The 71,651-nt window shown below is 29.7% G+C and overlaps 7 protein-coding genes and 1 non-coding gene across 13 annotated transcripts; 6 read left to right on the top strand and 2 right to left on the bottom strand.

The window, feature by feature from the left end:
* Positions 1-6,314: 6,314 nt before the first annotated feature.
* TRNAA-CGC lies at positions 6,315-6,387 on the bottom strand. Its single transcript has one exon. It is a non-coding gene; the product is annotated as a tRNA-Ala (tRNA).
* Positions 6,388-9,757: 3,370 nt separating this feature from the next.
* On the top strand, positions 9,758-14,265 carry LOC114425459 (putative E3 ubiquitin-protein ligase UBR7). 4 transcript variants are annotated; one of them, XM_028392407.1, is made up of 6 exons: positions 9,758-9,920; positions 10,118-10,247; positions 11,295-11,453; positions 12,038-12,298; positions 13,107-13,778; positions 13,981-14,265. In XM_028392407.1, exons 2-6 carry the CDS (start codon positions 10,167-10,169, stop codon positions 14,068-14,070), a joined length of 1,263 nt encoding a protein of 420 aa, XP_028248208.1. In that variant the 5' UTR covers positions 9,758-9,920; positions 10,118-10,166; the 3' UTR covers positions 14,071-14,265. The 4 variants fall into 4 exon arrangements, with proteins under 4 accessions (XP_028248208.1, XP_028248216.1, XP_028248191.1 ...); XM_028392415.1 differs by having other exon boundaries at positions 9,758-9,928; XM_028392390.1 differs by having other exon boundaries at positions 9,758-9,931.
* Positions 14,266-20,732: 6,467 nt separating this feature from the next.
* Positions 20,733-21,451, top strand: LOC114425447. The gene has a single exon (XM_028392381.1). The coding sequence runs from the start codon at positions 20,899-20,901 to the stop codon at positions 21,193-21,195; it is 297 nt and encodes a 98-aa protein (XP_028248182.1). The 5' UTR covers positions 20,733-20,898; the 3' UTR covers positions 21,196-21,451.
* Positions 21,452-27,726: 6,275 nt separating this feature from the next.
* LOC114425438 lies at positions 27,727-28,608 on the bottom strand. Its single transcript, XM_028392370.1, has one exon. The coding sequence runs from the start codon at positions 28,533-28,535 to the stop codon at positions 28,146-28,148; it is 390 nt and encodes a 129-aa protein (XP_028248171.1). The 5' UTR covers positions 28,536-28,608; the 3' UTR covers positions 27,727-28,145.
* A 2,351-nt stretch (positions 28,609-30,959) lies between these two features.
* On the top strand, positions 30,960-33,315 carry LOC114425428. Its single transcript, XM_028392361.1, has 3 exons — positions 30,960-31,179; positions 32,589-32,740; positions 33,064-33,315. The coding sequence occupies exons 1-3, from the start codon at positions 31,107-31,109 to the stop codon at positions 33,079-33,081; spliced, it is 243 nt and encodes an 80-aa protein (XP_028248162.1). The 5' UTR covers positions 30,960-31,106; the 3' UTR covers positions 33,082-33,315.
* Positions 33,316-34,854: 1,539 nt separating this feature from the next.
* Positions 34,855-38,891, top strand: LOC114425416. 2 transcript variants are annotated; one of them, XM_028392342.1, is made up of 7 exons: positions 34,855-35,055; positions 35,458-35,524; positions 35,616-35,671; positions 35,775-35,864; positions 35,961-36,100; positions 37,841-37,895; positions 38,257-38,891. In XM_028392342.1, the coding sequence occupies exons 2-7, from the start codon at positions 35,458-35,460 to the stop codon at positions 38,455-38,457; spliced, it is 609 nt and encodes a 202-aa protein (XP_028248143.1). In that variant the 5' UTR covers positions 34,855-35,055; the 3' UTR covers positions 38,458-38,891. The 2 variants fall into 2 exon arrangements, with proteins under 2 accessions (XP_028248143.1, XP_028248150.1); XM_028392349.1 differs by having other exon boundaries at positions 34,856-35,055; positions 38,260-38,891.
* A 7,114-nt stretch (positions 38,892-46,005) lies between these two features.
* On the top strand, positions 46,006-54,691 carry LOC114425407 (long chain acyl-CoA synthetase 4-like). Its single transcript, XM_028392329.1, has 19 exons — positions 46,006-46,381; positions 46,940-47,003; positions 47,118-47,207; positions 47,638-47,694; positions 48,110-48,158; positions 48,775-48,851; positions 48,972-49,011; positions 49,095-49,189; positions 49,565-49,732; positions 49,926-50,036; positions 50,137-50,224; positions 50,449-50,515; positions 50,756-50,831; positions 50,916-51,033; positions 51,907-52,152; positions 52,255-52,394; positions 53,059-53,241; positions 53,544-53,663; positions 54,453-54,691. The coding sequence occupies exons 1-19, from the start codon at positions 46,230-46,232 to the stop codon at positions 54,498-54,500; spliced, it is 1,989 nt and encodes a 662-aa protein (XP_028248130.1). The 5' UTR covers positions 46,006-46,229; the 3' UTR covers positions 54,501-54,691.
* Positions 54,692-62,338: 7,647 nt separating this feature from the next.
* LOC114425389 (probable protein phosphatase 2C 8) lies at positions 62,339-64,088 on the top strand. 2 transcript variants are annotated; one of them, XM_028392318.1, is made up of 3 exons: positions 62,339-63,036; positions 63,128-63,233; positions 63,595-64,088. In XM_028392318.1, exons 1-3 carry the CDS (start codon positions 62,470-62,472, stop codon positions 63,861-63,863), a joined length of 942 nt encoding a protein of 313 aa, XP_028248119.1. In that variant the 5' UTR covers positions 62,339-62,469; the 3' UTR covers positions 63,864-64,088. The 2 variants fall into 2 exon arrangements, with proteins under 2 accessions (XP_028248119.1, XP_028248112.1); XM_028392311.1 differs by having other exon boundaries at positions 62,342-63,036; positions 63,562-64,088.
* Positions 64,089-71,651: the final 7,563 nt, after the last annotated feature.

Here is a 71,651-nt window from a genome sequence, read left to right as displayed (position 1 = left end):
AAATAATTTTTTCACGATGTAGAATAAATTTTGAATAAAAAAATCATAATTTTTTTAAAATATACAATTATTCATTACAAATATTTTACCTTAATATCTTATTAAATTATTTAAATAAAAATTATATTTTGAATACAATTTTTTAATTTAATTTGAACCCAAAATTACCCCCTAAAATTACGTACTTTTATTTTTAGAAAAATAAAAACGATAAATATACATCTTATTTTAGGAGGTAGAAATTTAAAGAAAGAGATAAAAATTTTAAAATGATATAAGAAGGAATATAATATAGTAAAAAAAATAGTGTAGAAAAATTATTACTATAAAGAAGTATACAATTTAATTATTTCTTATATAGTTTCATTATCACGCACTGATATTTATATATTAAATAATTAGATCCTTTAAAATAACTATGCATAAATGTTAATAAATTTATCATATATAACAATATGTAATGTAATCAGATGAAAATATAAAGCATTTACATGAGTGGATTTTAATTAGTTTCTTTTATATATATACGTCAATATTTTTCATGTAATAATTTAACCTCAGCCAAATGTAGGAAGTTTGAATATTTATACGAGATGTTGCCATCTTTTTCATATAACGTTTCCTCGTCGACTTCAAATGTGGTCGACGAGCCAGCAGGACTCTGGGATATCATAACTGTCTTCAATCATCATAAGACTTAAGCCAACTGTCTCCTTCTCATTCCTTTCACTTTACCTACCTCCACTAACTATTTAGTATTTTTTCTCAAAACAAAATGAGCACGTGATAATATTAATTCTTATTTACCAATTATATTATTATTTTATACATCTACAACATATTTAAATAGTGAAAAATAACTAAATAATGTAAGTAATATAATAATTAAATAATATTTTTAAATAAATATATTATTTATATTTTCTTAAAATTAAATTTGGGTATAATATCCATATAAAACATTTTTACATAAACGTTTAATAGATTTAAGTAGTAATAATGTAATTTTTTTTATTGAATATCTATATAAAAAGATTTTACACTAATAATTTGTGTATAGCAACTTTAACAACTAAAAATAACGAAAATAATAATGAGGAGCCGTTAACAACGGTTGAATCGTTTATCTTCGCTGTACTGTAGGACCTTCTTTAGGCTGTTCGTACAACCAAGGAACAGGGAACTGGAATATGAATGAGTGCGAAGCGCTAACCAAAATCATAAATAACGACAACCAGATAGAGAATAAGAAAGAAGACATACTAAAACAGAACATGGAATCATCTGAACAATCATTGCATGAAAATTTAACCAGGACCGACAAGGAGGTCCTTTTTGCCTGCCCCCCATTCAAAAATATAGTTAATGTACTAAGCTAGTATATTTTATTTTTTTCTAGTATAAATCTTAGGAGAGGAAATGATGTCTAACCTTGACATCAAAGTGAGAGGTTTCAAAGTAAAAAAGAGACCAAAGTAGAATCAAGTGGGTTGATAAGCATAAGTGGAAGCGAATCGGATCCGATTCATGAATTTGTCTGATGCAATTCAATTTAATTTTTATGGATTAAATTAATTTTAATTTAATAAACTTAATTAAAATTAAAGTATGTGACGGATTTAAAGTTTTGGATTCCTTCAAAATTTAATCCAACTCAACCCAATCAGTATGCAAATTATTAATATAAATTCCAAATTAAATGATTCTCTTTTTCAAGATAATGAATTATTTTAGAGTTTATCTTCTTTTTTTTATATTTATTTTAGAACAATATATTCTTTTATCAATGATACTATGAATATATATTTATAATTTTTTTTGTTTATCATTTGAATATTTTATGAGTATTGATTTTTAAAAATATCTTTATTATTTTTTCCATTTTTTAATTTGAGAATTTGTTTTTTTTTTCAAAACTTAAAAATATAACAATTTTTTAATGTCCCAACCAACATAATCTCATCCAATTAAAATTAGATTAGATTGAGAAAAAAAAAATTATTCCAAACTAATTAATTGGAATGAATAAAAAATAGAAAAAGTTCAACCCAATTCAAATCATTTACCTACCTAGTGATATGCATGAAAATAAGGTGATTTTTTTTATAAAAAAAAAGTGAGCCCACATCACCGCTATTTCACACAAAATTGAGATGAAAATAGTATAATTAAAATAAACAGTAAAGTGGATAGAGAAAGAGTAAGGCTTTAATTCATCGGGTGAGAAGTATTTATTTTCCTCAACTCAACTAATCGGTTGAAGTTACATTTATTTATAGATTATTTTAAGAAAAATAATTTTTTTATCAATAATATTTATATTTATTTTCTTCTTTTATTTTAATTCGTCGAAATTTAGCTAAATAATAAGCAAAGACCATGTATCTTCCCCAAACCTTTGTATTTTATATATATATGTGTTACTTTATCCATTCAATTTTAATTGATGCCTAAAGTTTTGATACAAAAATTAACAAATACAATTAACGTTTTAGAATTCATAAAAATTGTTATGCAATTTTTTTATATATCCCTCGACTTTTATATTAATTATAATATATGATTAAGAATATAATTAGAACAAATATTTAATGTTTCATTGATATCGTAACATATCAATTAAAATGGAACAGATATTTTTTCTTTTTTGACAGAAAACAGATCTTTTTTCTAAAACTGTAAAACCTCAATCAAAATGGAATAGTAGGAGAACAGTGGGAGAAATTTGGTAGACCTTTTTTACAGCAAAATTTGGTAGACGTTGTTTACAGCAAAAGTTTGGTAGACGTTAAATCTTTACAAATAAACCAAATGTTAATGCTTAAGTTTAGTCCTTACAGATGAACCTAAACCAGACAACAAGTTCTGAACAATACAAATATTAAAAGTGGAATGTTAAAAGCCTTATCGATTAATGGAAGGCAGAAAAATATATTGTTCTCCATTTCATAGGAAACAGATTAAGTATTTATCTCCGTACATGAGCAGAAAAAAAAAAGAATAATGGTGAAATAAATTAAAAGAAACGAATAAATAAATAAATTAAAAGAAGAAAAAGTGTACTCTAATTATTTGGTTGAGTGTTGGACTTTTTCCCTCTATTAAACACGGTTTTTGGACAAAAATTATCGATGTTTTCATTCTCAATGCTTACCTTTGAAAACAAAGGTCTGGTGCATGAAAAAAAAAACAAAGGTTTGGATTTGACCGGGTAGAGAGTTTGGTGAACACCTAATCCACCGACAATTTACAAAACAAAAATACAAAATGGGTGTGTTACGTAAATATCATATTATAAAGAAAAATATTTGTTGTTGCATGCCATACATTTGTGAGGAAAGAATCAGTGAGGTCATCATAAAAAACTTAAATTATTGGAAAAATGAGTCTCGTAGGTCATTAAAAAACTTGAATTATTGTAGAAATGAATAATTAAGAATAGAAGTATAATTAGTTATTAGTCGCTTATGTACCTAATATGTCCAGTGCTTACACCAAGCATTTAACCAGCCAGATGGGTTTGATTTCTCCTCAAAGCATTCCAAGGTGGGGTCACTGCAGATGTTTATGAGAAATGATGGTAACTACGAGCAGTGTTTTAAAAATCGACATGAATCAGTCGATCGAACCGATTCGACTATGAGCCATTGTTGCAGCCGGTTCGGTTTGATCGTTAGATTAGATATGTCCTTCTCCTGCTCTGACGTTAGATCGAAAGGACCAGATTTTTTTTTTTAAAGCTCCTTTGACACACACGATTTTAAAGCTTCTTTCTCACATGTAACTCCAAGTATAGCCAATAGTTGATTAAAATTTTTAAATGTTAAACTGAAAGATACACATAGTCATTTTCACCCCGAACCTTGAAGTGATACTAGCAAAATTACCACTAGGCTAGCTCACTCATTTAGAATCTATATAAGGAAAAATATATACAGTTGCTTTAATTATTTGAACCTTATTAACCATTGTCTTTTTAGGACATTAGTTAAAGAATAATTAAAGAACCAAAAGGTAAAAACATTTATTATGAAAAACATATGCTAGCACAAAAATAATCATAAATAGTATAATTGTTCATCTCTTAATAAAAATATTTATATTTGAAGTTTTTAAACCAGTATCTTTCAAGTATTAGTTAACATTTGTCTAATTATTTTATACTATATATTACTTTAATTTGTATTGGTTCATGTGGTTTAATTAGTGACCTATCAATTTGACTTTTGATGGTTCAGTGTCTTGACCAGTTAGGAGCTTGGACCAGGGGCATTTTCTGGAGGAGGTGCATAAGATCACCGTGCTTGATCTAAGAATGGCTAATGCCGGGAATATATTGTTCAGAAAAGAGGCAGATGGCCACACTTTGCTCATTCCCATTGACCATGGCTACTGTCTACTAGAGAAAGTAAGCAGTCCTCGTTCTTTTCCTTGCAATTTAATTTCCCCTGCATTACCATGTGCTTCTGCTTGTGCCTCTGACACTCGGAGTATAGTGGATGTAAAAGAAAACTTAGCGTCAAGTATTTGTTTTTATATATTTTCAAGATTCTTACAAATCATTATTCAAATATCTAATTATTCCTTAAAAACCAGGTCAAGGAGTATACACATATTTTGTTGCAACATAATCTTTTCTAGGTCATAGGAAGTTGGGTATTGCATTGATACAAACTATTAAGACTCTTATATTGTGGAATGTCTGGACTCAAATCAATCCTTATTCTCTCTGCAATTTGAGGATTGCACATTTGATTGGCTTTATTGGCCGCAAGCACGTCAACATTACTCCCCTGATACAGTTGATTATATCAAATCTCTGGATGCCGAGAAAGACATAGAGCTTCTGAAATATTACAAGTGGGATGTCCCGATTGAGTGTGCACAAACACTCTGCATCTCTACAATGCTATTGAAGAAAGAGGTTGAGAGAGGTCTCACTCCTTTTGACATTGGAAGCATTATGGGTATGGAAAATTTGAACTAGGAATCTCTAATCGAGGAGACTATCTGTGAAGCCCAAGAATCATTGCTAACTGGCATGGATTCCCGCCTTGATAAGCTTTCAAAATAGACTCCCTCTGATTCATAGTTATATAATAACAATAATATATATTTGGATGTATTGAGTGAATACTATAGTCCATATTTGGATGGACTGCAGGTTGTTTAAAATGGGATGACTCGGTGCGTTCTGGACATATGGTCTTGAAGCTCTTGCTCATCTCTCATTCATACACTTGAGTGAACTGTTTTTCATAATTGTATTTGCCATGTCCAACATAAGTTAAAGGGTCTGAATAAGATGTATTCTCCTAAGATTTTGTGTATTACAGGTTTGTGGGAGGGACTGAGGGTTAATACAGAAGTTGGATGTATATAGTTGTAATAATATGTATAGATCAATGTTTTTAAAATTGAACCGATGATTCAAGGTTCAATGGTTTAACTGCAGTAGTTTGGCAATCTATGAATTTGAATGTTGATCCTGACTTCCTCTTGAATAATGCAGTTCATTGGCTCAAGAAGAATTTGGCAGGCCCAAAAGGGCAATCTCTTGACAATTATTTTCTGGTTCATTTGGAGGGCTCGTAACAAAGAAGTTTTCTCTGACGAGGTTTGGTTGACATGGTTTATCAATCACCAAATTTTCTTGCTTTATGACATTCTCAATAGCACGTCCAGCTTCCACCAACCTCGTCAACATGTTTTGGTTCAGTGGTCTCCTCATTCTGATCTGTTTTTCAAGCTAAATACGGATGGTAGTCCCCTTGGCAATCTTGGTCCTTCGGGTTTTGGAGGTGTCATTCGTAATGGGCAGTGGTTTTTTAGTTTTTTTGGTTCTGAGGTTTTTGCCATTTACAATGGTTTGAAACTAGCCTATGACAGAGGTATTCATAACTTAGTCTGTGAATCTGATTCAAAGATTGTTTTGCACTTAATTAAGGAGAATAAGAATCCCTTCCAACCTTACAATGCTTTCATTCATAAGATTCAACAGTACATAGTCGAGCCTTGGCATCTCAGCTTCAAGAGAGAAACCATTGCGCGGTTTGGTTAGCGAAACATGGTGCAAATTTTATGATCGTCTCCAGTTTTGGAATAGTTGTCCTGCTCTCACCCAAATTTGTCTGGGAAATATTATTCATTTCCGTGTATAATTTGCTTCTTGTTTCTTATTTTCTCATGTATAATAAAAAAAGGACTCAATTGAAATTTTAAACATGTTCTATGAAGATCCCACCCTGCAACTAAAATTTAAGCAAGTTTTACCCTTTAAAAAATTAATAATAAAATAAAAATAACTATTCTAATGGAGGTGCGGGGAATCGAACCCCGTGCCTCTCGCATGCGAAGCGAGCGCTCTACCATATGAGCTACACCCCCATATTGCATACTGCTGTAACTATAACAAAGAAATAATATTTAATTTTGTTTTGTTCTATAATCAAAAACACATTTATTTTAATATCATTAAAACGTAAGCGAGCTCTTACCAATTTTTACTTTATTTTACGCTGACGAAAACCAGATATCTTTGGTCATTGAGTTGTTGGAGTAGGTTTCCTGAATTTTCATCTCTCATTATATACTTAGATGAAAAAAAAGGATAAATAGAGAAAAAAAATGTAAATGATGATGTATTTTTTTATGTAGTTAGAAAATTAAAAATTAAAATATTTTTAAATAATGTTATTTTCTTTTCTTTTAATTTAAGTTTTAAACTTTTCTGTCGTTTCTTTAATTTTCTTTTCAAAGGCGTACTATAACTCTGTCCAGTCTTCGCAGAAAGGAAATTGTTAATCACATTTCACCTTGCATTTAAATTCTATTATTCTAATGGTAGATTAATTAGCTGAACTGTTCATTTCTACAATTTTGTTCATCGCGGTATTTACACAGTAAACACTGAGAAAAACAATTAATTATTTATAAGAGACTTATTAGATATTAAAATCCTCTTTTAGGAACTGACAAAATGATGTTAGGTAAAATTTCAAAACACAAACAAGTATTTAGTAGTATTTGTTTTTCTAGTCAATTATAATATCCTGTTTATTTGAACATGTACAAAAAGTAAATATAAATAATAATAATCTGTTTTAATATCATTATTAATAAACTGTAAATAATCAATATAGAATAAAACATTACATAGTTTACAAATTCATACATCACTCAAATATGAATTCTGTTTCCTATGTGTTCCCCTGGCTCGTTTGAGAAGTTTAGTGTAGCATCCTTATTAAAATGGGAAGAAAAATAGTTGTATATTACAGAAAAGATAGCAGCACAACATTAGAGGATGTTCATCTATGTAGTGTGCATGAAAATAATGGTTGCATGCAAGTATGGTCCTCAAAGCCTCCTTGGGCTCGTATTCGGAGAGACATATTGGGCACAGCATATGCTTCCTGCACCTCCTTGTTAATTAAGTCGTGTTTATTCCAAAAAAATAAATCAAAGTCGTGTTATAAATAATACAAGTCAACTAGAAAGTTTTCATACAATATACCGATATTTCAAAATTTAGATACATTAAAATTAAACGTATAAAAAGAAAATATTACTATTATCAAATAATGATAAACTATGTGTTTTTTTTAAAATAAAGCAGTGATTTTTTATATAAAAAAAAGTCATATAAAAAATTGAATGAATGAAACTTTTAAATTATGATTCAACTACTAGTTTAATGTCACTAAATAATGCATCCACTAACGGTGTAAATAAAAATATATACAATCATATAAATATAAATTGTCGTATATAATAAGTTTTATTTTTTTTATACTAACTATTTAAAGGTCATATTAATAATAATTTTTTATTGATTCACAAATATAAAATGTTATACACTATTGTATATTGATAAAAAGAAAACTAAACCCATTTATTAAGAAGAAACTAAACCCGTTATTTAATATTAAACCACTTAACCTATTAAAACTTGATACCAAATATTTGATTACCTCTAAGTCAACTTCGTACGGAATATTTTATTACCACTGATGATTTTACTCGACTCTAGTTTGAATACGGTAGTAGGTCAGACTAAAGAAAAATGGCAAGTCAAAATTCAAAACTGCGAACCTTATATTTACATATATGAAAAGTGTTGTTATCAATAATTGATAATTAATTTAATTCGCCATTTTTTTATAATTTAGCTAGGTTTGAAACAGCAAAAAAGAAAAGCTAGGTTTGACTAAATTTAAATTGTAATATTTAAAAAATGAAAAGACCATTTGTGAATACAAAATTAATACAATAATATTTGATATCTAGTCTGTGTTTAAATATTTTTTAAATAACTTATGAATGTATAAACAATATTTATTTGTTAAAAAATTATGTAAAATAAAAACTATTTTAATGTTTTGTAACAATTACGTATAAAAGGTAATTATAACTTATAAGCATGTTTTTATTCAAAGTGATTTACAAAATAACCAACAATATTTCTTTTATATTATGAGTGGGGTGTAACCCGGGTTCTCAAAACTGAATATTGAGCTTGACATAGTAACAAAACTTGACCTCCATTCGTATTTTGTTTATTATTAAGCAACGGGCCATACGGCCTAAAGAAGAAAATCACTGGGCTATATAACAAAAGAATTTGGGCTATTGCTTCTTCTTTTAAAATTTTCTCTTTTCTCTCTTTTTGGGCTTCAGGATTGGTTACACCTTTTGGTTGGCTTCTGGAATGAATAATCCAGGGCTTAAAAAAATAGAAAGGTGCAGAAAGCAAATTTTGAGGTACAGGAAGCAACAGCCAAGAAGTTGCTATCCATCAACAATATAAGGCTAGAAAAACTCTGACAAAAAAAAGGCTAGAAAAGCAGGAAGCACATCGAAAACTTTCAAACCAATTTTCAGTTTTTGGCACAGTAAAACACCTAAAACCTCTTAAGGTGTAAAAAAATATCTCGAATCTGCAATTTGAAGACCAGTCACAACAAGCATAAACCCATAAACAAGCATAAGCCCATAAAAAAAATACTAGCTCACTGCATACATATTTTGTAGGTCATTTTTATATTTATTAACTAACTTCTCAGCTAATTTTCCTAAAAATGCTAATTTATCATCATTCAATCACACATTACTGTTTAAATTATTTTAATATAATTATTTTAAAAATCAACAAATTTAAAATACATTATGAGTTGTGATTTAATAATTATATATTTTTTTCACTGTGCATAATTTTTTTCTTCATATTTTAAACTAATCAACTAGTTTAGAAGTTTTCAACAATTAAGTTTTAAACTAGATTGGGTTAGTTTTGCTAAACACACCATGTTGCTAATTTTTTAAAGGTGACAAATACGTTAAAATTAATTATTTTAAAAAAAAAATACTTTTTTTTAATTAAGTACTTTTTTATAAAAAGATTTTCTAGGGTTATAAAACAGTTAAAAACATAATTAAATGCTATTATTATTTACTACTAACAAACAATTTAAATCAGAGTAATTTCAACAAAGTTGGAATTGGAAAAGTATATTTTAGAAATTAAATCCCTTTATACAAATAAAATTGACTAAAAATATCTTTCACAATATGAAAAAGATAATAAATTTTTAAAAGAATGGGACTATATGGTAATTTGGAGGGAAGGATGTAATTTGACATTTGTTTTGCAAATCAATTATGAATCTGCTCCCAATATCCCTGCATCTCTCAGAATATATGGCGGGAAAATGTCCGTATGGTCCTTACTCCACATCACCCCATATAAAACCCCTAATTCCCTTTCCCTCTCACCTCAAATCACAAAACGCACGTATACTTTGCTCTGCTACATACTCAAACTTCCCCTCTCTCTTCGCTCTCGCCTCGTCCTTCACAAAGCAACCTGATCGAGCAATTCCAGCATTCACTCCGCTAGCGTCTTTCACTCACAAAACTTGGTGAAATAGTGGTTATTCCGCTCTTTATCCCCCCCCTCGTTCTCAATTTAGCTTTTGTTTTCGTGGAATCTAGGGTTTCTTCTTCCCAGGGTTCAATGCTAGGTTTTCGCGAAAGGAACATGTAGCCTAATCACATGCTTATGATTTTGTTTTCTTTTTTTCTTTTTATTAATTTCCGTCTCTGCGTTATATTTTAGAAACGGATCGTGAGACTCCTAAACCAGAAGTCGAAGTTTGCGTGTAGAAATGGACGGCACGTTTGACGATGAAGCTGAACCGGCCGTTACAATCGGCGAGTACCTCGAGGAAGTTGAGGAACGGGAACTGGTAAGTCATTTTCTACATTCCTGCTATATTTTTATATGTATATGATACTAAGTTTTAGTTTACGTGTCTCTGAGGTTGGCTATTTGATGCAATTTCTTTGCGCCTCATTTGGCTGATATTGCTATTGTCAAGATCTATGTTACTATTATGAACTATGCGTGGTAATGTTTTGCTTTTGCCATCGTTATTACAAAGACTGGTATCGTTACTTGAGATGTGGTCCTTAAACCAGTAATCTGAACCTGATGGCTTTACTAGGAGATTTTGGACCATCTGTCTGTACGAGGAACGTGACAATTACTTGTTAGGGTTTTGACAATTTTGTGGAGGCATTTGTAAAGTTGGTTTAGTGAAATACTGTAAATTACGTTTCGTCTTCCAACTAAATTTTAAACTTCGTTTATCCTTGCTTATTGCTTGCCATTTGTGTTAATCACCTAAGTAAGGGATTGAAAAGTGAATATTGAGTAAGTATTAAAGTTGATCAACAAGTGTATTTGAAAAATTATTTTGCGATTATCTATTATTCTATTATGGACTACTACTAATGTGGCATATGTATGGGTTTTGATAGCATTATTCTGTAATTATGACTGGCTTTCCTACATCTTCTGGATTGCTAGAAATGAAGTCTTTAAATTACCTAAAATCTCGTGTGTTTGTTCCTCTCTCACTTTTGCTGGGATACTCTTTAATAACCAAGATAGTTTATTCTGTCTTTTGTGCTTGTTTCCAGCTTAATTCCATTTTTTCAAGCATGGTTTTCAGTATTAGGACTGGGCAATGACTTGTGTATGTGAAATACACTACAATTTTGGCATATGATTTGCTTCTAAAGTGATATTGTTTCCTTCTTGTGCACTTTTCTGTATTGGAAAGAGGCTGCTTGTTGAGATTCAAGCATTACAAGTAATTGTGATCAGGCAGAAGCTATTCCACTTAATGTTGACTTTATTGTTGTTATGACTGATTCTGTTTTCTCAGAACACGGTATGTTTGAAACATTGACTCTATAATCATTGGCCTTTTCATTTATTCAATTGGCAGGAAGCTGATTTAGTTTTGGGGGGTGATGATGGCAAGGAGTGTACCTATAACAAAGGTTATATGAAAAGGCAGGCTATTTTCTCTTGCCTCACCTGCACTCCAGATGGGAATGCTGGAGTTTGCACAGCTTGTTCATTGTCTTGCCATGATGGTCATCAGGTAGTTGTTTTCCTCTGAATATAAAATTTTGGATTACATTACTATTGAACTGATAATGGATATGGATTTTTTTATTAACGTTTCCTATTTGACACTGAATTGTGAGTATTACATGTTGTGCTAGGTAAATCATATGTTTGATTTGGTGAGGGCCCCAGGTTTTTTGAGTGGAAATTATTAATTACACATGTCCAATTTCCACTGGTGAACCTGAGATATTTTCCTCAAATTTTCAGTTGTTGATCTTTCAGTACTCTAAATATTTTATCTGAAGTCTGCTGGTCCATGGTTATATGCTAAGGATGTTACCATCTCACTCTTTAACTTGCAAGTAGATTGTTATTAGGATTAGTACATTTATCTACACTGGCACGATTTTTTTGTGGGCCATAAAGTTGATTGTTAGTGATATATCATATTGTATTCCATGTTTACTTATATTGGGCATGTTATGATACTGGGACTGTTACACTTTATGTGGAATGGCTTGAGCTTTACTCTCCTAATAATTTATTACTTGAATATAAGCCCAGTTTAATTTTTGTGGTGATCAATACCCATACTGATGTTGTTGTGTTCTGAAGATTGTAGAGCTATGGACAAAAAGAAACTTCAGATGTGATTGTGGGAATTCAAAATTTGGTGAATTCTACTGCAAGATTTTCCCAAATAAAGATGTAGAAAATGTTGAGAATTCATACAATCACAACTTTAAAGGTTCTTATTGCTCATGTGGTCGCCCTTATCCTGATCTAGATGCTGAAGAACAAGTAGAGATGATACAGTGCTGTCTATGTGAGGACTGGTTTCATGAGGAGCATCTTGGTCTTGAGTCTTCTGCGGAGGTTGGTATTTTGGAATTTGATGTTTCGGCTTCTCTTAACCTTTTTATTTTGTGTTATCAACATTTTGTGCTTCAGCCTTCAGTGATGAGATTTTTATTCAGTTTTTGGAAAATAAAAAGAGAAATGCTAGCAACACAGTCTTTTGAATACACTCTTTCTTATTGATTGAAATTTCTTGGAAATTACAAAAGACAGTGGGTCCTACGTCATATTTAATGACTCTCTCTCATGATTTTGCAATTTTCAAATTTCAACCAATGATAAGGTGTGTTAGAGTGTGTTTTGCTAGCACTCCCCAAATTATACTGTCAGTTCATGTTGATAATAATCCATATGGCTCTGAAACCAAGGTATATCTATAATGATGGATGTGCTGCTGAACTAATAAATTTAGGCTATTGACAGCCATTTGCCACATGTTTCTGTTGCATGGAAAAATTTAACATCAGGCTATTAATGGACCCCTTGTAAAGTAGAACAAGACTTGAGATTGAGAGAACCTACAAATTTTGCATTTAAAAATATAAATATGATGCTGTTGATATGGAATTGATTTTTATCTTGCTCTAAATCTTATTCCCGTTCTTCCCTTCAAACAGTATTTTTCTGAAAATGTTGATGGTTGTCCCCCCCCTCTTCCTATATATCTCTAATGAAAGAAAATCCCTGACAAATTCTTGCAGAACTTTATGCTATTTTGACTTCTGCTATATTGGACTGAAGGAAAAATATATTTGTGAACTGTGATGTATCAATCTCTCCTAATCTTTTTTTACTTTGATTTTTTTATTATCTTGCTATACCTCAGATTCCCAAAGATGATGAAGGAGAGCCAACGTATGAGGAATTCATATGTAAGGCATGCTCTCACGTATGCTTCTTTCTAAAGTTATATCCCGAAAAAATATGGGCGGCTGGAAAGCAGCCAGATGCTACTGTCCAAATTAGCAAGGACAAAGGTGTCTTGGAAGACATGCCTTCAACTTGTGGGTCTGAAAAGCCAACATGCAATACTTCATGTAGTTCTCCTAAAGTTGATGATGCACAAGCTACTGTTGATTCCAAATCTATATCTGATGGGAAGAGTTTGTCTCAGGGAGAAAATTGTAATGGCAGTATGGCTTCAAATCAATGCACAAAAAGCATCGACTTGCATGTTAATTGTCTCCTTGGTGTTAACATTATTACTGTTAACCCAGTTTTACCTGGTAAACCAATGTTCCTTTCCAAAAATTGGAGAGATGCTCTATGCAAATGCAATAATTGTTTGGAGTTTTACAAGCAGAAGCAGATTGCTTTTCTACTTGACAAGGAAGACTCAATTGCGGAGTATGAGCAAATGGCCAAGCAAAAGAGAGAAGAAAAATTGCAGCAACAAGAGGGTGCTGAGTTAAGTTTTTTTAATAAACTTGGACATGTAGAGAAAGTGGAGATCTTGAAGGGCATTGAAGAGATGAAGGATGGGCTTCGTGCTTTCCTGGTATGTTCCCAGACATAGCATAGATTTCTTATATCATGTTCTGTTACTCGTTCAGAAAGGTAACACGAGTTCTATAGGCAAAATGTGACAAGTGCACAGCCTTGTTTAGTTGTGTTGTCGTTGATTATATGTAATTTTTTGTGACTGGTGCATGGCCTTGTTTAGTTTTGTGTTGTGGTTGATCATATGTTTTTTGTGACAGGAGTCTGCAGACTCGTCAAAGCCAATTACTGCTGCTGATGTCCACCAGTTTTTTGATGACATTAAGAATAAGCGTCGCCGTGTACAGTGAGTTTTTGATGTCTTGGCTGTTCAAGGACGTTGTTAGTAAAAACTTTCAAACTGTTAAGAGTTTATTTGTATTGTCTGATGTTCGAAACTAAAAGCCTGCTTGCTTTATGAATATTTATATTAAAATGCTCTACTTGTATCAACTTTGACTTACTAAACTCGTTTTGGTTCCTTAAGAGTTAATTTGGATTTAACATATGGCTATTAGACTCTTAGACTAAAGATTCTTTTGGCAATACATTTTTTGGGGGGTTCATTTTTTAATTAGTCACGTATACAAGTCACTTTTTTAGAATATATACCAATATAAATTGCGTCTTGATAACATTCTCTCCTCTCACACTCCTAAATCTGTCATTCAAAATTTTTGTATAACTCCTTTTTCGTAGACATTTACAAATTTTGGGGCCATTTATTCAATGTACGTGAGATACAATTTTGTATGACCTTATCGTGTTCTCACGTGAGATGAATTTATACTTAATTGTTTTTTTATAAATATTGAATTTATTATCAATTCTATTGATAGATAAATTCTTAAAAAATAAGTTTTAAGTTTTATGATTTAAAAAATTGGTGATATTTTATGCACATTTTTTAGTACATAATCTTTAAAATATTGTTGAGATTTTCCATCAATTTTATAATGTAGTTTTGAGACTTAAACCATCTTCTATAAGTTGATTTTGTAGATTTCTGAATGTGAGGAGAGTGTTGAGATATTATTATATTAGAGATATTTATAGAGTTGAGTGGATTGTTGAAGCTATAATATTAGAATTTGTCCTAGATTAGTAAAATCTTCAGTCCATGTGTGATGTTAGCGCGTTCTCTCACCCAAGATGTGACATTTGAAGCGTGACAAATGTGGGTGACTTAATAACAATGCATTCTCATGCTTTGGAAAACATCTAAAGCTTAGGCAAATACGAGGGATTCAATAACACATTTAGGATAAATTTAATTATAGAATATTAAAGTTTAATTCAATCCCAAAGAATTGAGGCATGAAAATCAAAGATTTTTTTATAAGGATCAAAATTATAATTTTGTTTATTTTATAGGAATTAAAAATGTATTTAAACCATTGTAATTTTTGGATATTGTAATATTTTTTAGTTATAATTTTTTAAAAATTATTTAATTTAGTATAATTTAATATAATCTAAATTAGCTATTTGCAATTAAATTTACTAATTATTATAAAAAAAATTGTTGAAAATTTTAATTTAATAATATTGATAAATTCACTCTGGATATTATTATTAGTCACCCTTAGCTCTATTGTTACTATTATTCCCCCTGCCTTACTATGTTGTCATGACTCATGACCACAATCATCATAATTACCCGTCATTGTCGTTATCATATGTGGATTGAGTTTTTTTAACTCAAACCTTAATGTCTTCTTGCCCATGATAGATTTATAGTGTCACAATAAAATTAGAATTCGATTTGAAATTACAACTATATATTATAATCATCCTTTACACAATAAAAATTCTAAAAATTATGGTTTCAAGCCAGTTTTAATTAAGATAGATTTAGATTATAATTATAATTATCTGAAATCATGCCCCCTTTTCCCACAATAAAGGCTAGACGTTCAGATAGGAGTGATCAAACACTACTTAAACCGATCCACCTACAGATATACTAGTACACGCATTTAACTCGCTATCTACTGATCGATTTGCTAGGCAATTCTGTACATTCTTCTGATTATTATTACTATTATTTTTCTCTTTCTCTCTTTTACAATACTTTAGTTTTTATTTAATGGCCAAAAAGTTGTTTAATTTTTAAAGAACTTAGTCAACAACTCTTTTCACAAACCCATGTGAACAAAGACCACCGGTATCTCCAGCAAGATTTGAGAATTGAATTTTGACGGTGATGAATGAAACCACCGTAACAATATAGTCTGGTTGGCTTAATAATTAATGCTGAGCTGGAACTTCCGGTGGAGGCGTGTGTTGATCCAGGAAGTGAGCAAGAAGAATGTTGTAGTCAGACATTACAATATTTTTGTATTTCTTTATGAATTCTGTAGACGTTTGGGGTGGGGTAACCTAAATCTCTGCTCTCCAATAGTCCCAACATCATGAATCATAATTTTGTCAACCAACATTTTATGGCAGAGACAAGAGTAGGTTCTGTGGATCCTATCCGCGTCAGGAATAGGATTCTGTGCATCTGTATTCACAATTTCACAGTTTATTAATACGATTAAATATAGTATTGCTACTAAACTACACAACTAGTCATATCTTACCGAATCATAGAACTGTCATTTGGCCATAATATTTTTTCGTCGTCACAGAGGCATAGAAGTTTAAAAAATATCAAGCAGATCTTTAAAAGGAAAATATATAAAATTTAACAAATCATATGATCTAATTTTCTTAAATTTAATTATACTTAAATACTTCCTTCGCTCTTTTTTTTTTTTTTGGTAAGAAACGAGTCTATTATTTCTTTTAAGAAACAAAGGAGTATTTGTTAAAAAAAAATTATATCTTTAATTTATTTTGAGAGATGCTTATTCAGTTTTTCATGCAAGTGAATATATTTATTGTTCTATTAACAATACAAACACGCAAAAACATTATCTCTTGAATTATGTAGTGTTATTAAATATTATTTCTATTTTTTATGCATATTTTTAGAATAAAATTTAAATTTGTGATATTATTAATTAAATTAACAAACTTAGCTATTTGTATTTGAATTGTTATTAATGAATTAATTATTTGTTTCTTATAAAAGGATTAGAGAAAGTAATATTTTTTAAAAAAATAAACATAAATATATTAAGAGTGTCTCTTTTCATTCCTACATGTAAGTTAACATTTTGATTTAAATAATTTTTACTTAAAAAATACCGTTATTATTTTTATCAATCAAACTAATAATTTTAAGAAATTTTATTTTAAAATTTAAAAGTTAATAAAACATAATAAATAGGTAAGTGTTAATAGTAGTATCATATGTTTATTAGGAAAAGAGGAAACTTAATTTACCAATATATTACATTGGTTATAATTATAATATTTTTTATCGAGTATTTTGTATTATTTATGGTCATTATTATGGATCACTTTATATACCTCAATAACTTCTATCCAAAGTACAAACACTCAAAATATATTTTACCAATTAAAGTAATCTTAGATTACCAATCTAGTTTCACGCAAGTTTTCTCTCATGTAACTTTTCCTTACTTGATGGGTACTCCTCGCTAGAGAGATCTTGATGCTTAGGGACTATTTCATTAATTGCAATTGGATGAATATGCTTAGGGCCTTTATAGTAATCCGCTGCATGAATCTCTATTCATAATCTTAACATGTCATTAATTTCCTATCCAGTAACATTCAAAGTACCTTTTTGTTCTATCACGTTTTCATTTAGCAAAAAAATACTCTCCTATTTCTCAACAAATCTTTTTAATGTTTACAAAATTATTAAATAAAAATTAAATATATGTAATTTTAAAATTTTTTGTGTTTATCATATCAAATAAATAGGATATTTAATAAGAAGGTATTACCTCTCTTTTCATTTTTAGGTTATATTACATTTTCAGTTAGTTTTTATTTTTTTATTAGCTAAAAATTTGTTTAACGATTCTATAAATAAGTTTTTTTAGTAATTTCTTAGTAATTTATTAGCTAAAAACTTGTTTAATGATTCCACAAAATAATATATTATCTATAAGAAAGGGCATAAGAAGTACCCAAATGGTTACATGATAAAAAGATAATAGTACCTATCCCAGTCGTGGTTATTAAATATTTGAGCAAAGCAAATGCCAAATATCTTATAACCACTTTACATGAAAAAATGATACATTTAAACTATAAAATTATAAATCCCTACACAAAAGCCTTGAGATGCATTTGCCTGGGTTAAGTGTCCACTGGTTGAAAGAAAATGCAAGGGCTGCTACTAGTATTATATTCAAGTGCCGCTGCCAGCCATTTGTCGCATTTGCCTTTTCCTTTCTATTAATTATTCATGTTTCATGCTTCGATTCATCAGGAACTAGCTACTCTTTTTCTTTTGGCTAGGAAAAGAACATTACCTACTAATCGCCAGCACAAGTTTTGTCCTAGTAAAGAAATTTTAAAATAAAGTCATGACTTTTGATCAAACACTCACTATTACACATAATTTAAGTGAATAATATAGTTCTCCCCTCTTCTTTCTTTCTTCAAATATGAAATTGTTTCGATTTAACTTATTTATATAAATAATGCTGTAATATTAAATAGTTAAAACAAAACTTTTCAGAATCACGTATTTTCTTTCTATTGGAATTTGTCTTCAAATGTCTAAGGGAATAATTTTTAACAATTAAAACAAGATAAATCATTTTCAAATATGTTTGAAAATAAGATAAAATAGAATGATATGGAAAAGATAAAGATATGATCAAATCAATTTGTTATCTAAAACATGACTTAATAATTTTTATTTAAAGAAATATCAGCATTATTCTACTTTATTGAAAGTTATTTCACTTCTTCAAGAGATTGAAAAAAGATTAATCTCGACATGAATATACATCAGACAATTAAAATTAAAAGAAAATTCCATTGCTTCAAGAATATATTTCCAAGTATACAATTTTAATTTTATTTATTATTGTTGTGGTATATTTTAAACATAAAATAAATCCTTTAATTTTAATATTTCCGTAATTAGAAAGAATGTATTGTCGCTTTGGGGAGGCATTGACCGTGGGTATGATTGAACTGAAAAGTAAGAAATGCGTGTGAAAGAATTTATATGGTAGACTGGAGTTTCAAGCGAGGGCACGTAAATCATGCCTTATTCTAATGCGAGCAATTCCAAGAGATAACCGGATCAATTGAAGTTAGGCAGCTAACAGCCTAGAGCGAGAGCTATGTGTTTGGGGGTGTATTTTCATTTTTTTTTAATTTTTAAAATATTAGAATTTTGAAAATATGTTTGGTTTGATTTTTTGTTTTTTTTTTCATGAAATAAAAATACTTAAAATTTATGATATATTGACTTTTTGTCTTTTTTTTATAAAATTTATATTCATTGTCATCGTAATTTTATTTTATCCGAAAGGTTTTTGTTGTCAACTGAAAATATTGAAAACGAGAATTTATTATTTTCATTTTCGGGTTATGTCTTATTTTCATTTTCAGTGAAAATGTTTTCAGAAATCCAACCAAACACATTTTTATCACCGTTTTCTGTTTTTAGTGAAAATGAAAACAAAAAACAATCAAACCAAACACCCCCTAAAAAACTTGATTTTTGTAAAACTAAATAAAAAATTGTTTGAAAGTTCAATAATTAATTGAATATTAAATTATAAGTATTTGATAAAATTAGTTGGTAAAATAACTGATAAATGAAAAATAATAAAATTATAATTTATTTTTAAAAAGATATTTAAGAAATTAAACAAATATATTGAAGATAAAAATAAAAAAATATAAAATAATTAGAATTTAGAAACTAAAATTTTAAAAAATACTAAAAAATAATAAAGAAAATTAATTATTGGCAATCAAATAAATTTTTCAACTAATAAAAAAAATTAAAATTAACTAAAATATCTTATCTATCATAATCTTTAGTTTTACTCTTCCTATTCATGACTGAGTCCGGCGGTATAACGGAGGGTACTGAGAAAGTTCTTCTTATCAAATTTTAACACATTTATAAGATTTGAACTTGATTGATTTATATTCGTATCTATTAGAAATGTAATGTTGACTAGTAAGATTAAAATAATGTATGTAAAGGACAATTCTTTTCTATAACCTAATTATTAGGGTTTAATTAATTCTAAAATATTATAAGAACCCTATTGCATTATATAATTATTGTTAGCTCTATCATTTTAGTGGTTATTAGGCTGTTACAGGATTATCGACAAATGTGTAATCGTGTAAATTTTATGTTTTATCATATGTGCATTCTTTGGTGTGAATTTCTAAAGTATTATCGAAACTTATCATAGTGGTTGTCGTTGGACTATTAAGTTACTTGTTATCAGACTGCTGTTAGGCTATTTGTAAATCTCTAGTCTTGTAAATTTTGTGCTCAGAAATATGTAGTTTTTGGCGTGAGAGGTGTATTTAGATTAAATCTTTAATTATTACTGTTAAGGAAAATGATATTTTCAATAAATGAGTATGTCTTATGCATATGAAAATGATTAGACTTATTACTCATAATTTTAGTAATTTAGTTTTGCATACGCTGCCTTAAAAAAAGTTGTGTATAAGTAAGAATTTAAGCAGTGTAGAATAATACGTGTGCATGTCTGCAAAATAAAATAAATAAAAAAATCAGTGCATGTGTGTTGAGAAAGGGAGGGGGGAAGATGGGGAGAAAATCAAACTTCCGACACATTCATCTTGCAGACAAATAATAAGTTAAATGTCAGCATCACCGCCAACCCAATTATTGAGCTTATTAATTTATTTACATTTTTTTAATAAGTGTTACGTTTTATGAAATGAAACAATGCCAAATGGAAAAAAAATAAAAATAAAAACAAGGCTACAATAGAGACGAGACTATTAATTTAACTCATAAAACAAAGTAACGCGTCACTCATTCAGCAAAAAGAAAAAAAAAATACTAGTAGTATATATATAAGATAAGATTTTGGGTAGAGTCTAATGTCTAGAATTAATCATGATATAGATATCCGTGAACCCTATTAGCATAGAATCCGTGAACCAGATTTTCTTAATTTGTTAAATATCCTGGTTCATTAACATTCTTTAGTAGTTATTTGGAATCTGCCGATCGAGAAGCTTGCAGATTCAAAATCATGGGCAACTGCATGGAGACATACACCATTGGGGAGAAGCAGCAGCAAGAAGAAGGAGAAGAAGAAAGAGGAGGATTTGTGAAGAATGGTCTAAGCATGAAGGTTGTGCTGACAAAGGAGGAACTCAAGTGGCTGATACTCGAACTGAAGGACAAAGGAGGAGTGAGGCTGAAACAAATGCTGGAAGAGATAGAAAGAGGCAGAAGAGAACAAAAGGTTGAGGATGAGATGGGGTGGAAGCCTTCTTTGGAGAGCATCTTGGAGGCTCCTGAATTGCTTGAGATGGACACCACATGATTATCAATCATCATTTCTTACTTCTTAGCCTTAGCCACACTACAACTTGTCCTTTTTCCTTTCTTCTTATTTTCGTCCCCTGTTCTGCAGTTTATAGGGCTTTTTTGGAATGAGTAGTGAGATGAGATCCACGTTTGTAAATCTTGAGGTGAAGAGTAATGAGATAATCAGGTACATTCAAAAGTGTTCTTAAAAGTAATAACCTATTTATATCAATTTTTAAGAGAATTAATTCAAGAAAACCACTTTATGAAAATAATGAGTTATTAAACATGTGTAAAGTATATATAGATGATGCTATTAGGCTTGGGGCTAATCTGATACCATGTAAATTATTCAAATAGAACAGAATCTGCAATAAGTTTTATTCACTCTGATGCTATGAACTACTGCACAAGTTTTGTTACATATTTAAATTTGAATTTCAAAAAGAGCTAGATGTACATTTCAGATAATGAATTTTCAAATTAAGCTAGTTGTACATATTAGATAGAAGTTAGCAACTGGAAAACTAAATTGATAATATTGCAGTTTGTTACAAAGATAAGACTAAAATCAAGGAGATTCAGCTATGAGATGTGAACGTACAGCATGGACTAAGGATTTTTTCTTATAACTTTTAATTTTTTAAACAACATATTTCAAGATTTATATACTCGATGTATTTCTTTTCAAACGAGAATATATTTTTCTGCACTATTTAATTTGTAGGAGATTTAAAGAGATTCTGCATTTGTTTCCTTTTTAAACTTATCTAAAGAGCTATGTTTTGTACCCATACTCATTCCCATTCCCATTATGAAGTTGTTGTGGGGTAAACAGACGGAAATTCGCAATTAATCGTCTTCATTTTCCTTTCTCGTCTTCTTTTCTTCCGGATAATTTTCGGGCTTTCTAGTTTAATGGCAGCTAGCCCAGTTAAGCATTTTTTTCTCTAGTTTAATGACGTTTTAAGAACATTGTCATAACATAAAACTCAGAAATTTTCCTTTTAATAAATGAATACCTGATTAAGACCAAATACCACTATCTGATAGCACCCACGCGTGAAATCTCAATACAAGACTGGATACACCATCTTATCAAAACTCGAAAGAGGAGCCTTATTGGTTAATACACGTTCATCAGAGCATATATATGTTAGTGTGTAAGAATATCTAATTTATTATCTTATCAATTTTGATAAAGAATTATTCTTTATTTTATTAAATTATTAATTTGATAAGTTCTTGATTAAAATTAAAAACTTGTTATCATGATAGAGATTATGATAATGAGAAACAAATTTTTAATTTATAATTTTAATCTAAATTATTTTTAATTGAAAGATTATTATGAATATGACATCAATAATTTGGATAGATCAAAATATATATATATATATATATATATATATATATATATATATATATATAATGATCTTTATTGGATAAAAATTAATACATCTCATTTGTTAGGTTGGATATACAGATGATGTAATATTATCGTTGAATTGAATCAATTCAAAATTCTTAATAATTAATATTACCATGAAATATCAATAAGAAATGGAAGGAAAAAAACTCCAAGTGAATTTTGCTCTCTTTTTGTGCCATACTACATGCTCCCTCCAAGAGCATAATGCCCTCCTTTTGTGCTCTTCAAAAGGTTACAAATTCATGTTTTTGATGCTTGCTGAGTGTACATGCAAAGTTCAGTTGTCTTAAGTGATCACGCATTAAGCGTTCAAATGCGCATTTAGTATGGGTGCACGATACAACTGACTCAATTTGGCTACTCACGTTGAGCATGCCTACGCGTTGAAGGCGATGCTCCAATTCTTCAATATTTTTCAGAGCTCATGCTATGTTAAACAATTCTTTTGATCTAAAAAACTAAATTCTTATCTTTTTAGATAAAGAGAAACATTAAAAAAATAATTGTTATCTGATTTAAATGTACAAATTAAGTATGCATAACAATTATTATTTCACATCCTAGTTTTTTGTTACAAGTATTAGAAATATTTGTGTATAAGTATCAATATCTCCCCAAGTGTTAACAAATTCTCTTAACCGTTAACATACCATCCTTGGGATTGATGATGCAGGAAGAATAATAATGAAGAAGTCATTTCTTTCACTTGAGTAAATTATACTAACTACTTATAAATTTTGATAGAGTTACACAAACATGTAGACTCTTGATAACGGTTAAATATGAATTATTTTTTATAATAAAAATATATTAAAAACATTCTTAAAAATATTTATTTAACAGTTATTTTTGGTTTAAATATTAGAAATTGATATTTTCATTATTTATGACTTACAGATATGAAAAGGAGGGATTAAAAGAGAAAAGATCTAAAAAATAAAAAAATAAGAATGATTTTTAGTATTAGGCCCAAGTCCATCCCAACAATTATAAAGAGGGAGTCAAACCAAGGAGAAAAAACATGACCCCACACCACCCCAAAGACTCAGATATCTCTAATGAATCCATCTAGCATCTCAAATAGGAAAAATTCTTCTTTTTATGTCCTTTTTCTATCCATTCTCCTCCATCAATTTCTATACCCCTTTTCAAGTGTAAGACCCTTTGTGGTTATGAGAAGTTAAACCCTTAGTTAGGGTCTCATAGGCCTAAAAAGCCAAAAGATGTATTGTACACTTCATATTTATCAATTCAAACATGTGTTTTCTTTCCTATTATCCTTTCTTACTTTTAATTTCATGCATTATTCATCCTTGCATCATCTTTGGGGGTTAGGTGCTCGAGAGAGGGTAATCCTTAATAGAAAAACTAGGAAGGTTTTGCATGCATCTGTTTTAGGAATTAGTCGCTCGACAGAGGGTATTTTTTAATAGAACTAAAAGGAATGATTATCTTAATAAAATCATTTTTAGACATAGAGTGATTGCATTATGCCAATGCATCAAAGTGAAAGTAAAATATGTTTGTCATCGTGAGACAAGTATATTTTAACATACGTGGGTAGGAAAAAATTTAACAAATTGATAAAGAAAAATATAAAACAATACATCTTAGACAAATAAGGCAGACTAGTAAATTGGGTTTGCATCAATCTAAATACAAACAAAGTTCACATGAATTCGATACTTGGACTTTCGAGTACTTTATTATTTGTGACAATTTAATGCATTTGTCAACGAGTTAACAACTCTTTCTATCACTTTCTTTTTTTATAGTGTAATTGGATTAAATTTATTAAAAATTATCATTAAATTAGTCTATACCGTTTAATTAAATAATAATAATAATATGTTAATTTTCTTATTCAATGTTAGTTTTTTTTAATATTCTCAAAACCGGAAAAAAAATATATCGCTGTTTGTTTTCTGTCAAAAAAGAAAAGTGTAAGTAGTACATCCATTTCATAATAATTATTATCTTAATCTCTTAAGGCTTTTCTACACATAAGAGAGAGAAATTGATAAAAGATGAAAAAGAATAAAAAATTTATAAAATTATTCTTTATCATCATTATTTTATTTTTAATTTGTGTTATTTATCGTTAATATTATAAAGGATACAAGTAGAAAAAATAATCCTTTTATCCCATTATAACTATCGTATAAAAGAATAAAATTTGTTCAAAATAATTATTATTTTAATTTTTCCGTATAACATTAATTATTTTTTCACTTATATATTTATATATATATATATATATATATATATATATATATATATATATATATATATATATATATATATATATATTCCTTTTTCTATTAACATAAATGCACATTATATTTCTTACAATATTAATGAAGAATAACAAAATCTATAAACATAATTAATGATCTATTGTTTTCTCTTGATTTATGTAAAATAATGTTGAACGACAATTATTTTGATTTTTTTTTTATAGAATGATTATTATGAGATGTAGTCACATATATAATACCCCTCCGTGCCTAATTATAATATTTCTTTTAGAAATTTGTTTGTTTTTTTTATATGATTCTTTTTAGTTTTTAGATATATTAATTATTTTTTTACATATATTTACTTAGTTATTCTCTTTAAACATTAATGAGAAATAATTAAATAAAGAGATAAGAAAAAATAATTTTGAAATGATGATAGAAATAATTATGAGATTTATGAGTAACTAAATTAATTATTTTTAAAAAATACAAATTAATTGAAAGACTCTTGTAATTAAAGATCTATAAAAGTATTTATTAGTGATATAATGTGCATTAAAAAAATTAGCAACATAATATGGGTGCTAATAACGTCAGCGATGACAAATTGAAACGTAATAAATGCTATTAATTCTGAACCTAGACGTGAGACGGGGTGGATGGAATTTAAGTATTGTCCATTAATTGATACGACAACACATAGGGTCATGAATCAAAACTTGTTCTTATTTACTAACATGAAGAAGATAAAAGTGGAGCGTGGAAAGAAATTTGTGGTTGCTTGACCTTGTCAATGTTCGAAGAAGATTAAAATTTACAGGTCCGTCGATCTGTTTCTAGAAAGGATACAAACAACTCCGTCAGTGACCGCGATTTGAATGAATATCATGATGATATGTCTTCTAGCATAGGGCATTTATCATTCCAGCACTAGTTTGAGTAAGCAAATTTCACTTTTATTGTTTACTTAAAAAATGTCACATTATTAGGGAATATATGTGACAAAAAGTTTTACTACTACACGCTAGAAATAATTTGCTTTTTTTGTTATATATAACTTTTTAGTATCTCATTAATTGGCTTCACCATTAATGGATAGTCAAAAAGTATTTATAGAGACACTAAAAATCGAAGTTACGTTATTTTGAAGAATTATTCCATGTTCCAAGTTTTTCGGATTGCATGCATGGCATTAAGGTAGAGTGGTAGAACAGTAAGGAGGGCTCGTTAGTACTGTACTACTAATTCACTGATAGTGTCTCAAACGATTGTTTCTAAAAGAAGATATGTGCGAAGAAACCGAAAAAAAAAAAATTAAACTTAGAAAAATACTCTTTTCAACTTCTTGTAACAAGTTTGAATATAAAATCTCAGAATAATTAAAAAGTTATAATGTATTTTTTTATCATTCAAGAAAACAAGCTAAACTAAAAAGCAAAAAGCAAAACTAAGAGAGAGTCTAAGGGCATATGCTAATTAATAATTAATAAATAATATCAATTGCTAAAGGCAGCAGGACACGGATTCCATATTGAACACCATTTTGAATAAGATCGATACATCCATCGGACTTTTTGAATAAGAATTCTAATGTAATATATAAGCACTTAATAAGAAGGCGGTGTCTCTGTTAGATTAAATGAAGAATAAATTATATATAAGCACATAAACACTAATAAATCATATATTAGCACTTAATCAGGAGTTTGTCCGTTAGATCAATCTTATAGCGACTTATAATCTTATAATAAGCTCTTTTCAACTTTTTTTATTTATTTATAACGGCTCTTTTCAACTTTTTATAATCAACATAAATAAAAGAAAATATATAAAAATAAAATGAGATGAAAGTTTTGAAAATTAAAGAAAGAAGTGGTTATTAATTTATTAATTTGATTGCGACCTAATTATTACTACTAGTTGAAGCTAACATGTGAATAATGTGTCTATTTATCATTGTTCACAGTTTTCTAGTCAATGCAAATTTGTCTGTAAAGGTAATTTGCTAACGCTTTATAGTCAAACTTAAAAGCTGCAGGAAATTCACGAAAATGTTATTTTCATTGCGTTGGTAATTTTCTCTTCATAATGTTGAAAACTTTAAATTACAATAAAAATTTATGCGACAGCAAATATATAAAACCACAATTATGCAGATTATCAAGTTAAAATATAAACTTCCACTTGCTATAAAATAAGGAAAAAAACACTATAAAAACCAGAGACATATAGCACTAAAAATTGAACACTTTGAAGTTTTTGACAAAATTTAAACGTTGAGAAAGTTTTTGATAGAGATAAAAAAAATATAAGATAGAAGATGCATGAGCAGAAAATTGAACACTAAAACCCAATGAAACAGAGGATGTTCCAAGTGGTTTTTTTTTTTTTTTTCTTTCTTGCTTTAATTATCATAGTTGTGTGATTTAAGTCACATAAGTTTCAATTGAGCAAATTAAGTATTCCAACATGGTTTCTCTTAAAAAAAAGAAAAGATTTCCATCTTTAGTTTTACGAGAGGTACATATGTCGCCAACGACTTTCTATGTTTTATCTATAATAATGAGTCTTATAAAAAAAAGCTGAGAAACATTTTTTTAATATTATTTATTATATTTTAAGTTGATTTTTCTAAAAATTAGTGTGTCCATAGATTGCATATATGTAATGTAACTAAAGCCAGGAAAACAAAAAAAACAAAAAAGAAAAAGAAAAACGGAAGGAGGGCCAAGAGACAAGAGAAAATGAGATCGAAACCAAAAATAAAATAATATTGTATTTTCATAGAAGAAAAAGATGAAAGAAGTCGTAGAAAAATTCAAAGTGAGAAAACTCTAATATCATATCAGTAAACACGGCAAAAAGAGAGAAGATATATATACAGAACTGGAAATAGAATTGTATTTAGATGATAAAACTTATTTTACAAGAACACAATAGATAGAGTTTTTATAAAGCCAGCAAGTGTATAACCGACTTCCCAATAACTATTGTATCGATCTCATCTATAATTTGTATAACTCTAATATACCCTTGTACATAAGGCTAGGACTAACAAACTTTCTTATGTAATATGAGTAAAAATTCACTATCATACATAATTACATGCACGAATTTACTTCACCCTCTCATAGTCTACTCTAGCATAAAACTATAGAATATTTAGCAGTCTTCCTAGATAGAGAACACTGCTACATATATATATAGTTTTCTGAAAATCTCGCTCACTAATATTACAACTTGAACATATTGATCAGGTAGGAGTAAGCTAGAGCTTGAGAAATGGATCATTAATTATCGTTCGTGTAAAACAGACACAACACTAACTCGGTTCAGAGGGAGGGCCACAAGCTCACGAGCAACATCCTTGAATTCAAGAACTCCTCCTTCTTTGCATTTTGATAGCAACCGAGCCGCTTCATCCTTTGTCATCTTTAGCTTCACTCTAATTCCTCCTAATTCATCACCTCCACTACACCTTCCTTTCGCCAACTTCTTCTCATTGTGATCTTCTCCAAATATGGAAGGGTCTGAGTCCGCAAAACGGACACTTTTCTTCACTGCCTTGCTTGGCAGAGTTGGAGGTTTCTTTTTGGTTATTAACTCATCTCTGTACACTGCCTTCTTGACTTTGAGTTGTTCTTGTACTATTTTATTGAGGCACGCAAACATGGTGTGCATCATGTTTAATTAGGATGAGTAAAAGAGAGAAATTAAAGAAAGTTGGCCACTGGGAACGAAGGAGGGGTGATGCAAATTGGACGTGGAAGAAAGGATTAATTTATAGACATTATTTACACTAGGATGAGTTTGACGTGTCAACTGGGGCACCAACTGTTATGGATTTATCATTAAAAAAATATTTGATTATTTGGTAATCTTGGCATCAATGCAGTGTCAGCAGAGAAAGGTCATGCATGTGCCTTAATTAGTCAAGCTTCCAGTGATTGAGCCATAATTGTGGGTCGCATTACATGGTCCCTCCACCCATGTTCTTTTTCACTGAAGTTACGAAAGTTTGGCTCATGCTCAAGCACACCATATTATTATATTCATACTATTTGGATTATAAGGTGGGAAAAAAATTACAAATAAGAGGGATATGAATAAAAGAAAAATAGAATAATAAATTGTGTTGCTTGGAAGACACTTTTGCGGAAAACTTTAATTTGTATAGTTGTGAGATCCATAAAAAATTAAAAAATCTTTCTTCTTATTTATCTTTTGAAATAAGTTATAAAATTTGGTATTCCCTTTGTAAAACTAAAGTAGGGTCAGTAACATGGATATCTAACGGACTAAACACCCCGTAATGAAACTATGAAACGGTCAGTAGTATACTCAATACACTTTTTGCTTTTGCGTTCAAGTCTTGAAGAGTTTATTAGTCATGCATGTGATCACTTGTCTGGTAAATCGAACACCTTGGGCACCTCTCTAGTCTAGCTAGTTTGGCCAGTTCAAGAGAGTGACATATTAATTTGTCAGACGGCTTTATCTAATCCTGTATGTATTATTTCCACATAATGACTTTGATGTTTATGGCCTTATCTTAAGTATCACGTACCTCTTGCCAGTTGCTTAATTAGTTATCGTGCAAGACTCATTCAACTTGAATTATCTTACAAGTTTAGCGTGATGCGTTAGTGTTATACTGTTAGACACTTTTAGCGGTTATGCAACTTCGTGAGCCAGTACACTAATTTTGAGCCAATAATACTGTCCTTTTGAAACTTTGGAATAAGTTTTGAAGCAAGTAATAAGTGTTTTGGAGAAAGGCTATAACGTTACAATATGAATTATATCATTCTTAACTTTGCATATTAATACTTGGCATGGGTATGCCACATATTAAGCTCCTTGTTTCCTTTTTCAGGAAAAAGAAGATCATTCCTTTATTGATTTTTGCAACTACTGATTCTCAAAGAGTAACCGGAGAAAACCGAAGAAAAGAAACAGACAGTGGAAATTGGCGCACTTGGAAATTGGTGTAATAAAATTTGTTTTTTACTTGAAAAATGTCTGCATGCTGACTACTTCCTTCCCTTTTTCTTCTGTCTATGTAGATGAAGACCAAAGTTTGGGACCCTAGAAATTGAAACAAGGAATGAGTCATGTAGAAATTATGCAATGCGGTTTGAATTAAATTGGGCCCGGCGAGACTAAGTCAATAACCATCGTTTTTATTCCTAAATCCAGTACTATGTTTGGACGGAAGAAAAGAAAAATAGTAAAAGTTTTTTTCTTAATTTTATTTTGTTTGATTAAAATTTTTAGAGAATATGATGAACCAATTAAAATATATTTTCTCTTATTTTTTTCTTTCCTCCTACATGGGGAAATTTGGATGAGAAAAAACAAATTTATATTTTTTTAGATTGTATAAACTAAATTATTCTAAAGTTTTATTTTAATCTTTTAATATTTTTTATAAGAGTATATATAATAGTATATTATTTATATGTTTCTACTCCCTTACGAACATATTCTACACTAAAAAAATCTTCAAAGATTAGTTTGAAGACCTACTATGTTCGGTTCATTTAAAATTGTGTTCTTTTTACTTTTCTGGCTGGTGCAGAAGAAATTGATACTATGATATGAGAGAACTATCTCCATCATGATTTGTCCTTTTTCACTATTACTTCTTTTCTAAGTAATTGTTTTAATCAACAAGTCACCTCTCAATTGAGCATTGCAATCGAGTGTTGAAGTCTTTTTATCCCAAAACTTGGGTTCTACTTAAGGTTATTATGTCAACCTATAGGTTCATCTAATGCAAGGTTGGTCCTTAATAAATTTAAAGTCCATTAAAATCAAGTATTTAATTTATATAGTATTTTTTGTTTTCATTTTCAAAGAAGACAAAAAATAAGAGTAAAAATATATTTGTTTAAAATATAGAAAACATTTTCTTTGAAAATATTTTAAAAAAGTAGGCACAAAAATGAAAACAACAAATCAATATTTTCATTTTTTAAGAAAAAAGTAAAAATTGCAGTGATCCCTTAGAATAGTTTCTTCTCAATTCTTTTAAATCTTAAAAATTTAAAAATAGAAATAGAAAAACAAACCCTTGAATCAAAACAGCACTGTCATCATTATCATTTGTTTGTATAGGCTAAGGCCCAAAGGGCTCTTGGATCGCGCTTCGAGTTTGGACAATTGGTCAGACTTAGAATTATCAGCTCTGCAAGTTCTGATTTGCGCACCACAACACAAGTCTCCGTTTGGTTGGCATCAATCACATCCGGCATGGGTGCAGGTCAAGCTATGAAAAGAATCCCTCGCATCAAGTTCCCTCAGAGACATCCCAAACCTTCTTCTGGTAATTTATTTCAGGAGTTTTCGTCAATCTCTTTTTCCGTCTGCTTTGGTATTACGCGGCCATTCGTAATTTCATAGGGTAGGGGAATATTTAAATCATAATTGAGTATTGATCCCCAATTTATTATCAGAGTGCAAAATTCCTATTGCCACAATCGGCTGCAATTTCTGATTGATTTGAATTTCAGGTTTCTTATCTAGTTATCTAGACAATTTTCAGGTTTCTTAGTAAAACGTCCTTAAATATCTGTCTCTCTTGGTTCCTAGCTAGGGTTTTGCCACTCTTGTCTTCCTTTAAGTTTTGCAATAGCAGTTGCATTCCTCTAGCTTTTCTTGATATATTGTGATGCCTTGCCCATGTTGTTATTTGCTGGATTTAAATTGCAAGTTCTAGCTCTGTTCTGCCAGAATTATAGTTAGTTTGACAATCCTTTCACGTTGGAATTCTTAGATGTGGATACCACCAGAGCACATTCTTGAACCATTCATGTGTCTCCATCTAATTAAGTCTAGAGTTACCCATTTTTCCAGTTAGAAACTAAATATAAGCACAAGTCAGCCTGTGATTTTCCACGCTCAATATCTTTTTGCTCAGCCGATGTTCATATGTGTTGCTCTCAATGATTTCATGATTAACAGAATATGTTCTTTGCCCACATGAACAATACTGAGGCATCTCAGTCTCACATACCATTGAAGAACACACATGCTCATACTAATAGTATCTATTCCCAATGTAAAGAACAATGTTATAGAGACATTTTTCTCTAGTTCATTTATTTAATTGGTATTATTATGGTCCAGTCCCTTAGATGTAGTTAATGTACCTTGAACAGTAAAGTCTGGTTCGGAAACCCTGGATTTCTGACTTCTTCCTTTTTGTCCTATTTTGATAGCAAAGTCCAGGCTTGTTAAAGAGAGCCCAACATCTCCAACAGTAAATGTAATCTAGAATTTCTTCATAAGAATCTATTCTCTTTTTAGCAACTAATTAATATGTTTACAGAAATAACTTCCCTAAGCTGCAGAAATAGGAGTTATGTACCAATCCTAAGAAATAGCAAGTACAGAATTATTATCAGAAACCACCATACTAACAGATGATAGTGACCTGCAAATGCTAAATTATTTATTATCTAAGCATAATATATTTGACACTGATAGTTTAAACTCGGTTCTTCCTTTTCCTTCTCTGATAAATCTTGTCAAAAGGCAAAGCTTTAGCAACCAAGTTTGGTTGATCAGAAACCTTGACAGGGTATCATGTAATTTTGAAGTTTTCTTTCACTGTTTTTGATTCATAATCACAATTGCTGGTTATCTGTGAAGAAAGTTATATCAATTGTTGTTTAGTTTCCATGTTGAGACAATAAGTAAATTGTACAATTTCTGTTAAAAATGTCATTGCAGGTTCTACACCTGAGACTCAAGCTTCGTCTTCAACAACTGATGTCAGTCTAGCGTTCTTTTCAAGTTCAAATGCCTCAACCTCAGTTGGAGGGAAGGCCTCTCTTCAACCCAAAAGAACTCCAGTGTCCAAAGAGGAGATTGAGGCAATTTTGGTATGTAAAATCTCCTTGCAAGGTCATTCATATCTTCATATTGCTTTAAACAAAATGAACTTTGGTCTTTTAGAAAGGTTAGATTCCTATTTGGTCCACCACTTACATGAACTACTTTTGAAGAGTGGTACTAATTAGGCCTCTTAGCCTATGGTTTCTTGTTTCTTTTTCTCTGGTTTTTTTTCATTTTTTTATACCTTTTTCTGAGATCGTTCTTGCATTCTGCTTGAATATTTGCTCAATTATTTGATCATTGACCTTTTTGTTTATGATATTTGGGGAATCAATTCATGCGCTAATAGAAACTTTTTGTGTTGTGGCAGTTGGGTGGCTGCTTCTAATCGAGCGTGTTCAAGGGCAGACTATATTGTGCACTCATTTTTTGTGGCTTTAATTCATCATTTTCCAAAGTTTATGGTTCTTTTTTGTTGCCAAGTGTTGGCATAAACAATACAACGAGTTCAATTGTCAATAATTGATATACTTATAGGATTGAAATTGTAAACCATGTTAAATTTTCCCCTTGTGGAAATTGAATATTGACTCTGGAGAAAAGAAGTTTCAAGTTATGTCTCTCTCGTGTTTCCATCTACGGTGCCTTGCGGTACAGCGGAAAAGACCACAGCGAAAAAATAATATCTTTACGGAAAAAATATGATAAACTTTAATTATATCTAATATCTAATATTTGATGGGGATCAAATAATAGATCAGATAAGGATCATATGTAATTTAAATTTTATTCAAATGATAATCTTATTGTTTCATTAAAATTTTATATGACTTTTTAAAAATTAACTTTTAAATTATACAAAATTATGCGAATCATGAAATTATAAAAATATAAATAAGTTATATAATTTTTTTAAACTATAATTATTGTCCAAATATTTTTTAAATATTTGAATAATAGTTAATTTAAACATTTTAATTAATAATAAATCATTTATGTTTATGTGTCAAATTATTTTGAATATATTTATGATAATTTTGATTAAAATAAATATAGTATAATATATATATATATACATATATATTATTAGTAAAAATTGAAAACTTTGAAAAGTCACTTTAATAATTGTTTTTTGAGAGATAAAGTTATTTATTTTATTTTATTTTTAATTGAGTCAATGAGCATAAAAAATGATCACGCGTTACACGTATAAGCAGCGGTATGGAATGAAATTCAACAAAGCGAGACAGCATAATAAGGAAGAACGGTTTATTTATTTTGCCGTCTGAGGGGAATTTCCATTTGAGAATATTTTTTTTCCAAGAGTTATATATATTTTTATATATTGACAGTATAAAACAAACAACAAAAATAATTATTTTAAGAGGTTATATGTATTGAATAATCTTATGAGATAATATAAAATAATTTTATATTCTTATAAAACACAAAAAATATTATGTACAATAAATTTGATAATTTTTATAATAATTTATCTTAAAAAGTTATACTAATAGTAATAAAATCATAACATAAAATTATTTTACATTCATCATATAGTCATTAAACTTTAATCTTATTGCATTGTAAATTTCATGTGATAAATTTTGCAGCAAGAAAATATATAAGTAAATAAATGAAGTGATAACGAGATGTAAATTTTTTTATTAACCAATTAAAAATTATTTAAGATATAACTCAAACTCTTATAACTTGTAAAGTTATTATAAAAAAATGATAATCTTATTTCATATAATAATTTATGGTTAAATAATATCATATATTTTTTTATCCTAACAGTATGTTTTAATTATTATTTTTAAAATATTATAAATATATATTATAAAAATATCATTATTTAAATATAAATTAAATATATTTTCTCAATTAATATAAGAGCAAGTTAAACTCACATTTCTTAAAATTGAATAAAATTTCACCTAAAATCTTCTCTCTTCTTTAACCCTTGATAGTTTTTTCTTAATTTTATATATTCTTTTTTCCTGATTTCTTAATGGACGACAGAGAAATCAGCCCAAAAATAAAAGAAGGAGAGTTGTGGTTAAACATAATTTGTCCTTAATATATTATTTTCCTAATTTCTTAATTTATATATTCTTTTCCTAATTTACATGAACATGATTATATAAAACCCTCGACCAGAGGAAATCCAAATACAGATAGATCCATTTGACTCACTGCCATCTGTATCTGCATAGCATAAATACCGCACGCACGCGATTCCTATGATTTGTTTTTTCACTCTGGGCGATTTTCCCTATTCTTTTTGAGTGCCGAGCAAAACCCTAATCGAGTTCGATTGCAACACACCTCCGTTGCTGTATTCCACCTTCTCCGACGAGTAAGCCTTTTCTCTCTAACACATCTCTTTTCATCAAATGTTAATCATCTCACGTTACACTTTTTACTTGGATCCGATCGCCGATATTTCATTTTCTTTCTACGGTTTAATTATTTGTTCAAGCGATTTATGAATTCCATTAGGTTTGCTTGTATTTAGGGTTTTTTATTAATCCCTTTACCACATTTTTGGCCCGCAATGATTGATTGTCGCATGTACTCAATCTTTATTTTTTTTGCTTTTGTACTCTTTTTTGACAAATCTTTAATGAAACCCTGTTTTCTTTCGTAACTGACCTTCAGTAAATTTCTTGGTAGCTGATTTTGTTGTTCGGTTGATAATATTAAGTTCTTATTGTATCGGATATCCATAGTTGTATTAAATTCAATGTCTCTATATCAGATGGCAACCAAACCTCTTACAACCGAAGCTATTGCGCTTACAGAAAAGAAGATGGACATGACATTAGGTGTGCTTAATAGAACCTTTTGAAAAATGACTATTTTTTTCTCTTGTTCTTTCTCACGTGTCTAATATCCATCACCTGTTGATATTGATAGATGACATAATCAAAATGTCTAAAAATACGAAGAATAAGAAGCCAAGAAGGGTTCTGGTAAGTATCTGTTTTCAAAATTTGTTTTTCTGTTACTTGTTATGTTGTTGCTTTGTAATATTCGTGGTGGTTACCCTTTCACTTGATTTTAATACCCTTACAGAACAAAAGTCAAAAGTTTTCAAATAATTTTACTCAAGATAAGTCTGCAAAGGTCCAACGTTATATGGAATCAAGATCTTCTCTTAGACAGGTGCATTGGTTTATGAAAAGCATAGTTATTTGAAGCTTCTTATGTTGTGTCTGTGTACTTGTCTCTAATATTTTTTAAAAAAAATATTGTAATCAGGGGGCTCTTGCAAAAAGAAGGTCTAATTTCCAGGGAAACCAATTTCCTGCTGCAGTTGAAGTTGCACGAAAAGCTGTTACTGCTCCTCTGCACAATAGAGTCCCTAATCGTAATAGGGTGGCTAACTGGAATAAAACAAGGTATTATTTTGTTGCCTGTGTTTACTGTTAGAATGGGAGAGATATTCAAGGGCTGAACATTTAACCCTGAATGATGTTTTTGTGTGTTGTGGCATTCATATCGATAATTTTGAATTGATTTTTGCAGGTAAAACACGGCCCAACTTAACATGCCTTCCATATCTAAGATTTTTTTTGCTCTGCAAAAAGGAGCGAGTTTGACATCATGAATGCGGGCCAGCCATGTTTTTGGAAATCTGAATTTGAATGCTGGCATTATGATCTCATAAAACTGTTGTCCAAACTCATGGTTTGAGTGGATTATGTTGAATGTTACTAAGGATATTCATGTAGATAATTGGAGTTACATTGGTTGAGCTGGCTGGTGATGCAAATGGGTTACTAGTTAAATGGAGTCTGGTTCAGTGGAAATACATTGGTAGAAAAGATAGCTTAACATTATTTTTAAGTATCTCATCCTAGTGTGAAGGAGGGTACTGCGGTACCGTCACATATGCACAAAAGTCAGGACCATAAATTGTCAATATTTAGTGGCTGCCTCATGACAAACAACTCTGCATTATATTCAGTTGTTTAGAAGCAAGTGTAGTGATTGTGGCACTAACTAACTAAGCATGCTTTTTTTTGAGAATTAACTATTTGAAGGCATTACCTCTTCTTAGCATTACATTTATGGTCACTCTCCGTTAGACTTGTTCCTTCATTATGAGCATTGGTACTTTTTCATTGGCTGTCAGTATCCCTTGTGCTTGGGTTTTGATTCTTGCTGATCTATCCATTTGCTATAAAACTTCTCCGGTATGATATTATATTGGCTCTATCACCTGATGATTTCTCCAAGTTGAGTTAATACTTCAAGGATGCATGCACTTGCTAAGCAAATATGGGTCATGGGATCATTTTTTCAATAGGGGCCCTCCGTAAATTGCAACATGCCACTTGAATATTATTGACCGATTCTTCTAAGTTAGTTACTGTTTTCAACTATTGGCCCCATAATTGAAAAGATCTCTGTTCGTTCTGTGGGATTAAGAAAATATTTTTGTGACCAAGAATCTGGAGTCTCTTCTTCATGGGTTTGGCATTGAAGAAGACCTTTGTGATTGGCAATCAAGTAAATCAATGGGAAGTTCTTGTGGGTCTGGTAAAAATCGTGGGGGCATGGTGATCACTCTCTCAATATTTGTTTTGAGCTCTTTTAGTCCACTGCAGAGGTGCCATAAAGTGATCGCAGATGAGGAAAAACTATCCTCATCACTGTGCAGATAAATTTTCTTCCTACTTAACTGTGATATGATCTCTGTGGAAGCTTTTTAAATTCTTAAGTGGTCTACTTGCATACAACAGCCTCCACAATAAAATACTTTTTTGGACGATAGTCAGTTTTGTACAGCAGGAGAAGTTGTTGTGTGCTAAGTCCAACCCCACCAAGATGATGTTGCAACTAGCAGGTTTCTGTGGAAATTTTGGAAGTTGTTCACCCACACTGAAATGTTCTTCAACTATGTGGACCAGTGTTCTCTTTTTGCTTAAATTATTTTCTTCTTTCTTTATAGTTGGATATAGATAAAATCTGATGGTAAGTGGCTCAACTTTTCTAGTAAGAGAGGTTATTTAGTGGTGTCTGTTCTATTACAAATAGTTGGTGGTACTGGGCATCTTAATGCTACTGATCTTGATGGAGTATTTTAATGTTGTGTTTCTACACCTGGATTACCCTCTTCTCTTTTCTGGGTGCAGATTTCGAGTTCCTGTAGATCAGAGAAGGGCTGCTAATGGAGGCTTTGCTGCTAAGGTACTTCTTTACTGGTTTGTGTCTGTTTTCTAGTTTTGTATGCTGTATTCAAGATTAAAAAAAAATGATTTTAGTAGTGTAACCATAAAAATGCCTTTGTATGGCTATGTCTATGTGGATTATTGGTTAATTTTGAATAGGGCGGTGTTTATTTACATATTTAATCTTTTTCAAAAGCTCTTTCTATTTAATTTTTTTTTTAGGGTAAAAGGACCTATTTAATTTTTTTTGAGGGTAAAAGGACCTTGCAGAAATAAGGAAGCTATCACTCAATGTTGATTATCGATGTGGTCCATGTGCATCTTAATTGAAGTTCGTGCTATTTATCTGTTCATGCCTAACATTTTTCATAAATTTGTAGCAGCAACCACTTCCTTCCCCTCAGAAGCAGCAGGAGAATGTGGATATAGTGCCAAAGCAAAAGCCTCAGACGCTGGATTCCCTGTTTGCAAACATGAAGGAGCAAAGAATGAGAGTTTTGTCAATGCAGAATAATGCTGTGCAACGCAATGGAGGTGGAAATAAGAGGCTCCCATGGAGAAGAGGCCGATTTGGCAACTAAGTTGTTCACACAATGGGGAATTTCATGATATCACCTTTTGAACCTATGTCCTGGCCTGCTGCGTCCTGACTCCTCCTGGGTTGATGCAAGTGAAAAATTTCTCGAGTGCAGAAGAAAACTCTAGATTCCCCACCCCCTAGTTGGATGGATTATCTTTCCCCCTTTCATTCGAATGGACTTCTTCATTTGCTCGTCCGTTGTATATTAGTGTCTTCCGTGGCTTAATGTTTGTTCTGGTCTGGTCTGTGGTCCATATGTGGACACAATTCCTAGCAGTTACAATATAATGTCATTTGAGAGGCCTTTGGGCCCGTAGCAGGTTTATCTGTACTGGTATGTTTTTCTTTTTTTGATATTTAGTTATGGGACAGTATTTCTTTGCTAATGTTCAACTACAATGATGGGCTTTTGCGTTTCAAGAAATGGTTGGTCTATTTTGCATTGCTGTTGGGTAAAAGTTTCGACACTAAAGAGAAAGCAACTGCCTGTAATGAAATCTGGTGATGGTAGCCTGCGTGGTTTGGTACAACAAATATAGACGAGTCTTTAAATTAGCTGAACACAAGAAGGTATATGCTCGTCACTCGTTAGTTAGTACATAGAAAATATTCGGTTTTCAATTGGAGGATAATTTTGGTTTAAAAAAAATGAGTAAAGCCAACATGTTTATTTTTTAAGTTGTGATTAATGAGGAAAAGTGATGTACGTATGTTTAGGGTAGGGGAGGGGGGAAAAGTATAAATAATGGTGAAAAAAGAATGAAATATGAAAGAGAAAAAAAAATTAAATTATAATTTTGGTCTTATAATTGTGATTTTGATTTTTTTATTTTTATATTTGAACATTTAATTTTTCTATTTTTCAAAATTAATAATTTTCATCTTTCTGTTAATTAATCATTAATTGACCGTCCAAATAAATTAAGATATTTAGTTTTCCTAATTAGTATTTCTTGGAATATTTTCAGTTAAAAATAAAAGAGAAGTGGAAAGTTGTTTTAGAAAATAATTTTTATTCTGACGAGAATATAAAACTCACCTTTTTACGCAGAAATAAAAAGAGAAAAAATCATGTGTGATATAGATTCTTCATGCTTGGAAATAATTTTTTATATCTTATATTTCAGATAAGAATGCTATATTTCCAAACTCATTCCCGAGAATAAATTTTTACAACTTGAAACAAATTTCACCTTAGCAATTAATTCTCAGTGAACAATCCACTAAGTCGTTACTTAAGAAAAATATTTTTTAAAATAATAAAATTATGAATATCTTATTTTTTTGTTTAATAGTTTTTAACAAATAAAAAATAATACATAATATTTTTTATTCTATCAATAAATTTTAACATAATTTTATTGACTTTCATAATAATTAAAATAAGTGATTATTGATGTTTTTTCATACCTGTACGTATCAGTCGGTGTTTGAAGTTTTATTTTATTTCCTGAATTTTAAAAATCTTTAGCCGTTTAAAGGAAAATGGTATTGAAGTGGTTGAGTCCTCTAGAAAGATTGAAAAGTTCAAAGTAGTGTTGAACAATTAGATCCAGACATTGCCACCTTGCTGCCGTATTATCAGAACTTAAATAAGAGAGGTAATGCAACAATCATAATATCAATGGTAACCACTAACGAGAGACTTTTATATCGGCTGAAATTTTAATAATCTTACTAATTTGGAAATTAAAATTCGCTAAATTAAACGGAATGCATAGCCTATATATTAATTAATATACTGATAAAAAAATACAATAATTTAATAGAAATTCATTTGGAATCAATAAATCCTTTGACCTTAAAATTCAATTCCCGTTGTAGCCACGCAACTACTCATGTTTTTCTTTTGATATTTTTCGTAAGGTATCATTTTTATTTTTTTTTATAATTGACTTGTTTCTTCACAGATATATTCTCATCACTAATCCACCTGTTATATAAATTTTAAGTTGTTACTTTTTAAAGAGAAATAAAGTTTATAGGTTTTTGTTCGATGAATCCCGTATTTTTCTTATTTTATAACACATTTCATGAGATTTTTTATTAAATTAAAAAATTCTTTAAAATATTTTTTAATTTCCTTGATGCAGTTAAATTTATCCAATTAATTAATCTTGAATATAATGATATATTTGTAAATTATTGTTAAAGTAAAATTTCTTTAATTAAGTAATTTTTAAGATTAAAAATTTTCAATTTTAAATACCTTTGTTACATTTTAATTTATATTTTATTATTATTGATAAGTATTTTATATAATACACGAGATTCGTACTTATCTACAGATATCTTAATCCGATTAAAAACTACTCGAATGAATCACACTTGTATAAATTATTCAGATGTATTGTTTATCAGAATTGTATGCAAAAATTGACATATTATGTACAACCATATTTTGAACAACACAGTCAAGATTTTAGCTCAATTGATTACAAGATACATGAGTTTTTATAAAAAAAAATTATATCTATAATTGATATTTATGAATAAAAAAACGAATAACACAACATCGAGGTAATGTGGTTCAGAATTTATTTATTCTTGAAAAGCATGTGGAATTGCACGTGGTTTCGTAGGAGATAATGGAAAAAAATAAATTATGGAGGCCCCATGCCCCCCTCACATATTTCTAATTGCTTTATGAAAGAATGCGATGAATGAGGTGGTTGCTTGGTGAGTGGTGAGAGAGGTATGGAATGGGAAATTGCCCATAGAACATGCCATTGCCATCGATCATGGATGCCAGATTTAGAGAGTGAAAATGATTTTTTGGTGTCTTCGAGTCGACTCATTTGAAATGCATGTGATTGTTATGTAATTTGGTAGCTGCACAAAAACTCATTCATTGCTCATTTCTCTCCAATTCTCTTTTACTTAATAGAATTTTTTTTAAATTATAAATTTTCATCCATTCTTTTTTAATGAAAGTATTTTTAAGAATTACTAAGTCCTGATATTTATTCTGTAATTAATATTTAATTTAAATTCATTTTGTTAATTTTTACTTCTTTTAAATGTTTTTTCTAAGTTTTAATTTAATTCAAATTTAAAATCTTGTCTGTGTTAGTAGTGAAAACGATTGCCCAAAATCTCTACCATCGATTTTACACATTAAAAAAATTCCCACCATAAATCATGGTTGTAGGGCCTGCAGTCAAATAATGACGAGTGAGATGAATGTAAGGACACACAAGCTCCGCGATAAGAATAATTATCTTATTTTAAGGTTAGCAATAGACTGAACTTAACGCAGAAGTAATTGGACAAAGGAAGAAATTTTTCTTTGGTAAAAATTTTGGCTGATGCAAAAATAAAGAAATTTTTCTTTGGTAAAAATTTTGGTTGATGCAAAAATATATTGTTACGATCGCGACAAATACCCCCAACAAGTTATCGTGATGTATCAAGAACTTATAAATGGTATTAGAAGAGAATTGAGATTTGTAAGGGAATATTTTTATTCTTTCTCTTAAATTTAATAAATGTATTATTAAGTCTTACAAGATAATGTTATTTATTATTGGATAAAATTGAAATAAATATTTAAAAATCTGATTAAAAAGTGATAAGATAGGTTAATTTGAATTTTTTTTAAAGATTAAAACTATAATAATTTTGGGAGGAAGGGAGTATAATGTAATAAGAGAGAGAGAGAGTTTGACAGTTTCTACGTAGTAGCAGTATATTGTATCGGATTTGAATTGACTTTAGAAATCAGTTTCCTAGCTCTTTGAGCAATTAGTGTTGGTGAATTATCAGACGTTAACAGTTGAACCTAACAACATAAGTATACGTGCTACAACAGCAGAAGTAGGGCGAGAAACATAGTACATTTTAGACTATGCAGTGTCAACCTCTACCCAATGCCCAACGCCCAACGCCCAACTTTGATGGGAACACATAAAAACATAATCAGGTTGGTTGATGATCACAAAACCTAAATTCATTTAAAACATATTATGTTGTTTTGTTATGCCCTTGAAAATAGAATGTAAAGCATATTTACAAAAAAGATGGAGCTCAAGTAAGCACTTCCATTCTTCCGATTACCATATTTGACCCAGCTTATTTTAAACTTACAAGGTACTTTAAAGTTGAAGTTAAAAATAAAAGCTTAAAATAAAAACAAAAAGTTGTTTGTCAATTTTATTTTATTTTACTTGAAAGCTCCTTAAATTTGGTGAAAACAAAATAAAATAATAGTTTTATTTAAAACTATCTTATCCCATGAAAAAGTATATCTGTAAAATAAAAAAAAAATATTGCGTAAAACAACTTTTCATTTCATTTTCTAATCATATTTATAAACAATTATAAAAGCATCATGGATTTTAAAATAAATAGATCTTGGATTAATATAATATGTAAAACGATAAACAAAAGTATATAAGTTCCCATACGGATTCGAACAATGGCTATTTTAAAATAAGCTTCGGAAAAAATTCTCTTAAACCAGATTTTGTAGCTTTTTAAAAAACTACATTGATAAATTGTTCTCTAAAAATAAATTACTTATATTTTTAAGAATTTTTATCAATAACTTATAAGTAAAAACTTAGCTAAAAATAAGTTGGACTAATCACTGTCATACCTTTCATTCAAAAGTTTCTTTGAACGTATACAAACTATTTTTATTAACGTTATGAGCTATATCATTTTAGCCACTATTTTTTTTTACTACTATATCAAATAAACATTTCAAATATCTTGAGAGAAATAATTTATCTTTAGATTCATTCCTTATCATATTTAAGATGATTTGTGAGAAAAACTAAACATATAAAATGTTCTAAAGTTTAGTTTAAACTTTAAAGTCTAATAATTGTTTAAGGTCTCACTAAAATTAATTATACATACTTAAAAAGTGTGTATTTCTTTAAATATTTTCATCTTTTTTAGAGCGTGTTTAGAAGGAAGAAGAAAAATATTTTTTTTTGGGACTCATACCTTTTATATTTTATTTTAATTCATTTTTTTTATTTTTATGGCTTCTATTTTCATCATTCTTAAGAATGATGAAAAGTCAAAATTTTCAATTAAATTTACACAAAAAATTTAGAGCTTGTTATGTTGGGTCCTTAAGCCCAATGACCCATATTAGTTCATTTGGTCTGGTTTATCTTGAAGTGATAAGTTACTTTTAAGTTAAAATTAAAATAAGAATAAAAAAATCAAAATTATTTGTCAATTTTAATTTTTTAACTTAAAAATTATTTTTAAGCTAAAAGTTGTTTGATAAAATATTTCAAAAGTTTCAATTGTTCAATGAAAAAACAAATTTATAAAATAATATTGTGTAAAAGATATCCATAACTGAAACATAAATAAGATCCAAAATCATGATCACTTCAACAGACACTTTCCCTGTGATATTGGGAGGAGCTACTTTCACACTAAGAGGAACCAATCCCGAAGTCCCACCGGGAAACCAACTTCACAATATTAAGAAATAATCCATCATCCTAACTCATAAATGTTCCACCCGAAACCTAGAGGATAGAATATTATGGATATCCTATCTATGGGCTTTCTTTAAGATGTAGGCATGACAATTCTTTTCGTAACTCGGGGATCCCCACGGGGGTTGCCCCATCTGGGGTCATGTGGTCGGGGAAAAATTCCCCACAAGGATAGGGATGGAGATAAAAAAATCCCCCACAGCTAATTCGGGGACAAGGACTATGCTCCCCGTCCCGTAGGGTCCTCATATTATCATGTATATAAAATTTTACTTATATATTCTCATAATTTATAATATGTATAACATAAATATAAAGGTTAATATAGTATTTTACTAGTAAAAAAATACAAAATAAATTTATCATATAAAGTAATATCTCACAAGTCACAAAGAAATAATGGAAGTGAATTTTTTATTACTTTATCGAATTCTTTTTACTTTTCTTCAACTACAAAAAAAAATTCATTTGTTGTTAATTCTTGAATAAATGCTATCAACATAAAAAAAATGACTGTAAAATGATAAGAAAATTGTTTTTGGTTAATCAAATACTATTTATTTAATTATTATTTTTTGATAGATTTTTCAAAATAAAATAAGAATGTCTATTAGTATATGTAATGACATCAAATTACAAATTATAATAATAAAAATTTGTTGATTTTTTTTTTAAATCATACACAATTTTTTTGACTGATCATTTAAAAAATCATAACATTAAAAAAGACATTCAAAAGGAGGTGAGTGTTTTTTACAAATTAAAAGTATCATTCCAGTTACAATTTTTCCTAAAAATTATTCATGAATCGAATTTAACTATATTGTTTTATAATACATATTTTTTTTTACTTGAACCTTTTCATCAAGCATGGGAGTGTAAAAAAATTATTTATAGTTTATAAAATGAGTATTCTTTTTTCTTTTAGACTCAATTTAATTTACGAGTTTATTAAAAAAAATTGTCACAATCATTATAAATTTTTTCAAATCATAATAATTAGTCACAATCTACTATTAACGTTTGAATATATTTATTGTACATTTTACACTTTTAGAATTAAATTTTGTATTTTTGACACATTTGTTAGTGGAGTGATAAGACAAAAAATAAAAAAATTTATATAGCAAATATGTCTCTATGCTAATAATTAGAAATGATCGCATTAACAATCATTTCATTGATAATTTTGTTCCTCTGTGCCATGTAGACTATTTTATTAACGGTGACAGACGGAAGTTAACAGTCATATGTATTTGTCACTTTTTACACTTTCCGAAACTAAACTTTATATTTTCATCTTTACGGGACGCATTAATTAGTTAATTATATATTAAAGAACAAAAGTGATTATTTATCCTTTATTTTATGGTTGCCAAACCTAAATTATTTTTAATATTTTTATTCCAAAATTTTTAATTTTGTTATGAAATTCAAAATTTTGGTTTGAAAAAAAATTAAAATATTAAGTATTAATGTTATTTTCTATCTATTATATTTGATAGTTATTTCATTTTGGTACATTATATTTTAAAAGTTTCATTATAATTCTTTTATATTTTTGAAATATATTGTTTTGTTTTTCTTTTCAATTTTTTGTTAAAAATGTTAGTTTTTTTCTTAACCTCTATGATCAAAATAATACATTTTAAAACCAAAAAGGATCAAAATAAAATTTTAAAATTTAATATATTCAAAGCGAAACAACTTCAAAATATAATGGACCAAAAATTACGTTAAATTATTTTTAAAATGAAAATTTAATAAAAAATTTCTAATGAAAAATTAAAAAAAGAAATAAAGTGATACATTTTGAAAATATAAAAAATCAAAATAAAACTTTTAAAATCTAATATACTAATGTAAAATAATTACAAAATATAATGAGGCAAAAGACATTAAATCATTTTAAAATTAAAAATTAAAAAAACATTAATGTTTCTTAAACAAAAAAAGTTAAAACTTGAAACATAATGAATAAAAAAGTTATTAAACTATTGCCTTTAAAAGAAAAAAAAAAAAACGCAAGTGATATCCAAAAGAAAAGCATCCCAATCAATTAAGACAATATTGCAGAATTGGTTCAGAGTTTGTTGACCAGCTCAAACCTAATTCATCTAGAAGTAGAAGTCTATACGAGAACAGAGTGACGCCAACGCAAGAGGCAGGGGCAGGTTCTCCACCACACCATTCTCTCTACGTGCAAGTCAAAACCGGCATTCGCACGAGTCACAAACTTCACCGAACTTCCGTATAAATTCTCTTCTCTTCCGTGATTATTACTGAAAGAGGAATAGAATAGTCAGCGATGGCACAGAAGAGATTCATCATCGAGGTCGAGAAGGCGAAGGAGGCGAGCGAAGGAAGGCCTTCGAGAGGACCTGTCTATCGTAGCCTCTTCGCCAAGGATGGATTCCCTGCTCCTATCCAAGGTCTCAATAGTTGCTGGGACGTTTTTCGGTTAGTTCATCACTTCAATTTCACATCTCTTCATTTTCTTCTTTCAATTTCGATGCAGAGATCCGATCAATAATCTGCTCAACTTAATTTCATGGAATCTGGATTTCCAGATTTGACTTCAGTTGAAAGCTTTTGTTGCTCCATGCTATGATCGTTGTTGCTTTTTACGTTCACTACCAGAAGATATATTTCCACTAATTAAGTACAATCGGATACGCTAATTTTAATTTCTTGAATTGTTTTGCTAACTTGCCTAGCAAAGCTCTCTGATCTGTATCAGACTGTCGAGTGAGGCAGACTTTCAATGGAGCTATCATTTAGAGCATTCAAAGTATTAATTTCGTAAATGAGAGCTTGTTTTTCGGTTTCTCCACCTTCTTTTTTTCTTCCAACATTGAAATAAATGTTGGATTACGGTTTCATTTTACTTAATTTAGGATTCAAAGTCCACGACATGTGTTACTCCAGATCTCTGTTTCAATAAACCGAATTTAGGGCTTGTATTGCTAAAGTATTAGTCAATTCAGTTCTGAATGTGTTTGTGTGGTACTTTTGCAGATTGTCTGTTGAGAAATATCCATCAAATCCAATGCTTGGTCGCCGGGAAATTGTGGATGGGAAGGTGAAGTCTCATTTACCGATTAAGTCTTGTGTTCTGGAAATTTTCTTGACATTGCTTAATCATTTTTGGCTTTTAACTGACTTGAATGCTCTTTTGTTTCTTTTTTCTGCATAGCCGGGCAAGTACAAGTGGCTAACATACAAAGAAGTATATGACCAGGTGATGAAAGTTGGGAATTCTATCCGCAGCTGTGGTTATGGAGAAGTAAGTCAGCTGTGTCTTTCTTACCAGAAAATGAAGCATTTTTCCAAGTTGTTTCAGTAGTATATTATGTCATTCCAAATTCTTGGATTTACAGTACATGTTGAGTTGTTTACTTGCTCATTGTTTACAAGTTACAACCACCATTGACGTGTAATTTACATGCTTTGATGCCATTGACAAAATTCAAGCACCATATGTTCTTGGTAATGTGGCTATCTGCATGTGCATGAATAACTCAAGTGTGAATCAGAACCATGGTCATGCGAGTTCAAGTGCTTGGCTCTTTGACACAGATGTCCTTTTGCACCTAAGTTTGCATATTGGGTCCTTATTTTATATGATTTTGATATTTCATATTTGCATATGATTATATTTATAGTTTCTAGCAATTTGTTCTTTTCAGCTTAATTCATATATTGCTGGTTTGCAGGGTGTAAAATGTGGTATTTACGGTGCTAATTCTGCAGAATGGATTATGAGCATGCAGGTACATTGTATTTTGAATTTGCTTCCCCTGTTTTCTTCCGAGTTTTTTCCGTCTTAGTTTTTCTGCTCAATCTATATGTTGGAGGTTTCTATTGTATTATTTAGATGTTGATATGTTGATGTTTGCTTCTATTTTGTGCTGAGTATTTATTGTTATTTCTATGTCTACGTATTGTTCCTTTGGTAGTTGGATTTTTGTAGTCATTATTGAGCTTAAAGGAGAATAAGGTATTTCTTGATTGAAGCTTTATTTCTTATATTGAATATCTACTCTCTGCAGAGAGTTCCACTTCTTTTAATTGTTGCTCTATTCTTAGGTTGTGCCGGATATGGGTATCCCTGCTCCCCTAACAATAATGTTGCTGAACTAACTTCTTCCACTTGATGGTTTTTAACATATTGGCAAATAATTGCAGGCTTGCAATGCTCATGGACTTTATTGTGTTCCTTTATATGATACCTTGGGTATGTTCACAGCTTCATTAAAATGTTTCTACAACATGAATTGCAGTCAACCTTGCTTTCCATATCTGTTGTGCACAAGAGTTGCTACTATCAAGGGACAATAGTCTCAAAAGCTTTAATGTTGTGTGAAAAGTTACAACATTTATGGCCATGTGACATTTTCAAGTAACTTTTACCACCAAATAATAAGTTCACTACTTTATGAACTTTTGAAAAACTTAACCTGTTTTATGTACATCTTTTTGAAAAATTATGTTAAGTGCTAAATTCAAACATCTATTGAGAACTTTTGTGACTATTTTGTAATTTTTTTTATTTTGTAAATTTTCTCAACAAATAAGTAAGTTCACTAATCTGTTTCCTATTGAAATTCTCACCTAATTTACGGACAAAGTCCTTTTGAAAAATAATGCAAGTAAAGAACTTACACTAAAACCTGTCACTTTCCTAAAATTGTGAAAACTTTTCTAACAATGATAAGTTTTTTGAAGTTAACTGCCATGCAGTAAACTCAAATGGTGCATGGTACTGGGAGAATATCTCGTTGTACAGATATTCATTTTTCAAATTGAACTTATATTTATCATTTGCTTTGACACTCATTCATATGACATAGGTGCTGGGGCTATAGAGTTTATTATATGCCATGCAGAGGTCTCAATTGCATTTGCAGAAGAAAAGAAAATACCTGAGGTTCTCCTTCAAAACACACCGTTTTATAGCAGTTTAATTGTTAGGAAGAATTTGAGAGCTGTGTACATTCTTTTGTAAATAGTCAGTCTTACCCATATATTTGTTTTTGAAACTTTTCAGCTATTGAAGACATTTCCAAATGCAACAAAGTATCTCAAGAGTTAGTTTTGTCGATTCTCTCCTTTCTTTCCTAAAATGCTTATGCTTCAGAAAGAAGCATTCATTTTTATGTCTTTGTTTCAGCAATTGTAAGCTTCGGAAAGGTTACCCCTGAACAAAAGCAAGAAGTTGAAAATTCTGGGTTGGAAATATATTCATGGGATGAATTCTTACAAGTGGTGGGTTATTCATTTCAAGTACTATTATGCTTTATCCACAAATTGTATATACTTGGCATTATCTGTAATTTCTAGACAGAAAAGATGTATCACAAGCTTGATCCACCTGCAGTTGGCAAAATAGTGGCATATGTGGAAAACAATTAATTAATACAACTTTTTTGTGCAATGGAAATGAAAAAAATAAGGATGATATCTTGTAAATGGAAACTTGGGGATTGTTTGGTTGGACCAATTTATGCAGATACATATACATTGGAATTTATTTTTCTGAGGTTAATTTCAGTCATGACCTCTTGGAAGTAATTATGTCTTTTGCTTCTTTGGATATTTTGTGGTTCCCATTCCTAATTCATTTTTTAATATCTGCCACAGGGTCAAAATCAGAGTTTTGATCTTCCTATTAAGAAAAGGAGTGACATCTGTACAATAATGTATACTAGTGGAACTACTGGTGACCCCAAGGGAGTGTTGATATCAAATGAGAGTATTATTACTCTCTTAGCTGGGGTTAAGCGACTGTTGGAGAGTGTAAATGAACAAGTATGTCGTTTTGTTTCACTACTCCTGCATTAACCTCGAAAATACATGAATATACTGAGAACTCTCAATATGCAATTTCATTTCATTCAAGTTACTGATAATAGTTCCCCTTTCAGTTTTAGGATATCATACAGGAATGCTTAACTATCCTTTCTTTGACTCGTAATCTTCCGTCCTTTTTCCTTCCTTGCAGTTGACTGAGAAGGATGTATACATATCATACCTTCCACTTGCACATATATTTGATAGGGTCATTGAGGAGACATTCATATGGCATGGTGCTTCAATAGGTTTCTGGCGTGGGGTGAGTATATGTAGTATATCTGTCATTACGAAATGAACATTTGATGTAATAATTGAACTTTGGATTTGGAATATGATCATCATTTACTCAATGGCTGTAGGATGTCAAATTGTTAATTGAAGATGTTGGCGAACTAAAACCAACTATTTTCTGTGCTGTTCCCCGTGTGCTTGATAGAGTGTACTCAGGTAAACTCATGAAAATTCTCATTATTGTTGACAGTTTGATGATCTTTCCATAATCATATAATTTTGATGGTAAAATTATGATTTCAGTAGGACAAAGCTACTCTGCAAATGATTTATTGATCAATGGAGTAGCATTTTTCTTACTTTTCTTTTTCATTTTTCTTCCTCCCCCTTCCCAACTGGGAAAAAATTGCATTGACTCTCAACCCCTGTCTGATACACAGGTTTGACGCAGAAGATTTCTTCTGGGGGCTTCTTGAAGAAGACATTATTCAACTTTGCTTATTCATAGTAAGTGCTGCTTTTTTAAATAGTTTCTTGACTTGAGTATTGGTGAAATCATGACAAACCTGCAATGAACTGTCATGAATCCTCTGTAAGATATTAGGGAACTAAGATTGTTCCCATATGAATTCACTTACAAATTCATATTAGATTAATATGAATTTTTATTAGATTGTACTTGTATGTAAATCACTGGTGGCCTCTCATTAGGCACTTGAATATTCTTTTTTTTTTTTTTTATTGCAGTAAGCTTAATAACATGAAGAAAGGGCTTAGACATGGAGAAGCATCTCCACTTCTTGATAAAATTGTGTTTGACAAGGTTTTAAAATTTATAAAATTTGAACTTCCCAGCCCCTTGGTATGACAGGATTTTTTACTAATCACAATTTTACTACTTGATCAGGTAAAGCAAGGTTTAGGGGGTAGAGTACGTCTTATTTTGTCTGGAGCAGCACCTTTATCTGCACATGTGGAAGGTTACTTACGGGTGGTGACTTGTGCTCATGTCCTACAGGGATATGGTATGCTCTTTTAAAATATGAAAATAAAACTTACACCATGCTATCATTTTTATTTGAATCATATTATTAAACAAATTGTAAATACTCCCATTTTAGTTATGCCTATTAAACTAAACTATTTTTGTTTTACAATTGTTTTTATTATTATTTTCAAAAGTAAAAAAGAAAGACAGATTTGAATCTGAAGCTAATTCTATTTCCTTGTGAACACATATATGCTCATAGTTGAAATTATTTTTTTATAAAAAAATAGTAGTATTTTAATCTGAGAATTGCAGATCTTGTAATATTTCTAAAGAGTATCTGTAACAGTTCAAAAGAAAACTAGGTAGAATGGAGCCAGTTTTAAAATTGTGTTTCTCATAATCACTTAAAATTTAACAAACAAGTTCTTATTTGATATTTTAGTCACAGGATTTCAAAAGAAAACCAAAAATTGGTTTGAAACTAACTAAATGTAATAGGACTTTTCACATATCTGAAGTTGTACAAGGACTTTTCACATATTTCTTAGCGGAGGTTTAATTAGTGGTAGTTTGTGTAAGTAATTCGTTTACGTGCAAACATGCGCACACAATAGAATCTACTTTTATGTTTATATTATACATTCTAATTTTGGATTTTGAATGGTAATTATATGGGTCTAAAATTGTTCTTGATTAAATTGATTAGGGAAATGGCAATTAGCTAATACTTCTAGATTTATTTCTTATAAATATAAATACAAATTATGTCTGACTGAAATATACATGGAAGTTATTCTGATGTCTTCTCACTCTAATTCTGTAAATATATGCATAAGATATTGTAGACATCTTTATGGTTCTTATACTAGATTATGGCCTTGATGTGCTTCTGTTAAAATGAAAATAGGTCTGACTGAAACCTGTGCGGGAACCTTTGTCTCATTACCAAATGAAATAGAAATGCTTGGAACAGTGGGCCCTCCTGTACCAAATGTGGATGTTTGCCTGGAATCTGTTCCTGAAATGGGATACGATGCCCTAGCAAGTACACCAAGAGGAGAAATTTGTGTAAAGGGAAAAACCTTGTTTGCAGGGTACTACAAACGTGAAGACCTCACTAAAGAGGTTCTGATTGATGAATGGTTCCATACAGGTTATTTCATTTATGTTTTCCAAAATTGAGGTTTATATTCTTATATTAGCTGTTGGGTTGGGTCACAATTTTCCTTTTATTCACAAATGATATATTCAACAGGGGATATTGGAGAGTGGCAACCTAATGGAAGCATGAAAATTATTGATCGGAAGAAGAATATATTTAAGCTTTCACAAGGAGAATATGTTGCTGTCGAAAACCTGGAGAATATTTACGGTCAAGTTTCTTCTATTGAATCTGTATGTCCTGACTCCTGAGAATCCTATTCCTTCCAATGGTTTTGGTGTCCTAACTTGTAGTAAATTTATTACAAAAATCAAATTGGAAAAATAAGTAGAAGATCAGAAAATGTTACTCATATACTACTAGAGCTGATGAACTGACTGGTGCATGAAAGAATTACAAAACTGAGACAAACGGGACCAATTGTGGGTGACTAATTCCTTGGTTTAGGTTGATATTTTTATTATGAAGTTCAAACTAAACAGGCAGCAGACTGATCCCCAGTTTGCTTTAGTTTATGCAGGCACTGCTACTTTTAGGCTTGGATATTAACCTTTCATCCCCAAACACATCAAATTGCATTTGCTTCTTGTAGGACATATTATTCTTTAACAATATAGAAATTTTCTCGTCAGCATGTGCACATGTATGTTGGACATAGTCCTATGTTGATCTATCTTAGTGATTTAGTGAATGTCCACCTTCTGTAGTTCAGTATCATCATTTGTTCAAAAGCCAAGACCATTCCTGTGGCATGTATCTGTACAACTATTTGTTCTAACATCCACGCCTAAAAATGAATGATGATGTCAAAAGGTTTAGTCCAGTGCAAAAATAGAAACAAACTTTTAAATAAGTTTCACTTTATGAGCTGACAATGTTCTGCGTTCTCTATTTCAGATATGGGTTTATGGAAACAGTTTTGAGGCCTTCCTTGTGGCTGTTGTTAACCCCAGTAAGCAAGCACTTGAACATTGGGCCCAAGAAAATGGTATATCCATGGACTTCAATTCTCTCTGTGAAGATGCTCGAGCAAAAAGTTACATAATTGAAGAGCTCTCAAAGATTGCGAAGGAAAAGAAGGTGTTTTTTTTTTACTTAGTTTACTTTGCTTATCATTATTCTAATTTGTTATATTTGGAGTATATGTCTGTAGCTTGATAAAATTTCTCCTCAATCTAAAGTTGCTTTCTCCAACAATCAAGATTCTTTTAATTCACATACAATATACTTTTCAAATAAACAATAACTTTTTTTGGCAATAATATTAACATGAAATATTTTGTCTGGTCTTGCACTGGTTTTAAATGATCTTATCCTATATGTAAACGTTTTTGTACAAGTGCATTTCCTGAAGCTTTGTGGGATGATGATGTATTTGGCAGTTGAAAGGTTTTGAGTTTATAAAAGCAGTTCACCTTGACTCAATTCCATTTGACATGGAACGTGACCTTATCACTCCAACATACAAGAAGAAGAGGCCACAGTTGCTTAAATACTATCAGGTACAAGTTGTCAAATTCTCTGGATTGCATTTCACTTCATATTGAATAGAATAGGTCTTGAAGTGGATAACCTTTATAAATGGAATGTTATTTCCCCTCCCTCTTTCTTTGTTTCCTCATTACTGAACAACAAATAAAAAGGTTGGGAAATCTCAGTCAGATTTTGTTGAATGTATTGGCCACTAGTCAGTGTGATCAAAATCAATATGGTCTTGTGGTTGGTTGTATGGTGTTTATTGACCTGGCAATGGAAAGTCTAGTATAGTTGTGCAAGATAGATGTTGGTTTAGCCTATCTACTAATACTTTAATATCATTGTTTAAAAAATGGGAAAGGGCACACAAATAAACTTGTTCCCAATTTATGTGAGGAGCAAATCTGGAACATGCATTTGTAGTCGCAACCACTTAAACTATAAACTATCACATGGCCAAGTTGCCAACATATTTTCATCTAAACTCACAATTTATGTCCACACTCCACACACACACACACAATGCTTCTGCTCAGATGTTTGTGCGTAGTTATGTCCTAGCAGATGTGAAATCAGACCACTCCACACGGTAGTTGAATCCTATGCAATTTTGAATTTCTTCTGCGTTTGTTTAAATAAACATGCAAACGTGTATTGGAAAAATGCATGTTCGTGTGTATCTGTGTAGGCCCGTTGTAGAAATGAATTGTGTGGGTTAGCCTCTAGTTAGTTACGAGCGTGAATTTCTGTGTTATCGCTTTGCGTTCAAATCTAATTTTCTAGTACTGACTGCAGCATTTTTATTTTGTGCACAGAATGCCATTGACAACATGTATAAGAGTGGAAGTAAACCCAGTGCCTGAGACCTGATTTGGGAGATAATTTATTTTCTGTATGTGATGGTGTTTGTCTCCGTTCAATTGTTTCCTTTTGGTGACTGTATATACGCTGAGTAGTTATATATGGATACGTCATTTATTTTGATTTTTTTTTTCACGTCATATTATCTATTCTACCGGACTTATCTAAGTAAGTTGTCTTTCTTCTCTTTTTCTATCTCTAGGTGTATTACAGTATCCATCAATCATTTTTACATATATAATTATTCAGAAATGGCTGATGTTCAACTGCAGACATGAAATATAAAACTATTTTTAAACTTACAGCACTCCTTTTTTTTTTTTTTTTGAAAAATACTGTTTGCAACTGTGTAGCTTATGCTTGCAACTGTTTTTCCTCCCATTTGTCGATACTATATGTCACTTTAAATAAGTTTTGGAATAAAATCTTATGAGAGGAAATAAATAAAAGAAAGCAAAATAATTTTTTTTTTTCACATCACTTCAAATCAAATTACCTACTTTGTTTTTTTTTAAAAGTACTTTTCTTTTAGCTTTTCTCAAACACCTACAAATTTATAATGTATATTTTGTAAATTAAGAATCAAACACTTCTAGTTGAAAATTTGTCAAAAGGTAAACTGAATTGAACCTATAAATGTCCTGTGTAACAGGATCCGTTGAAGTTCAAAGAAGAATTTGCACGAGGTTGCAATTCTCAACACCACCGTTCGTTGCTATTGAAATGTTTGCAAATAGACACGTTTTATTCCAAAGGAAACATGGAACCAAGACTTCAATGTGATGGCTTATTGAAGAACAGTTAGGAGAATTGATAAAAATTTAAACATATGAAGCCTAATATTTCTCAATATAATTTTAGAAAGTATGCTTAATTGTAAAATCCGTTTCCTTGTTTTTGTTAATTTTATCAAATTAATCCTTTCTTTTTTTCTCATCTACTATTTGAGTCCTCCTATATTTTAAAGTTCATTATCTTAGTTCTCAGAGTTGATTTTAACCGTTGATTAAATAAATAGATATCTATAGTTATAAATTTTTGTTTGTAGTCCCCATTAATCAAATCAAAAACTCATTTCTATAAGAACAACTAATCATAGCAATCAATTATATCCTTTTAAAATTGTTAGATTAAGTACATAATACTTTTTCTCTATAAAAAAAGATAAAATTAGTTCCATTTAGGAACTCCTGAATAAAATATGAATACATTAGATTAGGCTGCACAAAAAATTATTTAACTTCCATTCAAAGTTCGCAAAAATGATCTTAGAAGATTAAAAAGGTCCGCTTGATTTCGAGTCTCTAACTCCAATTCAAGAGATTCATTTTTATTTTCTTTCTAGTAATGTTATTTTTATTTTCACTTACATTTTGATTTACATTAAAAAAAATAATTTGATTGGTATAACCTGTGAGTTATCCCTATATGCTTCATAAACCTGCAAGAGCTACTCGTTCTTTTTTCTTTGACAGATGGTTAGAACTTCAGCTGAGTTTGAATCCTACTGAGAGGTTGAAGAAAGAACAAAAGAAACATCTTATTCTTTCTAGGCGATAAAAAAAAAATAAAGAAATAGTGAATTTCGTCTTAATTCATCCTATTTCATCATATCCCAAATGCGATAAATATTGATTAGACTAGAAAGTTAATTAATATTTTCTTAAAAAAAATAAGAACATAAGAAAATACTTGAGGAAGAACTAGAACCATAATCATTAGAGTGAATGACACATTCCTTTATCACTGCACCCACATGATCATATGAATATTTCATGTAAAATATATTATTAATATAAGTTTTATGCAAAAAGAGTTCATAATTCAAACTTATTATTTTTTAATTTATTATATTTTTATAATCTTATATATTATTTTTTAAAACATAATATATACGATTAAATTCTATTTTTGCATAAATTAGAATATGTATACTTATATAAGCTTTATTATTATTTTATATATTATATTTTTATAATCTTATGTATATTTATTACATTATTCAAAACTTATTTTATATAGTAAATATATAATATAAATTTAATTTTTAATGTATATATTTTTTATATAAATTATAATTTTATAAAATATCACTATTTTTTTATCTTTTCAAATATTTATATATATAATTTAATGACAATATTTTTTTTACTTATATTAAGATATTCTTGTTATTTATTATAATAACATTTTTATTTATATTTAACTTTATTTAATCAGGTAAGTAGTTTTTTTATAGAATTAAATTATATAATAAAGATATATAATTAAAAAAATGACAATATTTTTTATTTTTTAAAATATTTATTTATGTGATTTATTGAAATTATTATTTTATCTATATTACAATAAATAACATAAATATTTTAATATATATAAAAAATGTTGTCACTAAATGACAAGCATTATTTTAAAAGATAAATATAATATGTAAAATAAAAATAAAACTTACATAAATATACATATAATATAATAAATTTAAAAAAAATTAAATTTTAAACTATTTTCGCTTAAAACTTATATTAATATTGTATTTTGTACCAAATATTTAAATAAGTACTTAGGTGTAGTGATAAAAAAAAAATATACTTTATTACTTTAAGGACTATAGTTCTAGTTCTTTCTCAAATATTGTTTCAAATTTTTATTTTTTAAAAAAATATTAATCAACTTTTTAGTCTAATGATATCTATCATTGATTTTTATGGATAAAAAAATTAGAAAAATCTGAATGTGGGTCTCACTAAAATATAAAGCAAATCTACATTTTTTTTAGTATATGTTTGGCTTCACATCTAAATATAATTTTAAGAAGCTAATAATCAACTATAATTTTTACATTTTAAACATGATTGCTTCTTTTTCAACTGTTTCTAAATACACTGTGAATCAATACTACGTAAATTTGACCTGATAGAAGTTGTGTTAGAACTAGAAAGAAACAAAAGGCAACAAAAATTACTCGTATCACCTTACTAGTTAGTTAATTTAGGAATAGATTCACATCGATGATACGCCTGTACGTGAGATATGTATCTGAGAGATTAATGTCTGTGCTCTTGGAAGTTGGAAGCTTGATATTATGATATATATATATATATATATATGGCATAACTTAAGCTCCACTCCTAACTTGGCTATGCTGCATATATATTCAACCTTTACAATCGTTTTCATGCAAATAGTAGCGAGATCTTAACAGTGGTTTAGGAGATCTTAAAATAGGTATTTATGAAAGCTTTGTTTGGGAGCATCAGAATCCTATAATTAAGGCATTATGCTGTCACATAGATGCATGATAGTGTCATCCATTGTCGTGTCTGATTAAGGATTTATGTTTAGGAACATGCCCTAATATCCCTAATCCAGCAGAGCTAACTCTAATACCACTCAGATTCAGAATTTTCATGCCTACAGTTAAACATGCCAATGTCATGACTGAATCATCGTCCATCATGCACGAACTGAGTTTGAAATGTTCTGTCTCTTTTACGTTACTTGAGAAGAAGAAGAATCCACGAAGGCAAGAATATACTAGTACAAATAAGATTTTCACATCCGTCGTTTTCAACTTCCTAGTACGAGATGTAGTCAACATAGGATGTAAGTATTTTTTTTAAAATTAATCCAGAACTGAAATAAAAAGTTATTTTCTAAATAGGTTGCAACGCGAACCAATAAAAAATTAATTCTTTCTATATCGATTCTCATCACAGTTGCGGTAGTCTACGTATATATATATATATATATATATATATATATATATATATATATATATATTTTAAAAAAAATATTGTACTAAAATACACTACTACTTTTATATACACTTTCACTAGACTCGACCATTTGAGTCTCGTCCGACAAACTTACTCGAAGAATCCATAATGCTAGGGTCGAACTGTGTTACTCAATGGCAACCTATAAAATCGGGCATGTTTGACCTGCTTGATTGGCACAATGGGCTATACTGGACTCCATAAATAGCACACAAAAAGGGTCTTGTCTTGCCCAACCTAATTAATTATGTTTAACTTTCACTTTCAATTCAATTGCTACATTTTCACGACCAATTAGATACTTGAATAATGTTCATGCTCATGCAAATTAAGCATCTATTACCCACCCACGAGTTCTAACTTCTAAGACATCCCTTTACATTTTCAATACCAACATCCCAAGTCAATCAAACAAAGTCAATGCACGGACATAATGTGATTCTTGGAGCGTGTTCATTTGAAACAAAAATTTCTTACATAATTAAACAAATACTAATAAATATTTTCTAGACTATCAAATAATTTAATAAAACCATAAAAAATATTATTATTGTGATAACTGAGAATGAGATTCTTGGACACAACAGTTGAGAAGAACAGGATCATCATCATCCCCTCCCTCGTTATCGCTAGTAAACAATCAAAAGATTGTTGAAAATTCCTAGCTTTGTAGGCTGGGGCTGAATTTCTACATCTTCGACTCGACGTGACTCTTTCTTTTTTATTTCTTTGCCAAATGGCCAATCATATCCCTCTCTATTAAACATTTTTTATCTTAAATTCTGAAAGCCAACGCCTGTCCATAATAAATTAGAAATACTAAATAAAAATAAGGAATTATATTAAACTAAACCTTCAAAAATAAATCTTGACTAAAGTTCTCAATTTCCTAACCCATGAAAGCAAGAAATGGAGCTTTAACATATAGGAGGCCTGATGCAAAATTGTCGGAAAGAATGCTAAAAAATTTGTAATATGATAATACAATAAGTGTATTATTGCAGCGGCAATCGTATAGCTTTCCTTCGTCAAGCGTTTATACAAATGAATGCACTACTGATGTATAAAAATCCCGAATGTATGCATCGATGACTCATCTAATAGATAAGCTCATGGTGTTGACTGTTTTGAGTCTTATCAATCTGGTCGATCAATTTATGTAAAAATATCAATATATTTTATATATTGAAAGATATAGAAAACATATAAACTTAAATTAAGATACTTTTATTTTTTTTAAAATGTGATATTTTAATTTAGTTTAACCCAACATTTATTCATTTTTAATCTTTATATTTGGTAGAAGCGAAAAAAGACTATGCACTATAAATTTTAACATTAAAAAAAGTAAAAATTAATGTTTTGTAATAATTACTATGTTATATGCAAAACAGTAACCATAATAATAATGTTATTTTGCTTTAAATATGACAATATTTCATTTTTATTTACATTATTTAACCTTGAACAATTATAAATATGAGAGTAGCAAGATATTTTGATATATAAAATCAGAAAAGAAGGTTCTGGAAGAATTAGGATGCGTAATGCTTTGTTTGCTGCATGCCCTTCATTCCTTGGACACTTGTTGGATAACTGTGGCTATGATGTTGTCAACGATCCAGAAGCACTCTCCCAGTGAAATGGCCACGTTTACACCATTTTCATTTTGCCGCCTATATACCACCATCCTATTCCTAACTTCAATATTCTTTATCTTTATTCTTTAATTTCTTCAAAGCAATCCCCACTTTTTGGATCCTATCCCTCAAACCAGACATGCAACTTACAATTACCACCGTCCTTCTGTCTAAAACATTCACCCCCCTCTTTACTATTCTGTTGAATTTCTTTATTAGTCTTTATGCAATTCATCTGCGTTTCTATTTTGTCGTCAAATTCCCATACATGTTTCTTATGAAATTCGAGTCTAATCGGCTGATTCAATGAACTAGTTAATTTTTTGGGGTAAAATATGTTTGGAATTTGTGTAAAATTTGAAAAATATTAATTTAATTTTCATAAAAAATTTGTATTAATTTAATTTCGATAAAAGTAAACATTTTTTTATTATCCTCGACAATAACTCTTTTATATTGTAATTTGGTGTAATTGAAAACTAATATGCATAAGTAAATTATGTAATTAAAACATATAAGAATTAACAACATTCTTTCATTTTATTGCTTGTTTTGGTGTAAATCATTAGAATTTTGACATCCTTTGAATTTTTGTGTAGTAGGTGTCCTAAATTGCTAATTCATACTGTTTTGATGATTTTTATTTTACAAATATATAATAGAGAGAGAAGTTGAAGTATGATGGATCGCGCTCAGCGCGCCAAGCTCGCTTAGCGGGCTATTGTCACTTAGCGAGAGGGTTTTTGCTTAGCGTGAAGAAGCAGCATAAAGAACCTGCAGTCAGGTGAAGGAGCGCTTAGCGCACATGGATCGCTTAGCGTCCAACCATTTACTTGCGCTCAGCGCGTAGTCACAGAATCTCAAACTCAGGAAGTGTTTTTAAGTGAAAAACGAAGAGAAGAAAAAAAAGGAGCTTGTTCAGAAGAATAGAGAATCCTAAAGCTTGAGCTAGAGGAGGAAGGCAATCATTAGGAGCCCATTCTCTTCCACGGATTCATCTTGATTCCTTATCTCTTCACCTTTTACATCCTTATGTACATTTGAGCCCTTCATGACCATGAAGGGTTAAACAAATCATTGCTGAGAAGCTTTTCACCAAACTCTCTTGATGTAAAGACTCATATTATCTATTTAATATTATTGCTAGTTTCATTGTTCCTTCCTGTGTTTATTTCCATGTACCTGGTTTGATCATCCATTCATATGCTATGTTAGGGTTTAAGCATTGAGAAATGTGGTTAATTCTAAGAACTTGGAAGAGCATATGAAATGCTTCATTGTTAGGGATAGTGTGAGGTAGTTTAGCTGAATTGTACATCTCTATTAATCATGTAATTCAACTAGTTTAGTTCTTGAGGGATTAAGAAAGGAATTAAGGGAATTAAGTTCTCTCGTATGAGGAATCACAGTTAGAATGTTTTCACGGATGTAGGTGACAATTAGAGTATTATTAAATAGAGATAAATTAACCAAATTACATCAATAGAAGTTTCGATAGGGAGCCCCCAACATAATCAACTCCAGCATTCGCTTTCCTTCATCAATCTTAGTGTTTGTTTTCTTTACTCAGTTGTAGTTTAAAATCACATCATCGTCTACCTTGCAAATTAAAAATGATTTATTTAGCATTTCTCCAATTCATTCATTGATTGCACACAAATTGAATACGCACTAGCTTGAGCACAAGCAAAATCCCAGGAAAAATGATATCCCATTTTACTGTTTTAAATTACTACTCGGACAAATTGATACATTTGCCAACGAATTAACAGTCATTAACAAAGTTACATTGTAATTTGGTTATATGTAACACTTAAAATCTTCCAAAATAAATTAAATAATTTTTTTGGATAAAATCCTCAAAAGTTATAGTTTTATTACTCTTTAAATAATTTTTTCACACCTTTTAATGAGATTAGAAAAAAAATGTGACACAATAATAAATTTTAGTGTGCTTAAAAAGATAAAGAAAAAAATAATTAAGTCTATTTTAACCATCAAATAGATTTATTATTGAAAATCATAAAAAAAATATGTTTTAATTCTGTAAGAAATAAATTAATAAGTAAAATTTTATGAGAATCAAATTAATATTTTTCAAATGTCAAAATATTTTACCCTTAAATTTGTATTTTATTTTTTGATAAACTAAAACTCTAACTTTCTTTGATAAAATCATAACCTATTTTATTTTCATAAACATCTGGTAAATGAAACTAATTTGTAAAAGATTATTTACATCACGAAATCTCACCATCGATGGAGAATTAATTAAATCTTGTGGGCTAGCTAAACCAGGTACGTCCGACCAAAAGCAAAACCGAGGCGCCACGTATGAAGATAAGAAATCCTATCCGTCCACGTTTTCCTCGCATAATCCAAATTCGAAGCACACGTATACGCTCCAGATTATACTTTCCTCCGAATCCGTTCAGCTTTGGCGAGCGTGGGATGCTATAAAAAAGCAACCCAAACTTAAATAGTATAAGTTTCCTCTGAGAAAATCGAAAACAAAACAAAAATAAAAGTGAAGCCGGTGCGCGCTGCCTGATACCATGTGCATGCCCATACGTGATCACACATGCAGCTTTTCAAACAGTAATAACGGACACAGTTGCCAGATGCATTCCAGCAACCCAAAGAAGAGAAAGCGTCCTTGCGACGACGACTGCTACACCAAGCCCGCCGCATCACACGGTTTCATATCCGTGATAGGGAGGCGACGCGCGATGGAGGACGCGGTCAAGGTGGTTCCAGGTTTGGTGGCGGCGGAACAACGCTGTGGCAGTTACGATTTCTTCGCTGTTTACGACGGCCACGGAGGGACCTTGGTGGCAAACGCTTGCCGCGACAGGCTGCACTTGTTGCTGGCGGAGGAAGTTAGGGAGAGCGCAGGAGGCAGAGGCTTGGATTGGTGCCAGGTCATGTGTTCGTGTTTCATGAAGATGGACAAGGAAATTGGAGTTGGTGAGGAGCAAGATGGCGGCGGCGGAAACACCATGGGTTCGACGGCGGCCGTGGTGGTGGTCGGAAAGGAGGAGATTGTGGTGGCCAATTGTGGTGACTCGAGGGCGGTGTTGTGCCGTGGCGGTGTAGCTGTGCCACTTTCACGTGACCATAAGGTGATACTGTATTAATTAATTTACTTATTGCATGTCAGTGAATAGTTTTGGCGTCACGGAACTTAACACGGGCTTTCTTTCCTTATATCAGCCTGATCGTCCAGACGAAAAAGAGAGGATAGAAGCGGCAGGTGGGAGAGTCATTAATTGGAACGGAAATCGTGTTTTGGGAGTACTTGCTACTTCCAGATCCATAGGTACTTTTTTTCTTAATTTTGTTACATAATTCCACTGTCCGTCAGTCTCTGTGTCATATGTTATTAATTTGGTTACATGTTATGAAGTACAAAGTTTCGAATCACACACTATTTGTTGTGAATCTCCTCTTGAATAATCATGCATTTATGGTATGATATTGATACTAGTTCTCTGGCAAATGACACACACTCTCTTTCCATGCATTAACATTGTTTATACTAAATGATTTGATTCGTTTATGTAAAATTCTGAGAATCTAGTTAGTTTTACAGATATGTGATTAAAGAGTATAATATTAAGGGAGGATTTTACGCAATATATATGCAGGGGATCACTGCATGAAGCCTTTTGTGATTTCAGAACCAGAGACGAAGGTGTACGCACGAACAGAGGCAGATGAGTTTGTGGTGGTGGCGAGTGACGGGCTGTGGGATGTAGTGTCTAACAAGTATGTTTGTGAGGTTGTACGAGGTTGCCTCCATGGGAAAATGAGGAGGAAATTAAAAGAGGAGCCCATTATAAGCTATGCAACAGAAGCTGCAGCGTTGTTGGCTGAGTTGGCTATGGCTCGTGGAAGCAAAGACAACATCAGTGTCATAGTCATCCCACTCAACACTACTACAACTTGATCGTTCCCCATATTCAAGCTATCGCTCACTTTATTTTATTTGCTTCTTTCCTCCTTTCTTTTGTTTCCAATTTCATTCTCTCTTCTAACTTTTCACGTCTAATTTTTCTAAGTTGTCTTGTATTGTTAGGATGGGTATATTTATCTGAAAGCATTTAGCTTCAATATCCGTAAGGACGTATATAGTGCTAGTAGGATTAATTACAACGATTACAAAATTTTCCTACCACGGGTTAGGGGAATGCTCTTTACTAATTTTGTACAGCCAGAAATATGTTTTTATAAGCTCATCTTTAGCGGTAAAACTTTGGCCATCTCTCTCACTAATATTTTCTTCTGAAAATAGTAATTAATAATAAATACATAAAAAGCAAACGGATTTTAAAAAAGTTACGCAAAGGCAGTTGCTTCTATTTGCAATTGTAGTGAAACTAAACTCTCTTTTAGTTTCTTTTTACAAAATTAAAGTTTTCTTTGGATTGCACATCCCGTGGGTGAAAAAGTAAAAATAACGAAAATGTGATTATGATGGGTAACAAAATCATATTTCATTATTTTTACTTTTTTTTACCTCAAACATTTGCAATGGAAATATAATTTTGTTGAACAAATTTACAATGAAATTGTGTCTTTATTTTTTTACCCTCATTTATGCAAAGAAACATGCTTTGTTGTGTTTTGGTCCAACTAAAACTTTGGAAATACAGCTAAAAGGCATCCATGTAGGTAGTACCGTTAATCATTTTAATGGTCCAATTTTGATAGACAAAGCCCATCTATAACCCAAATCTGGTTGGGTCAGCATTTGGTCAATCTGAAGAATGGCGGACCAGGGGTATATACTGACATTCATATCTGACAGGCAACCAAGTCCAACCCATTTTGTTGCCAACTAGTGATACACGAGGGATCTCTATCATGCACTATCAATTTAGGCCCTTGCTATTTACATTTCCCTTTTTCCTAAGTACACTCCCATATCCCCCTTTCTTCCTATCAATTATTCATTATATTCTCTCTTTTTAAATAAGTACACCATTTTTGCTTTCTAGAAATGTATTTTTGAAATTACATATACTTATTCTAGAAAATGTATCTCTAAAACTATGATTCATATTTCCAGATATAAACTTTCAAAATAGGTATATGTTTTTCATTAAAATATCATCTAAGAATTAAGATAGTTGACAAGAAATAAAAAAATTATATGTTTATTTTATACCCATTTTTTAGTCTTATTTTTATCTTATCATTATTGATCTTTAAACTGTAATTTTAAACTTTTTGTATCATATATTCATTATATAATACTGTATTTTTTTATCATTATTATATAATATTTTAAGTTTTCCTTTATGTGATAATGCATTTTAAGATATGTTCATTACTAACTTTATGTGACACTAAATTGTTGATGTAGACTTTGATTAGAAAATAAATTAATGCACTTAAAGGCAAGAAACTATCGTCAAAAGTTTTACTTTGTAATTAAGGTGTATAATATATAAAGTTAGTAATAAACATACCTTAAAAAGCAGTGTCTTCTTCAAGCAAAAGGATATAATGGGTAATTGTGAGGTAGAAAAGAGGTAAGGAGGTGTACTTTAAAAAAAGGGGATGTAAATAGCAGGAACCTCAATTTCTGGTTGGATTTTCCTGAGCATTTAAATTAGATTTGAGGAATTTGCAAGAGTAATTTTCTTATAATTTGATATATATATATATATATATATATATATATATATATATATATATATATATATATATATATATAATATGTATGTTATATGCAGTGACAGATTCCATGGGGCCAAGGAAAGGTCTTGCTCTCCTTTTCTTAGGAATTTTGGTGTATATATGGAAAAAATATTAATCAAGGAAAATACATAAGAAAAATATGTTTTTGAGTTGATTTTTACTTAAAATTTTTCTAGCAATAAATCATATCTCTAATTTTTACTTAAAACTTAAATATTTTAATAATTATAAAAAAAATGACCCTCTTTAATATATTCTTTGATCCGTTCCTGGTTATATGAAGATTTTTTGTTTTAATCTTTTAAAATAGTTGTTATCATATTAATTCTTTTTTTTAATTAGTATTTGTTGTTATCCTATATCGTTAACTATTAAGTTGTTAACAAATTCAAATTGCCACCTCAACATTCTATTTGAACATCAATTCATAACACATTATTTTATACAAATTTTGTTTAAGTCTCTTTAAATATAGTTATTTTGTTAGTTTTTAACTCCCTAATCCTCTGTCTTTTCTTTCCATTTTCGGACAACCATGATAGTACTTGATAGCCACTACCAAGTATACATCCTCCACTTTGAAGGACATGCATTCAACTCCATCTATCACCTTCCTCATCAACATCATGGAGACCATTGTAATTTCGCAACCACCAATCACCACCATTAAGACCTCATATATCTCAGCATCCAGACCTCCATCACACTCCAAAATACCTACAATACCACCATTGTAACTACTTACTGAGCCATTATCTCTCTTAATTCCATAGCAAATTGATTGAGAAGCACTATACATAGTCATGGTTTTATTCATCTAATGGCCAATATTGCTCATTCTCTATTGATTATATTAAGAAATGGACATTTTTTGTTCATATAATGTGACAATCACACGTGCACCTATTTCGTTATAACTTATAATTCATACACTTAGCGTGCCATGCAGCAAATGGTTTCTAATAAAGCTATATAAAATTAACTAACAAAGATACTAAATTGATTAATGATTTATAATTTCATGAATCATTTTATCATTTTATTAATTTTAAAGACTAATTTGATGGATGTTTACAATTCTATGGAGTAAATAGATGATTCACTATATGTGGTTCATAAGTTTATAATGGTGCTCGATTTGAGGGTTTATTGATTTGGACTTGAACATTACTTCGACCAATATTAAATAGAAAACTTAAAAATTCAATATTTATTTTCTAGTAAATTAAAATGATTAGTATATAAGAAGATTTAATAAACATATAAAAATTATTAAATAAGAAAATAAGAAGTGGAATTTTTTTAAAATTTTTTTATTATTATTATAGATAGTAAGTATATATAGTTACCGTAACTAAGTTACCCATAGACCAAAGGCGACAGTTTATAATACATTAATAAGGCATTAGGCATTAATAACTACTCATCTAATTTTGATGTTAGAAACCTACCTGCAAAAGAAATGGCCGTAGAAAGTCATCATTTATGAACAGCCCACGTGATGTCGGCGTTGCCCGTAGGCCATATGGCTTCAAAAGTCAGCGTATCCCGATTTGAGGGTTCTATAAGATCACAACAACTACAAGTAAGCAAGAAATAGTATATTAAATTTCATGTTAAAAAAATATGGTTTTTTTTTATTAGGTGCTTATATAGGTATATATAATGACCTAACAAATCGTTACATAATCTAATATTGGATTGAATTTTTTTAAATAAAGTTTTAAATTTAAATTTTATGGATGAAAAAATATAAAATATGATTGTAACTTGTGAAAAAAACAACTTTACCACTAAAGATAGAATATGTGAATAACATGAATAATAAAAAAGATATAGACATATAATGAAAAAAAGTTGAAAAAAACTTCAAATAAGCGTTATTAAAAAAATATTGCTCATACTTACTTTTATTAAGTTAAACATAAATAAAAACCCTTAACTACATCTTTAATAAAAAATAGAATTTCAAATATTATTTTTTTGAGAACAACTTCAATAGATGCAATTTATTAGGTGGTGGTTAGTTTGAGTGTTTATTTTCTATTTTTATTTATTATTTTCATTTTCTAAAAATGATTTTCATTTTCAAATTTTTAAGATTTGAAAAACATGTATAGAGAAAAAAATATTAGATAGTAATTGATTTAATGATTTATTTTCTGTTTTCATTTTCTAAAGATAATTTTTATTTTTAAATTTTTAAGATTTAGAAAGCATGTATTGAAAAAAAAAATTGATACCATCACATTTTCATTTCTTCACAAAATATTGAAAATGTTAATGTGTTGTTTTCAATTTTGGACCTATTTTTTTGAAATAGTTTTAGAGAAAATATTTTTAAATTTTAAACAAAGTATTTTGACTCTTATTTCCTGTTTTGTTTGAAAATGAAAATAAAAAATAATCAAACCAAGTATTACCAGGTGTGATTGCATTTTCACTTATTTAAAGAAAACAGAAATCATTTATCAGATTGTTAGATTGTTGTTAGTTTTAGATTTGTTTTAAAAAATATTTATAAATTTTAAACAAAAATATTTTCACTCTTATTTTTTATTTTTTTAAATTATAATAAAAAATAATCAAATCAAGCACTATCTAAGTAACTTATTTTGAGTTGTTACTTCTTATTAATTAATTTTCACAATGTTACATCATAATTAAATAATGCATAGGCATCTTAATAATCAGCAACCTTGAAAGCATATTTGTCGAGACAACTTCTCGGTTTTATTATAATGGGTGTTTAGCTAGTTTTTTCTCTTTGTAAACTGTCGTGTTTTTGGTTTCTGGGCGAGGCATCCCCTGTGCACAACCCAGGTCCACTATTTGTTTTCTCTTTTTATTATTTGGCTTATAAGAAAAACAATTGCTTAAAGAAGTAATAGAGTCTAATTTTAAGGCAACTCGTAAATATTCTCTAATGATAAAAATCCTAAGTAACGATATTTTAAAATAAATGACTTGTTAAATAAAGATAACACTGATATGTTGACACCTTCTTTTTTGCATAAATTTCATAAAAGAAAAATAAGAGTAAAAAAATTTATAAAGTCATTTAATTATAACATTATATATTATATATGATAAGTATTTTTTTTATTTTTAAAATAATTATATTAAAGTAATTCAAATAATAATTTATGATTAGATAATCGTATAAAATTATTTTAGTATATAGATATTAAACTTTATTTTATATCCTTATATATTTCTCATTATATTCGTTACTGTTTTCTTTTTTTCTTCGTTGAATTATATATAGTTCTATTAGGTGTTATTAAAAAAATAATTTCAGTTTTTTGTAATATCTCGAGTAGACAGACGACCGGGTCTCCACCAAATCATTCCTTATGTACTAGTTGACTCGGTTTAAGAAACATAGTATGTGTTTTGGTAGCAGTTTATGGTTGGATTGGTTTTTGTTTTAATTTTTAGTAGACTTACTTTTTCTTAACAATTATAAAATAATACTTTTTATTTTCTAAAAGTAAAAATAATGGTATTTTTTTTAATTATCAATAAAAATACGGCAACCAATAAAAACAATGAACCTATAAAAGTTTTTATTTTTTTTATTTGATATACTTCCATAAATGATCCTAAAAATAAAAAATAAAAAAAATATTTTAAATTTTTTTTCTTTCTATTTTTAAGTTGTGATCTGTAAAAAAAGTTTTGTAAGAAACTTATGAAAATAAAAAATATTATCTTTACAGTTTTATTTAGAAATGTTTGTAAACAGAAAATAAAATAAAAAGTAATATTTCAAAATTATTAATGAAAACATATTAGTTAAAAATAGAAACCAACCAAATAGCTTGAACTAGTTCAGTTTAAAAAAATTTCCACCACAATTATAAATTATTTTCTTTATTTTTAAAAAAATGAAAAACTAAGAAATAAAATAATGTAACATTTTTTAATTAATAATTAATGTAAAAAAAAAGGTTTAGTTCAGTTTTGTAAACAGATTGTGTGAGTGCATAAATTTGTTGATTTTTAAAATAATTTTCTAAAAGAAATTTAAATAATAATTTATAATTAGATGATATGGGTATGAAGATGAAATTCTTTTATAATTACTCTTACAAATAACTAAACATGAAAAATCAAGTAAAAATACATAAGATGATGTTTTTGTAATCACTAAGAGAATATATATAACTACCTATATATATATAACAAAAAAAAAAAGAAGCTAAACAGAGTCCCTAAACCCTTCATTTGTCAAACCGATCCGGTGAGAAGTCAAAAACATAGCATCAGATAACAACGTTCGAGACCAGAGTGTATAAACACAGCTCATTACCACATTCTGTGCAAGCTAGAAACGAAAAAACGGTGACAATGGTCAAACCGCCGAGGGCCACTCGTTATTCATTGCAAGTTGACAATGTCGTTAAAAATTCTGTTTGAAATTTAATGAGTGGTGTATTCAGTTAAGGAGATCCATTATGTTATGGCTTCCAAGGTCACCTTAATCCCATGAACAACTTTGGTCACTGGGCAGATAAAGAGCAAGATTTCGGCTCTTACCGCCCCCTCCCAACTAATTAAGGACACTTTTTTTTGTCTTGGTCAAAATGTTTTGAATAAATTAAAATTTGCTGATTATTAAGTTTGCTTATAATGAAAGTTAGTTGACAACTAAATAATATTTTTTGGTTAAAAATTAAAAGTTGGTTAGTTAATTTGTAAGTTAGAAGTATTTGATTATATTAACTACTATTAAATTAGCCAATGAATGTAAAAAGACATAAAAAAGTTTTATTTCTATAACTGGATAATATAAAATGTTTTTACAGATACAACCAAATAAAAATCATGAAATTAAGATAACTTTAAAAATTGCTTTTTTTTAATAAAATTCAATAACCTATCGTATGTAACCATTTCTTATTGGATGGTAGTCTAAAAACTTTTTATACTTCTAGTTTGTTTACTATAAAATGATGTGTTTGTATATTTTTTAATATAATTTTTATTTTAATTTTGTAAAATTTATGTTAAATAATTACATATTCATTCTTTTAGTCAATTTCAAACTCTTATTATTTAGTATTTTTTCAAGATAAAATATTCCATTAAAAATTAAAATAAATATATAGTATAATAATCAAAACGGTATGTTATTAAAGAAAGGGGTAAATGAAAAATTTATTAAAATATTAAATCTAAAAATACACAAAAAAAAGAAATTATAATTTATACGTCTCAAAGTTACTTTAGATAATGTTTATCAATTAATAAGGGTTGAGCCTGATGCATGAAAGGGATTAATCCATCACAATGTGAGGAAACAAAGTTCGAAAATTATTTAATAGATACTCACGCTTAATATGTAACCATGTCTCGAATTTACAAAAGAAAATATGGGTGAAAAAGAATAATTTAAGGTAAATTTATTTATAAAAAAAAAGAAGGAGTTGCTTTAGTAACAACTAAAAAAATATTATAAATCAGTTAGGTAAATTTGTTTACCATACACTCCTCTTTTGATTAAATAAATTTATAAATTAGTTAAACCAATTCGAAGCTTGATAAAATAACTTGTCCAAAACGTTTTACAGCTCGGTGGGTAGTTAGAAATTAATTTATTTCAAAACGTATAAATTATTTAAGAAAGTTTTATTTACTCGAATGAAAATTTCATTTTTCTAGCAACTATACAAAGTTTTGTTGGTTTAAAGATATTTTTTACATTCGGGGGAATGGTTTAAAGATAGTTTGTTTAAGTAAAAATGAGACTCTTTTATAAAATTGTTTTTATATTGTATAGGAAAAAAATAATTTTGATATTTTTATTTTAAAAACATTTGAATGATTATTATAGTTTCTCTTTATATATAAATTAGAATAACTATTTTTAACGAGAGTCTAAATCTAGTGACTAAAGTAAGCATACGTGCCAAATTAAAGACGAAATTAGGGTGTTTACTCCACAAAGTTATGTTTCTAGTGAAGAAGGTCTTACGTAGAGGGATAAGTACTCTGATCTGCAGCTAGAACGGTGTTTTTCTACAGT

This window comes from Glycine soja, chromosome 1 (assembly GCF_004193775.1).
Source record: "Glycine soja cultivar W05 chromosome 1, ASM419377v2, whole genome shotgun sequence".
NCBI classification, from domain to species: Eukaryota; Viridiplantae; Streptophyta; class Magnoliopsida; order Fabales; family Fabaceae; genus Glycine; species Glycine soja.
This window is presented reverse-complemented; position numbering and strand designations above follow the sequence as displayed.

Bases quoted from the DNA above. Each gene is read 5' to 3' on its own strand.
- LOC114425389 (XM_028392311.1), top strand. From the start codon at position 62,470: ATGTGCATGCCCATACGTGATCACACATGCAGCTTTTCAAACAGTAAT. The intron at 63,037-63,127 runs GTGATACTGTAT...TCCTTATATCAG, and splicing joins CACTTTCACGTGACCATAAG to CCTGATCGTCCAGACGAAAA. The intron at 63,234-63,561 runs GTACTTTTTTTC...ATATATATGCAG, and splicing joins TGCTACTTCCAGATCCATAG to GGGATCACTGCATGAAGCCT.
- LOC114425459 (XM_028392407.1), top strand. From the start codon at position 10,167: ATGGACGGCACGTTTGACGATGAAGCTGAACCGGCCGTTACAATCGGC. The intron at 10,248-11,294 runs GTAAGTCATTTT...TTCAATTGGCAG, and splicing joins AAGTTGAGGAACGGGAACTG to GAAGCTGATTTAGTTTTGGG. The intron at 13,779-13,980 runs GTATGTTCCCAG...TTTTTGTGACAG, and splicing joins ATGGGCTTCGTGCTTTCCTG to GAGTCTGCAGACTCGTCAAA.
- LOC114425438 (XM_028392370.1), bottom strand. From the start codon at position 28,535: ATGATGCACACCATGTTTGCGTGCCTCAATAAAATAGTACAAGAACAA.
- LOC114425407 (XM_028392329.1), top strand. From the start codon at position 46,230: ATGGCACAGAAGAGATTCATCATCGAGGTCGAGAAGGCGAAGGAGGCG. The intron at 50,516-50,755 runs GTAAGTGCTGCT...TTTTTATTGCAG, and splicing joins TTCAACTTTGCTTATTCATA to TAAGCTTAATAACATGAAGA. The intron at 51,034-51,906 runs GTATGCTCTTTT...AAATGAAAATAG, and splicing joins TCATGTCCTACAGGGATATG to GTCTGACTGAAACCTGTGCG.
- LOC114425447 (XM_028392381.1), top strand. From the start codon at position 20,899: ATGGGCAACTGCATGGAGACATACACCATTGGGGAGAAGCAGCAGCAA.
- LOC114425416 (XM_028392342.1), top strand. From the start codon at position 35,458: ATGGCAACCAAACCTCTTACAACCGAAGCTATTGCGCTTACAGAAAAG. The intron at 35,525-35,615 runs GTGTGCTTAATA...TGATATTGATAG, and splicing joins GAAGATGGACATGACATTAG to ATGACATAATCAAAATGTCT. The intron at 36,101-37,840 runs GTATTATTTTGT...TTCTGGGTGCAG, and splicing joins GCTAACTGGAATAAAACAAG to ATTTCGAGTTCCTGTAGATC.
- LOC114425428 (XM_028392361.1), top strand. From the start codon at position 31,107: ATGGGTGCAGGTCAAGCTATGAAAAGAATCCCTCGCATCAAGTTCCCT. The intron at 31,180-32,588 runs GTAATTTATTTC...ATGTCATTGCAG, and splicing joins ACATCCCAAACCTTCTTCTG to GTTCTACACCTGAGACTCAA.